The sequence below is a fragment of the Rattus norvegicus genome, chromosome X, assembly GCF_021556685.1.
Source record: "Rattus norvegicus strain SHRSP/BbbUtx chromosome X, alternate assembly SHRSP_T2T, whole genome shotgun sequence".
NCBI lineage: Eukaryota > Metazoa > Chordata > Mammalia > Rodentia > Muridae > Rattus > Rattus norvegicus.
Window position 1 is genome coordinate 144,788,079 of NC_141554.1, and position 72,089 is coordinate 144,860,167.

A 72,089-nucleotide genomic window follows, 5' to 3' on the forward strand; every position below is an offset into this window, starting at 1 on the left:
CTGCCGGGATTGAACTCAGGACCTCATGCATGCTAGGCCTTTTTTCTTTACCTTTTATTCTGTGGCAGGCTCACACTAAGTTGAATAAAATGGCCTTGAATTCACTCTATACATCAGGCAGACATTCAACTTGCAATCTTCTCCCTCAGCCTCCCCAGTATCTGGGATTAGAGCCTTAAACCACAAATCCTGGCTCACACTTTCACTACCAATGCTAAGTGTTCCTGTGCTCTATCTTTCTTTGCTTCTGTCACATCTGAGTTTGTTAAATATGAGGATCTTTTCACAGAGCCCCCTTTTTCGCCGTCACCGTTTTGTATATCTCAACTGTGGTATTTATTATTCCTTCCCTTATACTACTTTTGTGTTTAATGTGCTCATCTTTTTCTAGTTGCTCAAGGAATAAACTTAGGTTGCTTACCTGATTTCTTACCACTGCTACTAGAACTTCCCTGACACCGACTTCACTGCCCCACATAGGTTCTGTGCTGTGTTTTGATTTACATTTGTCACTAAATTCTTTCTGATCTTTTGTAATTCCTTCTTTGTCCATTTGTTTGGGGAAAGTATGATGCTTCACTCCCACACACTCCTCGAGGCCCTAGACTCCCTCTGTTACTGATTTACAGCCTCCTCTGATGTGGTCAGGAAGGATGCTTTGTATGACTTTGGTCTTTTCAAATTAGTTGATGCTTCTTTTGTGGCCTAACTTATGCTGTACCCTGGCAATGTCCCATGTAAATTTAAGAATATGCATTCTACTACAGGGTGGGAATTTTCACTTTCCAGTAAACCTCACTGATGAATAGCGTTCTTCCAGTATTCTGTCTCTCATTTTCTGTGACATATTTTATTTAACTATTTATTCTGCTGGTGAAAAACTTTATCAATTATGATTTTGTGTGATTATAAACAATACTAAACTCTACAAAACTAAAATGATTCTTTACAGATATCGAAAATCAGGTAAAGAGGAACCCTGAAATTGAGAGTGAATTTTTGTCAGCTATACATATGACAGAGGATTAATATCCAGGATATACAAAGAACTCAGGGGCTGGAGAGATGGCTCAGTGGTTAAGAGCCCTGACTGCTCTTCCAGAGGTCCTGAGTTCAAATCCCAGCAACCACATGGTGGCTCACAACCATCTGTAATGGGATCTGATGCCCTCTTCTAGTGTGTCTGAAGACAGCTATGGTATACTCATAAAAATAAAATAAATTAAAATAAAATAAATTATTAAAAAACAAACAAACAAAGAACTCAAAAAACAAAGAGCCAAAAACAAACAAAAAGAAACCCAACTAACGGTGGGGGAGAGGGGAACTGGGGACCAGAACAGAGGAAAAAAATATCTAAGAAACAGCTAAAAAGTATTCAATGTCCCAAGCAATTGGGAAAATGCAAACCAAAATACCTTTGAGATTTCATGTGACCCCAATTGGGTCTGCAAAGACAAAAAGATGACAAAGGACAACAAATGCTAGAAGGGATGTGGAGGAAAAAGAACCAGACAGTCACTGTTGGTAGAACTGAAAACTGGTCCACTCACTTAGCAAATCCTTGGGAAGAATGCTCAAAAACTAAAAATCAATTTACCATATGACTAAGATATGCCACTCTCTCCAATATCCTACTTTACTAATACTAGCTCAACCATGCTAATTCTTCTATTCATCTTGTCAAGGAAATAGTCACAACCTGAATGTCCTTTAACTGACAAGTAGATAATGAGAATATCGTGCATGTACACTGAGGAATACTATCCAGCTGTAAAGAAAAACAGAATCAGGAAACCTAGAGGTAAATGGATGGAATGAGAAAAGTTCACCCTGGATGAGATAACCAAGACCCAGGAAGACAAATGTCACATGTTCTGTCTCATGGGAGGTTCCTACCTCCAAATCTTCAGATGTGAGTACATATCCTCAACTGCAGGAACCAGGAGTGGAGGGGTGGGGAAGCAATAGAGAGAAGAGTAGCAGGGTACCGTGAACTTTGTGGGAAATGGGAAAAACAAAGGGTCTTGAATTTGTATGAGAGTTAATACGGTTGAAGGAGAGTAAAATTAGAGTAAGGGTATCTGAAAAATTATAAGGAATCATATCATTAACTCTCTCTCTCTCTCTCTCTCTCTCTCTGTGTGTGTGTGTGTGTGTGTGTGTGTTGTATGTTTTAAGTGAAATTTCCCAATCTGAGCTTAAAATGCTTTCAAAGAGCCAAAGCCCATCTAATAAAATCCCTGACAGTATGCATTAGAATCCCCTTCTGAGTTGTTGGTCAGAGTTTCCCAAGAGACTCCAAAAACATTACAGTCTATTTCTGTTGCCATTGACTGCCTCCCTATTGCTGAAGACACTATGTACTTTAGACGCAGGGTCCGGAGGCCTTTGAGCTGGACCTGACTTGAACTGCTCCTCTCTGAGGACTAACTTTCATAGTACCAAAAGGCACCATATAATCTTCCAAAGGAGGGAAACAACCAATGGTTCTACCTAGTTTGGATGCCTATGAACCGCAATGGCCAACATGACACAATAACCCTAAGGGTACAGTAGTGTCTTGTTTGTCTTAGGGATAACCAACAGCTCTATAATTGGACTTGAGGCCCACCCAACAAGAGGCAAGTCATGCCTGCTACCAGAAACCTAGCCAGCTACTCAAGGTTAGTGAAGTCATGGATCTTGGAGGAAAATCTACAATTGCTAATGTACTAAACCAACAGAGTCTCTAACTACATTATCAATATTTGTCCTTATACCTTCAGATGGGTATGGTCCTCAACCCTCATCAAAGTGGTTTCTCTTTGTAACAAATGAAAACCATTACAAAAACCACAACTAACCAAAATGCAGCCCTGTAGAGCCAGTCCCAACTGGTACAGTATAACTCCTGCACCCAACACTCAAGCATCACATGGATTAGATGGCATAAATATTGTAAAGGTCAGAGGAAGAGCAAGTTTGCTGTGAGACTGTATCTCCTAGTAATGTCAGGAGCTCCATCCAAAAAACCTCACCAGCAAGACTTCCTAAAACTTACCTAAGCATTAGCTGAACAAGAACAATATTACACATGGTAATGTGGTCATTAAGAGGCCTCGACCTTAGACAAAGGACTACAGGAGTGCTGAATGTGGGAAATGGTCTTCCCCAGGGAAGAGCACACCAATTGGACATCCAATACTAGATGATCAACCCTGAAAACATACAGACAAGCCAACAATTGTACAGATTGAACAAGTTATACTTACATATTTAGGAATAAATATGTAAATATATGTAAAAGCCTATACCTGGGAGTAGAATTGCTATATACATGGTATGCATGTGAATTTTTAACTTGCCAAATCAGATTTTCCAAATAGCTATATCAGCTCACAGTCCTATCCCCTGTTTATAATAAAAATTCTCAGGACGTATGAACAACAGTTTGTATTGTCAGACTTTTTAGATTTTTATCCATCTAATAACTTTTGTATTTTACTTTAGTTTTTTGAGAATTATGTATATGAGTACTATATTTACAAATTCATATACCACCCTCTCCCCCTCTAACTCCTCCATGTCTCTCCAACTCACTCTGAAATTCATGACCTCTTGTTCTCCAATTGTTATTGGTACATATATACCTGCAACATGGTGACCCCATTCATTATTGCTCATATATACATGTATTTAGTGCTAATCATTTGAGATATAATCGCTTATCAGAAGTCTCATCCCAGGAAAAGATCTCCCTCTCTCAGCAGAGTGTGTGTGTGTGTGTGTGTGTGTGTGTGTGTGTGTGTGTGTGTGCATGTGTGTGTGTGTGTGTGTGTGTGAGAGAGAGAGAGAGAGAGAGAGAGAGAGAGAGAGTGAGAGAGAGAGAGAGAGAGAGAGAGAGAGTGAGAGAGAGAGATGTTATGGAACCAAAGGCCTTATTGATGGTAGGCAAGCCCTCTAACACCTATCCATATCTTCAGCCTTGGAGATCCATTTCTTTATTTATGAAAGAGAGATGATGCATAGATAACTATAATTATAAGGTTTCAAGTTAATTATAAGGTGAAAGTGTGTGTGTGTGTGTGTGTGTGTGTGTGTGTGTGTGTACATAGCTCATGGGAAAAGTAAATGTCAACCATGGAGTTAGAGAGCCTTGCTATCAACTTTGAAAGCTGACAAGGTTGGTGGAACCTACGGCACGTAAATCAGGTCTGTGGACATTTTGGAAATATGCTAAGGCATCTATAAAATGTAGCCACTCTCTGTAATGCAAGGCTGTGTCCACATGGAGATGATTAGTGACATTTAATACCCTGTTCCCACAATGAGACTCTATAGAACGTTTTGCCTAGTCCAGAACCTCCAGAGCTGGAAGGCGCATTCAGGATCCTAGGGTGTGCACAGTAACAATACAACTAACGACGGGTGCAACACCATAGGCATTGATTAAACTCACTTTGTGCAAGGCAAGCCTTATAAGAAAACGATCAGAGGGTTTTCCTCTTCATCTGGAAGAGGTGCTGAGCAGTCTGGGTTTGCCTATTCTTACTATTTTTTTCTCATTTGTTTTCAAGTGTGGATCAATGTTTGCCCCTTTAAAAATCAAAAGGCAAAGCATCTGAGGGGAGGGGAGCTGTACAGCCCTTGTACAAATCCCAGGTGTGTGTGAATGCTGCTTGAGGCATTAGCGAACTTGCTGAGTGAGCAGAGTATTTCGGTCATAATACACAACTGGGCATCTAGACTGCATCAGAGGAAAAAAGAACCATGATATGACTAAAAATCTATGTTCATGTGACAGTGGTGGCAGCTCAGAAGCCAGCTCACACACCTGGGTTCTTGCTTGTATTGCCATTATGAACGGCTTTGGACCCTTCAGCTGCTGTCCGTTTCCAGTCATGAAGCTGCTCTTACGTTTTATACTACCACCACCTGCTGTCCTGTTCCTACCACACAGAAACTCCTTCTTGCACGGAGAAGCGATTGGACTGAAAGTCCACAATGACAGCATGTTCAAAGGGGCTTAAGCAATCATCCCACCTTTGAAGGCATGATTTTTGAATAACAGACTTTTAAAAATAGAATTGCTTTGATTTGATGCCTTTAAGCATCTTTTTTTTCCACAAAGGCAAAAAGAAACCATTGTAAACAATTGTACAGATATACATTTATTAGTATTTACAAACACTTATGTAGCATTCATTATGTGCCAGGTGCTATTTTAAATATGCTATTTTAGCAATAGCATCTGTTTTATTCCTCATAACAACTTTGTGGGGTAAGTTCTATTATCATTCATATTTTAGAGATGAGAAAAACCAAGAGAGATCAGACATACCACCAAGGTCACCGAAATGTATTGTTTAAGGCCTTTTTTCTTTTTCTTTTTCTGTGTGTAGCTTTGGCTGTCCAGGAACTCATTCTGTAGACCAGGCTGACCTCAAACCCACAGAGATCTGCCACCCAAGTGCTGGGATTAAAGGTGTGCACTGCCATCATCCTGTATTTTGGATTTTACAAGCATATGTTCCAGAGCAAGTGCACATATGAAGACACAGTGAATATGACTATATTCATGACTGTGCAGACTCAAGCCAGACAAAATTTCTGCATAGTAGAAAAGAAAGAAGGCAAGAAACCCTTTTGGTATTTGATAGCTTGGGTGCTTTTGGTATTTGATAGCTGCTAGGAGAGGGAGAGTCAGTTTTCCTTAATGGTGTCATTATATACTAAAACTACTGAAATAATGGAAAATTGAAACTAATTATTGAATCTACCACAGACAGCTAGCTCCGTGATTGTCACTGCCAATAGGCAGAATTCATATCCAGGCAATTTGGTTTTATTGGTCTACCTATATGATTTTTCTCATTATATTTTTATTTTAATATGAAACAACTATATACACTTATTGAGTTCACTGTGCTATCTCATTTGCCATGTTTTAAATTAGTGTATTTTGATTGGACAAAATATTGGGCTTTACTATGTGATATTTTTGTATATCCATATTATACCTACTGATTATATTTATTTCCCACTACCTTCTCTTGTTTCCCTTCTTCCTCTGGTTCCCTCCCCTTTCCATGTTGTCTCATTTCTACTTTCAAGTCTTTTAACAAGATCTAGATTCTACACATGCAAGAAAACATATAATATCTTTCTTTCTGAGCCTGGCTTACTTTATTAACCATAATCATTCCAATTCCATCAAGTTCCTGCAAATAACATTATTTGGTTCTTCTTTATAAAACTACATTTGTGTGTGTGTGTATGTGTGTGTGTGTGTGTATGTGTGTGTGTGGAGAGAGAGAGAGAGAGAGAGAGAGAGAGAGAGAGAGAGAGAGATTTTATTTATCCATTCATGTGTTGATTCTATAACTTGGCTTTTGTGAACAGAGCTTCAGTAAATGTGGGTGTACAAGTTCTGTGCAGGCAGGTTTCTATAGATAAATAGTGTCTTAGGGTTTCATTGCTGTGAAGAGACACCATGACCAAGGCACATCTTAGAAAGGCAAACACTTAACTTGGCTGGTTTACAGTTCAGAGGTTTCGTCCATTATCATCATGGCGGGAAGCAAGCATGGCAGTGTCCAGGCAGACATGACACAGGAGGAGCTGAGAGTTCTGCATCTTCATATGACTGCAGGCAGGAGAGACTGGCATCCTCAGACAGCTAGGAGGAAGCTCTCTTCCACAATGAGTGGAGCCTGAGCATAGAAGGGGACCTCCAATGCCCTCTCCACAGTGACACACTTCCTCCAACAAGGCCACACCCCCTAAGAATATGCAAACCACCAGAGAGATAGGTAGATAGATAGGTAGATAGACAGACAGACAGACAGATAAACAGACAGATAGATGGGATTTATGGATTACCACTTCTGTCCATTAGTCATGCACAGTTCAGTGACTTTGGGCGTATTTACTGACTTATGCCACCATCTTTACTAGTTTCAAAACATTAAATACCTCGTCAAAGAAAGACAGGGTTCATTGACCATTGCTCCCAATTATGCCCACTGCCAGCTTTTTTCAATGACAAATGTGTTTTCTGGCTATCCATTTGGCTTCTCTGGACAATTCATGTGGATAAATCATAAGTAGTGCTTTCAGGACACATGTTGTAGGCATATATCAGCACTTCAGTTTTGGTAAACAAATAACAGTTCATTGAATGGAGATACCACAATCCATTTTCTGTTCATCAATTAGATAGTATGAAACTTCTAGTTCAGTTCTACCTGAGCCTAAATGTTCTCTGTCATGAGGTAAGTTTTCTAATGCATTACCATATAACCGATCACAGTGCTCCCTTAGAATGCTTATTTTCTAAAGTAGGAATTGGATCTCTTTCCTCCTCCTTGATCCATGTAGTGCATGGTTTATCAATTTTTACCTTTTTAAGAACAAACTTTCACTTTCATTGGTTTTCCTCAGTTTCCTACTTTTATTTCATATATATGGATATATATTTATTCATATATATTCATGTATTCATAAGAAACATATTCTGTTTGTTTCCCATATACCTTGTTTTATTCCTGGTATCCTGGTGAAATTTTAGGTTAGTGGTTCTGGATCTTCATAGATATTAGGTTATCAATTGTTATTGATTTAAAGTACTTATTTATATTTGCTTTTTGAAATTTTATGGTACTAAGAATTGAAGTCAGTTTTGTGCAAGGTAAATAGGTACTCTATAACTAAACCATATCCATAGCCTGAAGATTATTTTTTCAAATATATATATATAGAATATAAGTTCCAATTCTTCACGATTACTACATTTGATGAAGTTGGATAAGTTGTGTTTTATTTTGATTTGTCTGTAAGCATTTTATGATTTCCTTTGAAGTCATTGATTTAGAAGTATGTTCTGTAAACACACATGCACACACACATGCACACACACATGCACACACACATGCACACGCACACACACATAGAAAGAGAGAGAGCCAGAAAGAAAGATTTAATGAAATTCATTACTTTGTATGCTAACCTAAATTTTTTTAAGGATTTGTATTCTGTCATTTTTATATATGTCTGAAATTTCTCCAATAGTTTATTTTTTAATTTTATCACACTACAGGCAAATAATTCAATGGAAAATATTTCATGATTTTATAGGAAAATAATAATTTATCATTTTTATTCTGAAACCTGTTTATCTGACATCATTTAGTCTAATAATATTCACTATAATAGAACATTCCATGTACATTACAGAAGTTTACACATTCACCATTGATATTGGGAGTATCCTATAGTTATATGAAAATTCTAGTTTATGTTTAGGGTCCTTTAATTTCCAATTTTGTGGCTTACCTTCTATCTCATTACTACAGCCATTATTGAAGCTGTACAGATAGTTTCTAGATAGTGTAGTTAAATTGTATTCTTATCCACAACTCTTTTTTCTCTTTTCTTGAAAGACAATTACATAAAGCAATTATGACTTGTTTTGATGAACATACAATGAATGAAGGAATTTGTATGACAGTAACATTACAGAGGAGGAAGGTGAGCAAAAAAGGAATTTAACAGAAGTGATTTGATGTGCCATTGAAATTCTGTTGCTATTCATTTGAACTAGATTATTAGGACAAGGTATTCTTAATTCCAGGGCAGCCACAAGAAAATAAGTTCCTTAAAAATACCATAAGGGAATGGCATGTGCATTAAAATAGTACAGAAGAAAGCACATAACATAAGAATCATAAAATAGCAAGAGGTACAACACACATGGAAGGAGAATATTAAATAGGAGGTGAAAATCTGACCTTAACGCTAATTTTGCTAATCAACACTGTTGCTCATATCCTCCTATTAAAAGGACAAGATAGACGAATTGATTCTAAAAAATTACATGGCAGGATTATATTCTGCTTACAGAGATACACTTTAAAATCAACACTGCTAAAAGGTTAATTGAAAGTAAAAAGATTCAAACATATAATATGAAAATAATGGCAGTAATCAAGCAACAGCTCTAAAAAGCTGTATTAATTATCAATCATAATATATCTAAGAAAAATCTAATGCTGGGGCATGGTGACACATGTTGTTGATCCCAACACTCAAGAGACAAAAGCAGGCTGGATTCTGTAAGTTTGGGGCCAGCCTGGTCTACCTAGTGAGTTCCAAGCCAACCAAGTCAAACTTAGACACTACTTAATGAGAAAAATAATAAGTATAAAAAGCTAACTTTTTAATTTTTAAAATATGCTTTTGACAAGTATAGGTGATCCTTCTATCTCACTGGTTTCAACTTGTGGGTCACCACCCTTTTGGGGTTATATGATCTTTTCACAGGAGTCACACATGTCCTGCATATCAGATATTTACATTATGATTTGTAACAGTAGCAAAATTATACTTAGGAAGTAGCAAAGAAAATAATTTTTATTGTTGAGGGTTAAAAGATGAGGAACTGAATTAAAGGATTGCAGCATTACAGTGGCTGCGGAAAGCAATCTACAGATTCAATGCAATCCTCATCAAAATTCCAACTCAATTCTTGATAGTTAGAAAGAGCAATTTGTAAATTCATTTGGAATAACAAAAAACCCAGGATGGAGAAAACTATTCTCAACAATAAAAGAACCTCAGACTGGAGAAATGGCTCAGCGGTAAGAGCACTGGCTGCTCTTCCAGAGGTCCTGAGTTCAATTCCCAACAACCACATGGTGGCTCACAACTATCTGTAATGGGATCTGATGCCCTCTTCTGGTGTGTCTGAAGTCAGTGACAGTGTACTCATATATATGAAAGAAATAAAAATAAATGTTAAAAAAAAACAATAATAGAACTTCTGGGGAAGCACCATCAAGAGCATTACAGAGCAATAGTGATTTAAAAAAAAAAACTGTGTGGTATTGGTACAGAGACAGGCAGGTAGATCAATGGAATAGCATTGAAGACCCAAAAATGAGCCCACACACCTATGATCACTTGGTCTTTGACAAAGGAGCTAAAGCCATCAGGTGGAAAAAAGATACCATTTTTAACCAAATGGTGCTGGTTCAATTGGAAGTCAGTTGAACTGCATGTAGAAGAATGCAAATTGATCCATTCTTATCTGCTTGTACAAAGCTTCAGTCCAAGTGGATCAAGGACCTCCACATCAAACCAGATACACTGAAACTAATAGAAAAGAAAGTGGGGAAGAGCCTTGAACACATGGGTACAGGGGAGATTTTCCTGAACAGAAAACCAACAGCCTATGCTCTAATATTATGGGACCTCATAAAATTGCAAAGCTTCTGTAAGGCAAAGGACACTGTCAATAGGAGAAAACAGCAATCAGCAGACTGGGAAAAGATCTTTACCAATCTTATATCTGATGGAGGGCTAATACCTAATATATACAAAGAACTCAAGAAGTTAGACTCCAGAGAACCAAATAACCCTTTTAAAAATGGGGTACAGAGCTAAACAAAGAATTCTCAACTGAGGAATATCGAACTACCGAGAAGAAATGCTCAACATCCTTAGTCATCAGGGAAATGCAAATCAAAACAACCCTGAGATTCCACCTCACACCAGTCAGAATGGCTAAGATAAAAAACTCGGGTGACAGAAGATGCTGGTGAGGATGTGGAGAAAGAGGAACACTCCTCCATTGTTGGTGGGATTGCAGACTGGTACAACCATTCTGGAAATCAGTCTGGAGGTTCCTCAGAAAATTGGACATTGAACTGCCTGAGGATCCAGCTATACCTCTCTTGGGCATATACCCAAAAGATGCCTCAACATATAAAAGAGACACGTGCTCCACTACGTTCATTGCAGCCTTATTTATAATAGCCAGAAGCTGGAAAGAACCCAGATGCCCTTCAACAGAGGAATGGATACAGAAAATGTGGTACATCTACACAATGGAATATTACTCAGCTATCAAAAACAACGACTTTATGAAATTCATAGGCAAATGGAGGGAACTAGAAAATATCATCCTGAAGAGGTAACCCACTCACAAAATAACACACATGGTATGCAGTCACTGATAAGTGGATATTAGCCAAAAACCTCAGAATACCCAAGATACAATTCACAGACCATATGAAGCCAAGAAAAAGAAAGACCAAAATGTGGATGCTTTAGCCCTTCTTAGAAGGGGGAACAAAATACTTATGGGAGGAAATACAGAGACAAAGAGTGGAGCAGAGACTGAAGGGAAGGCCATCCAGAGACTGCCCCACCTGGAGATCCATCCCATATGCAGCCACCAAACCCAGACACTACTGCTGATGCCAAGAGGGGCTTCCTGACAGGAGCCTGATATGGATGTCTCCTGAGAGGCTCTGCCAGAGCAGGGCAAATACAGAGACGAATGCACACAGCCAACCATTGAACTGAGAATGGAGACCCCAACTGAGGAATTAGAGAAAGGGCTGAAGGAGCTGAAGGGGTTTGCAACCCCATAGGAAGAACAACAATGTCAACCAACCAGGCCCCCCAGAGCTCCCAGGGACTAAACCACCAATCAAAGAGTACACATGGAGGGACCCATGGCTCCAACAGCATATGTAGCAGAGGATGGCATTGTCCAGCATCAATAGGAGGAAAAGCCTTTGGTCCTATGAAGGCTCATTCATTCCCCAGTGTAGGGGAATGCTAGGGTATTGAGGTGGGAGTGGGTGGGTGTGAGGGGGTGTATCCTCATAGAAGTAGGGCGATGGGTCATGGTAGAAGGGTAAACCATGAAAGGGGATAACATTTGAAATGTAAATGCATAAAATATTCAATAAAAATTCAAAAAATTGGCTAGGAAAGCATAAAGCAATACATGATATAAATACCAAAAATACTGTCAAGCATTTTTAACAGATGAATAAAGATGTAGGAAAAGGGAGTAGTGAGAAAAGGAGCCACAAGACAGTGACGCAAGACAGAGACATTTGTGTTTTAGAGGAAGGATTCAGTGGAGAATCAGAGGCGGTAGTTGCAACATGGACTTCTGGAGTAGATTTACTGGCTTTCTTTTATAAGCTTATAGTTTCTGTTTACACTGTCAAAGAATTCTTTTTGAAGAATGTGATACCGCTTCCAGCTTGTAAATTCCTTGAGGGCACAGGCCGTGTCTTATAGGTCTTTGTATCTCACAGAGCATCTAAATAATTACTAGCTGTGGTAGCAGTGCTCAATAAATAACCATGGAAGGGATGACCACAACAAGGGAAGGATATGAAATAATTCCAAAAGCAATAAAAAGCATATTTTAGTAAAATTCAAAATCTACTTTTTGAAACATTATTTTAGGTCAATCATGAATCCATGTTTTTCAAAATAAATTGAATTTGCATTTTGCTAATTCATATTTTTTACTTATGAAATTTTATTTTTTAATATCCACCGAAATGTTTATAGCTTTTTGAACTTTTATTTATATTTATTTTATATTTCTCTAGCAGTTCCTTTTGAAAAATCTAAAGCTACAAAAGCAAACATATGTAGCCGTTATCTAGCTGTATACGTTGTTAATACCTGACTCCATGGGTCTTACACAGGTATTAGATAGCTAAACAGTGGGGAAGTGCAGTGACAGCATGTTCATGAAGCGTGTGCTTGTCTCTAGTTCGATCCCCAGCACTTGGGAGCTCTACCAACAGTACAAGCAAGGTTGACACTTGCAGTAGAGAGCTGGGACATGTTTTATCAACTCTGATGACGTTAAGCCTTAAGCACTTCTGAGACTTCATTGGAGACTAATACCCTTACTTCAATTTACAATTTTAAGCAGCCTACAAAAAAATATAATTGAGATCTGGCATATCAGGATTGGTATGGCCACTAATGAAAACTGTAATTGAAACAGCATTTCAACATTTGCCAATAGTGTAAATACTTGTCACAAAACAACACTTTTTATTGTTGTTGCAACTCTACTAATAAATTATATTTATAAGTATAACATACAAATATTCTTTTAGTCATGATGCATATTTATTTTCAATTTTTAAAAATTAAATACTTGACTCATCCTGGCACCCACCCAGCACAAGAACTTTTCATTTTCCTTTCTGTTTTTTTTATTTTTTCTGTGATCCAGAGGAGACTGAAGTTTGTAAATCTGTAATTGAATGTGATATTCCTACTATGCATGTCAAGGTTAAAGTGTGGGTTAAGTAATAAACATTTGAAACCACAGCACACATATCCTGGCAACCAGCCACGAATTTGAGCTGGTTCCCTGCAATGCCATTGTTTTTGCTCACAATGAATTTCCAGTTTTTTAATAACATAAGACTAAGTGGCAGACTTTAGATTTTTTTTAACTTTTTTTAGAAGTTCTTGTCACTTGAACTTTACCCTAATCATTCATGTGCAAATTAGATTACTAACCACACTGTGTCATATTATGTTTCCCCGTTTTTAGGAATGAAAGATATGTTTTATTCTTTCAGACATTTCTCTGAGTGTTTTTTATTGTTATTCATTTATGCTTCACAATCAATGTTTTTGTGCAGTTAGTGGTGGTGTACACACAAGGAAACTGGATGAGAGTTTTGGTGACTTTTCCCTGGGACATCCTGCCATGATATCTAAGACAATGTAACTTCTCATTCCAACATTAGTGGTTTATCTATATTACCACACTTAATTGATGTTAAAAAAAGACTGTGCAATGGTTTATAAAGCTAATAATCTTTTGGGGGGTTGTTGTTTCTGTTTGTAGGTTTATTTTTAGGGGATGCAAACAGTAATGTTGGGTAAGGGATTTAGATGTGTCTAGTTCTAAAATCTATGGCCTTTCTTTTCTTGCACTCTACTGTGTATGCATGAGAAATGGTGGCATCTAAAGTCTCCTAGGATGCTTTAAGAATGGACTGAACACCAGCTCAGGACTTTTTACTGTTGATATTGACCATGTAAACTAAAGAATTTAGGTGCTCTTAGAATCTAGGAGACAGGGCATTTTGTCTTGGAAAAGGAGCAAAGACTCAAGTGTGATGAACAGTTCTAGAGGTCAGGAAGGCAAGATGGCTTCTACCATCTACATGGGCAAAGAACAGGAAAGAACTTACCTTTCTGCTTTCTACCTTCTGCTCAAATCCAAACCTGTCAGTCATCACTGGTCTGGTATGTTTCTTTTCTCAGCTATCCTCCCTCATGTGCTTTCCCAGGAGGTTGGATCAACTCTGTCTCCAGAGTACTTGCCAGTTCCCTCTACTTCTGTCCATTGTCATTGTGCTGCTCAGGGTCCTCTTTATCTCCCATCTAGATAAAAGTAACACCACAGAGTGGGCTTGCTTACCTCACTCTTGGCCCTACACTTTGTTTTCAAGAAGAAAATGGAGTGACTGTGTGAAGATATTTACCAGATTGTACCACTTCTTGGTTCAAAATATTTCAGGGCCTCCTCTTTCTCAACCAACAAAGCCAACTTCCTTTCAAAGACCTATAAAAGTCTCCCGTGGATGGGGAAGTGGCTGTGACTCCCCAGTGATCCTGCAAGGCATAGTTTTCCTGACAATGTAGTGTTTGCTATCTACTGGATTCTGTAATCAGACTTTTTGGTCTTAACCATGTAAGAACTTGGTAACTGAGACAACTGACTTATGCTTTTTGTACCTCAATTATCTACATCTGTAAAATGAAATAATGGTATACATTTAATGGGATCAAAGGAATTGGATGAGGATTTTTTTATGAAAGGTTGTTCAAATCCTGCTTGTAATATAGTGGAGAGGTTTACTACAGTCTGGTCCAGTCCTGCTTCCAGGATTTACAGTTGTTGCTCCTTTTTTCTAGAATGTTCTTCCATCCAGATCATCATTAGGCAGCACTCTTGCTTTCATTGTCTTCATGACAACCATCACAATTTGTTAAATGAGTAACTACTTGTTTGCCTAGGAGCTGGCTACTACAGTCGAATTTAGTTAAAATGAGACTTGGAGACTGGAAGGCACTTTTCGCAACATTTACTAGGATAAAAGTGTCAGAAGCCTATGTTTTAGAACTCTATTTTTATGCTCCTTCCCTTTTTGTTTCTTCTTGGTGATTAGTAAAGTTCTCTTGGGAAAATGTCAGGTTTCCCAGCTGTGCTAAGGGCAAGGCTAGGGGGCTTTTTGTACTTAGCTGGCCCTGAGTCACAGGAACTGGAAGAGAGCATGTGTGTCACATTGAGAACCTAAGGGAATGGCCCATAGTAAAATGACTGAGCTCTGAGGACCAAAGACACAATCCTTGTCCTGTAGAGCTCCTTAGAAGACCTGTCATGGCTCATTGGTAACTGCCTTAATAAGGAACGTTGGGCCCTTACCAGATATAGTAGTCACACTTGTAGAGTACATCAGCTAAGAAGAGGACAACTGTACCCATAACCCCCATAAGGGTTGCTCAGTAAGCATCTGGTAATTAGCCATAGTAATTAGTATGTTCTAATGTGTATATTACCTTCCCACTGTGTGCCATGCACTGTGTTAAATGGTAATTGCCTGTTATCTTAAGGAGTCCTTACGTGAACCCCATTTTGTTTTGTTTTTAATTTGCACTGTTGGATATTGAGTCCAAGAGGCCTCATACTACACAAGTGCTATATGACTGAACTTTAAACTTCCAACTTCAACTCTCATGGATCTTGGGATGGCTTTTCCCTGGGGAAAGACCCTGGGGTTTGGAGGGGTTCAATGGCTTTCCTGAAGTCACAGAGAAAGTGTGTGGGATTTATAGTAGTGTCTGTGATTTGAATAAATTCCTTATAAAATAAGTAATGGAACTTTGTGCTCTTCACTGACCTAAGATTATGTTTTACCAAGTTTATACCACAAAACAACAGTTTGGGGTCAGGAATGTAACTGCGTGGTAGAGCCCTTACCTAGCATGTACAAAACCCCACAAAAAGGTTTGACTCAAAATTAAACATTAACTGTGTTCTGTAAAACTATTTCTCAACTTGGCACATTCTTTGTCCTGAGAACATAGCTGTCAGTCTCTGGGTCTACTTTTGTCACAAATCATCAGAAATGTGTTGTTACTCATATCTTGTAAGTAAGAAGTATAAAATGCTGGGAAATACCTTGGAAAGTATAGAACAGTTTACACACACACACATACACACACACACACACACACACACACACACACACACACACACACACACACACAAAGGATACAGAGCCAGTAAAAATTTTGAAAACTTCTGATGTAGAAACCAATGCTTTTGGCCAAAAAAAAAAGGAAGCTTGTTCGTTGAAGGGCTCTGCTAAAAGGGATAGAATGGGTTGAGGTATCACTTTGCATTTCTCTTACATGATGAACTACCCAAAAATTTCAGTGCAAAGTATGTTTTTTGCAGTTTTCAGCCTGGGTCAGTATCAGCTAACTCTTCTGACAATTCTCATCCTCTAAATTGAATGAAGGAAAATGTTAACCCACAGGACTGGCCACCCGTGCCTCTGCCCACTAATACATTCTTTGCCCCCTTAATTCCACAGTAATGCAGGGCGGTAAATAGAGTTCAAAAATCTGTTTGAGCTCATTCATGACTCTGAGCCAATCTTGACCTCTTACTGCCGTCTTACAGAAATAGTTTCTCCAAATTCTGTGGATATTGAGGTCCTGGTTACATGAATAGTGGCTTCAATTTTGATTAAAATTCTTAAGCCACAGTCATATTTCCTTCCAGCTCTGTGGTAAGCCTGGGTGAAACAAGTGAAGGCGTTAGCTCACACAAGAGGAAGGAGATGAGACTCTGGCTCTCCTAAGCTAGCCACATTGTTTTCTCATTCAGGGCACAGTTTGGATGACCAGAAACAAATGGTTTGCTACAACCCGTCCTAGCACTCCTTTATTTTTCCAAAGAGGTGGACTAGAACTGTTGCTTTGTTAAACTTTATGAATTACATTTCAAAGGGGAAAATGTCACTCTAATCCACTTTCTATAGATAACAGCAAGATTAACTGTGTCCCTCCCACAATGACTACCAAAGTATTTGTCAATGTTGCCCAGGAACCTACCACTCATTAAAAAGACTCATGCTGCAAATACAGATCTGGAAACCTATTGGCTTCTAAAACAAATACAAATGAGTAGATTATTTTGTTTATCCCCCTCTCTTTGTATCTGTTGCTAGAGAAGTATGACATACAATGTGATATACTAAACTTTGAGGTGATGCTAACATACAGAAGTTCTTTTTTTTGTAACTAGGAGGTTGTAAAATATGGTTAATGTACTACTGCATATCATTAGATTATTCATTTAAAATGTTTAATCTCATGCTATGACAATTACATCATTTTTTAAGGAAAGACTCTATAAATGGAGCAAGTCTAACGTACTTAGTCTATGCGTGTTTGACTTATTGTTCACAGTATTGACAGCATTTTCATTATCACAACATGCCTCATACATGTTTGCATCCTTTATTCATGTTATATTTCCCATTCCTTTTGATAAAAACAGAATTTAAATTAATAAGAGTAAGTTATAAAACCTAGAATCTTCAAATGGTAAACTTATGTCATTGGGATTTAAGCTGTTGGGGAACCTAACTACTGTAAATACCAAGATGAAGTCCTGACTGCTTTGGTCAATTCCCACTTTTCAATTCTACGATGAAGAACAGTGGGGATTTCACTCACTGCGACCTGCACCTGCACGATTCTTCTGTCCTGCTTTACACCTCTGCTTCAGCTGAAAGACAAAAGGAAAACAAATTCTGAAATAAGTGTCCTCTCTGTTTACTGCGCACCCTCCCAACTTGCTTTAGAGACCTGGCTTTTTGTCCAAATATCTTAGTTCTAGCTCCCTGTGTTACAGGGAGGAATAACTCAACCATTCTGACCTCCTCCTGTGCAAAACCAGGTGTGAAACTCACACTTTTACTCTATTCCCCCAGAGGCCCCTCAAAAAGCAACACACACACACACACACACACACACACACACACACACACACCCCAAATAAAAAATAAAACAAAACAAAAATCACTCCCCTCTTCTAAGGCCAGAATAACTCAAAGCGGAGAGTTCAGATGAGAATTTCATTTAAGGTTCAGTTGTCCAATCCCCTACAACTTCCCCAAAGGTCAGTATATTTCTCCGTTTGTTTGATGTTTCCACTTAAGTCCCAACATGGAAACACAAATCAATTGTGTTAGAACACAAAATGCAGGGTCAGAAAAATAGAAATATCCCAACTGTCACCACTAATATCTTGGCGAGATTGGGTAAGCTCACAAACACACATCCACGCACGCTCCTGTGTATGCCTCGCAAGGGCGCTCACACACACACACACACACACACAGGCACACATAGGCACACAGCACACAGAGTCGATCTATAAAGCCTGGTGCCCTCCCTCGGGGTGGGTTTTTTTTTTTCCTATTCTTTTCTGCGGGTTACTCGGTTGGGGGAAGGGACCAGAGGCAAAGTTCGCGGAGCATTCTTTCTTAGCTCAGCAGGCAAGGCTAGGAGCTCCCGGCTTCCCTTCCCCGCCCCCTCCCCTCATCCCAGGAAGGGCCTCCCACTTATTCCTCCACCTCAATACCACACTCCCTCCCCAACAACAACAACAAAAAAAAAAATCCGTTGATGCCACTGTGGACTTGGTTCCTTGAAGGAAGTCATCCTGCTATTAAGTGGAAAACTCTCCCTAACACGGGGTGGGGGTTGTAGGTGAAGATGAAGGAGATAGCAGGGGAGTTAGCACACAGGGCCGGTAATGACAATTCACAACAAAACGACTGTTAGATTATACTTAGTTTTTAATGATTCATAAAGAGAAATAACGACGTTTTCGTTTCCAAAGAATCCCTTCCCTTTCGTGGGAGTCTTGCCCTTGTGGTCGTGTCTACTTTCCCCGAGCCTCAGAGCTCCAAACCAAGCGAGGAGTCCCCAGATAACTATTTAGTATAAACAAACCGAGCAGCTTTAATGGAATTACCTCAGTCTGCTAGTAAATAATTTATAGTAGGCAGTAAATAAAATATGGTTCTGCGTCTTTAAAAGAGTTGTCAAGTAGAAAACACCCACCAGAGGGACGTAAACCCCAAAGATCGCTACGCTCAAAGACACCGGTTGGGACCAAGAGCCGGGTGAAAAGACATGTTTTATAACTCCGAAGGAAGGCGTGGGTGCTTCAAGCGCCGGCGATGCTCTCAAAGAAGGTTCCCGCCAGGAAGAGGGGAGAGGCAGGATGTCCTTTTCATTCAGCAGAGGGGCGAGTGATTAAAAAGCTTAGGAAGGGGTCTGCACCTTCACAATAACACCTCCACGACGCTTTCAAATTCATTACACCCTGATCCTCCGAAGCCACTCTCTCAAAAGAGCAGGCCATGGATTTGATTCCCATTTCGTGGATGGTTTAGGAAAAGGCTCGGAGGCTGAGGCTTGAGGTGTGGGTGTGTGCCTGCTGAGGATTAAGTAGACTGCTGGGGTGCAGGTCTCTCTGGCTGGGACAAGCTCAGTTCTTGCCTGGGCATGGACTCTGCTCTCTGCTGGCACATACTCACTGTCCAGCCCAGCACACTTGCCCTACTTTCCAGCCCTTTGGCATGTCTGCTTTTGTCAGTGACCTAAGACCCCTCTAAATAAATTTCCTCCCCTACCCTCACCCCGCCCCCTACAAGACTCATCCCCAGTTCAGAGAGGACAGATTTATGAAGGGCTCCTCAAGGCTACCCCCAAGACAGCCTTGACCATGAAACCAGAATCTTGAACACTTGACCTAAATTTCCAAGGGCATCTGTTTCCGTCTGTAATTGTCACCAGGCTTCATTTGAAATTTGATCCTGTGTCACTAATGGTATTAACAGGAGCTGAGGTCCAACCTTCCAAAGGGAGGCTGCTGCATATGAATTTACATCCAAAAGAAAGTAAATCAGCTTCTGTAAACCTGCGGCAACCCCCTCCCCTAGTGCAATAAAACTGTTGTCGCAATCAATAAATCTCTGGTTTAGGGCAATAAAAATTAGATAACTGTCTCTCTTTCTCTCTTCTCACCCCCCCCCCCTTAAGACAAAGCCACTATTCAAAGAATAAGGCGTCTTGTTAACCATTTCTGAAGTCCCTCGCTGTACCCGGCGCCTTTCAGACACGCACCTCTCAGTCATCGGAGAAAACCAGACGTTTAATTACGGTGACTTTTGTTAGATCATTACGGATAATAAACGCAACCTTTTGCTAGATACAATTATAACGCAAGCTGCTCCAACACCTGCACGGATCGCATTTATCTCCAGCGTGGTTTTTACTCCTCCTCTAAACTGCCTTTGAATCTCTCCCTCTCTTCTGACCAGAAGATTTAATGTGTTGCAAGAGATAGATTTCACGAAAACGCGTTGTCCCTTCTGTAGCTACATCTGCTCCGACCTATTAAGAAAAGTAAGACATTTTGATACTAATTGCAAATAAATTGTGATGTGTTCACCGAGTAATTGATTTAATGAAGTTCATATGAAACTCCTGAGATTGGCCGAGTAAAAGACCCCCCGGTGTGTGTATTGTGGAGGGAAAGGAAGGTTGGTTTTTCGTTTTGTTTTTTTTTTTTTTCTTAAAAAAAATAGGTAGGGGAAGAGAGGTGGGGTGGAGGGTGAAAGCGGGAGGGGGGCACAGATGTTACCTCAGGCAGCCGAGGCAACCGCAGGCAGGAGCCTCCAAGGTAGCTCCACCCAGCTGAGGGCTGCTAGCTTCCCTAAGGGGCCAAATGTAGTACTAGCGGTGACTCCTAGCTCGGCCCCCTCTGCCTGAAGCCTGCAGACTGGGCGGTGGCTTGCTGGGAAAATAGTACACCGGCCGCCTGTCTGCCTTCTCTAAGTTGCAAAACGCTGCCCCAGGGTCTTGTTGATGAGCTAGGAGACCTCCCTTAAACCCATTCTCAGGCCTTAACTCCAGAGGCTGGGAGGCTGGGAGGCTAGGCGGGGAGGAGTGGCCGCAAACCACTACCTCTAGAGTTGTGACTTCCGAAGCTGAAGTAACTAAACTAGCACCACCCTATCAAGAGATTCTGGACTTGGAGCCCTAAACTCAGGTTGCAAGTAAGAATTGTAATACCTTTGCTACTCACGGGTTTGTTTGTTTGTTTGTTTGTTTTTTTCCACTCTTTTTGTCTAGCCAAGTATGTGAGTTAGGGTTTCAAGGCCTAAAGTATGCAAAAAAAGAAGAAACGTTTGAACACCTACTGTGTGCTGCAAACACTGTACTTCATTAAACACTAATTTCCTTTCATTAAGCAATGAGTGGAAAGTTACTGATCTCAGTCCTTAACAGATACAGAAACTGAGGCAGGAAGGACATTTGGGAGCTATAAGCAGGAATGCCATAGCCTGACCCATCGACCAATCTGACTCTTATGGAGGAGGAAAGATGCCCGCAAAAACTACGCTAACCGCCCCCCAACCCCGAAAGCCGTCCAAATATTTTACAAGATAACTTTGTCTGTGGGACATAAAAGGATAGCATAGAAGCAGCTGCAGGGCCCAGTTCATTTCTCCGAGTTAGCGGCAGAAGGTCTTCCGGTCGAGTTTCGAATCTTTGTTTCGTTTTGTTTCAAAGAAAGAAGCAGTCGCTTCAGTAATCAGAACACAAACTAAGCTAAAGACAGGCTCCAAGTTCGTCCGAGTTGCCCAGCTGGTGAACTTTTCTCCAAGATATTTCCCCTGACTGACATCCTGAGGGTCCACTAAATTGGATTCTCAGTGTTGGCAAGGTACGTACAGCGGCGGTGCTGACTCGGCCAGGCAGCAGGACGCCACCTAGACCGCGGGGGGCCGTGGGGGGGGGGAGCGAGGGATGGCCCTCCCATCCTGGCTCGCTGGCTTTAGAGAGGCTGCGCCAGCTTCATATATTAAAAGACCTCTAGCCACGAGCAAACTGGCTCTGAACACCCCCACCCCAATGCAGAGAAGAGCTTAAATTCCCAAGCAAATGCCTGGACAAGGGCCTTGTCCTTTTCCACAGATGCAAGACGCCAAGCAAAGGGAATAAATGAGAATTTAGGAATCCCGTTCAGCATTTTCTACAGGGTAGTACTCTAGAGCGTCGGAAAAAGAAATGATTGCAGCTTGGGCTAGGCCTTCAGCAATCCAACCCTGGCCCTGATTGAAGCTGGGAACCAAGTGCCCAGTTTCTTTGGAGAAGCTCCGCTCACCATGCTTCCCTAGAGACCGGTCCAGCGCTGGCCTACTCTTGTCACTGTTCAGGGCCAGCTACGTTCGTTGCTCCTAAGCATTTCACTTTTCCACGTTTTTTTTCTGGTACACCGGAGGCTGAGAGCTACCCACTGGGAAGCCAGCTACCCACCCGACTTCTAGGTTTAGCACCCCTAGGGCCCAAGAGTGGACACGCGACCCTTTCTGGAGCGCTTTCCCCACACCGCCACTCCTCTGAGTAGGTGAACTAAAAGCAACTTTCTTCCGCCTCCAGTCACAAGAGTACTTTCTTAGGCCATGAAATTCAGCCCGCCCCCTCCTTTTGGGCACAAACAGTGGCCACAGAGGTCCCAGGACATCGAAAGAGGGGTAGTCTACAGAGCCTTTAGGCAGGGAGCCAGAGGCATGGGCCGCAACGGTTTTCGGGATTGTTAAAGGAGGCCCCCGTTAGGAGAAAAAAGTTAAGATCTGAATGGCTTGGCTGGACAGGATTGTTTGGGAGTGACCTTTTCTCCTCCCCAGTAAGTAGGCATCCGCTACTTTATAAGCGCAGGCTAAAAGAACGCAGCTTTTGTGCAAGTTTTCACATTCCTGGGGCTAGGGAAAGACTGACAAGGAACTTGGAAGGTGTGGGAGGCACCATATCTATCCTGCTACTGTTTAATTGCAATCTGTGTATCCCAGAACTTTCCCCATTCAGTAGGCGCTGCAAGCGGAGTCTGGCTGCTCTCTCCTGGCCGCAGCGCCCCCTACGGCCGGGAAGTGGACCCTAGTGGACTTCTAGTGCGGGGGACCCACTGGGGGTTGGCAGGAGGCGAGTGGACGTGAAACTAGTTCACTCAAGTCGCTCCTGAAAGCGGTCACCCGCGGGGGCTTGGCTTCTGAAAGTACCTTTTGGTTGGATAGCTGGGAGTGGAGATTTACGATCCTGGAGGACAGAGCGTGAAAGGGGTATCATCATCAGTTTTGACTGAAAGAAAGAAAACATATCTTTAACAAAAAGAAGGGCCCTTGCCATTCACCCGCGTTGTTAGGACAACGTGAACTATCTTGAAATGATTAGTTCCACTTCAAAGGAATTTACATTCAACAGTGAAAACTCGGCCTCTTATTTATTCGAAAAGACTTCACTACGGAGAGTCATATGTCCGGTCCTTCTATTTATTTTTCCGCGTTCACGGTGCCATTGTATTAAATCAACACTGAGAGCCACACAACACATTCATAGCAGCCAGCCTGGGATTCTGAAGAATCCAGAAATACAGGTAGTGAGGGCGAAGGGGCATGGGGTTTTGGTTCAAGTTGAGGTCTGGGACAACTCTGGCTCCTGTCGGCCCAGGAGGATGGAGCGGGAAGGGTGGGGAGCGGATCTGGCGCAGGTGGGGAGCCGGCAACAGAAATAAACCTGTGGCAAACACAAGCAAGCATGGGAGAATGGGATGCGAAGCCTTTCTCACAGCCTTAGACACTTCAGGATTCTTGTGAAGAAAGTGGACCTGAAATCCCCCCCAGGGACATTTCAGAAACATCTGTTTAAAACAGGTGGGGGTGGCACAAAATGCTTGGGCAAGATTCATGCCTATAGCCACAGACTGAAAAGTCTAACTCCAGGTCTTAGCGACACCTCCCCACAAAGGGCACACATTGACGCTCCGCCCACATCTCCCTATCTACTCCCCTCCCCCACGGTTTGCCAACTGTGATCACCAAACCTATGAAACCTCTAAGCAAAGAACAACTGCACTAAGTTTACAAGCCAATTCTTGGAGTTGCAGAAGAGTCCGGTTTCTCATCTAACTGTCCTTGCAAAGCCCCTGAGACAGGAGAAGTTCTAATTCAGAACTAAGCACCAGCCACCAACACCCACCTGCTCAAACCTCCTACCTATTCCCAATGGCCCCTTTGTACAAATCTACCCTATGGTTTCCTCCCCAAAACAAATGATGCTAACCTTTTTCTAGACGATCTTTTGCCAGCTCTAATTAAGCATAAAGCAGAATCTGCCTTGAGTACGTAATCGAGAATATAGTCAACATTTTTCCTAGATTCACCACCAATCCTCCAAGCTGGTGTCATCCTCAAAATTCCTAACATGGATTCTGTAGTCTCCTAGGTTTGGAAGCAGTCACACCCACCCCGCCCCCACCCCTGCAACTCCCAACAATGACTTATGTGGTCAGGAGTTCAAAGTGGTGGTTCCTGGCCACCTGGTAGTTGGTGCTATGACACTGAGAGCCCTTCTTTCCCTAGTTTAGTATTCAGGTATTCTGGTGTGAGTATTTGGGTTGAGCTTTCTAGAGTTGATCCTTCTCTCCGGCTGGTCCTGGGTTTATTTCATCTTATTGGGCACTTGTGGTGATTCCTCTGGTCCTCGTCCTGCCTGAATCTGAAGCTTATCCAGAGGCATTTGCTCCTCCCTAACCCCCATGCTCTCCAGAAATCAGGATCTCAAAGCCTGACCTCGCAAAGCCTGAACTTTGGAAGAAAATCCAAATACCACAGAGTCAGAACTTCAAGGCAAACTGTGGATCCGTCTCCTCCCACGAGATGGTTTGAGAACAAGTGAAGACAGCCATGACATTGCAGGCCCCCACCCCAGTCCCACAGGCAAATAGGCCCAAGAACCGAAGGCTTTAAAATGGTTTGGTGTTTGTCCCTCTGGTGGCTGCACTTCTCTGCAGGTGGCAAACATACTCCAGTATCCCTGCCAAGGTCTCTTCCTGTGGGGTTGCATGTAACCTTGGAGGTGCCTCTCTTGATCTCGGGCAGGGAAGAAAGAAAGACGGAAAGAAAAGGAGTGGGAAGGGAGAGGCCCCGGTAGAAAGCACTGCTGGGAAGGCGCAGGAGGCCTCCAGCTGAAAAGGCTTGAGAATGAGACTGAGGCTCACAAGGCAGCTCTGGTGGGGGGAGGGCAGGAGGAGGCGTGTGAGAAAAGTGACACATCCTAAAGCACACCCCAGGAGAGCCGAGGATCTAGGAAGGACTCAAAATGTATTTCTAATTACTTTTCATGCTCCCAGAAAGAGTTCTTTTAAAGCCTGCTTTAAAAGCTTGTTATTGTACTGAGTTATAGCGTGCACTGGGCAGTGCTGTTTATACATTATAGCTTTTTGTGTCAGGTGGAGACTGGTAAGTACCAGAAATGTATTTTTCTGGCTAAATTGATAGAAATTCAGAACTTGTAAACTTCTGGAGCGAAAACAACGGAATTTTTTTTATTCTAAGGATGGTTGAGGAACATTGGAGGTGACCGTTTGCACGAGCCTACGGTATCCACATCTCCTGTTAGCTAACTGAGGCAGCAGATGCCACTGGATTTTGAGGCCACAACTGCAGAGGAGACATCCGGTCAGCAGAGGGCACACTCGTCACTGTCAAACCCTATTTCCAGATTGGGAGGTGACACGTAGGTAGGACTGGAATGGTAGACATAATCACATTGGAATTGGGATCCAACAGGAGCTGAGGAATGAGAATAATTTATTTCTTGACCAGAGAAGGCAGAGACATTATGTTTTATGCTCATGGAATTCCTTGACCCAGAAAAGTATGGTAGCCTTCAAAAGAGAAAAAAATAGAAACAAACAACAACAAAACAAACAAAAAACCAGATTTTTCAGATTCTTGGCTTAACTGATATGAGAGATTGAAGTCAAAATATCTACTGGAGCAAGGACCTAAGATTTTCTGTCTATTCACAGCACCTCGAAACACTTGGGCCTTTTCAAAACCAGAAAATAGCTGGAAATGCTGTAAGTGCTATACGTGACTTCAGATGCTCTTCACTGTAGTAAGCAATTAAGAAAATCACTTCCTCCTATGAGTTGAAGGGAGAAAAAAATCGAGCTAAGATTATCTTCAATTCTGGGAGCTGAATGAAAGGTGAGCCCACTTAGAATATATTCTTATATTCCAAAATCTCAAAATGATGGGTTCTTAAAGAGTATCATTCTCACACAAGAAGGAATGCAGGTATCGGGCCACTTGGTGATATTTTGTGTTATCTGTTCTGACAGCTGCTATTCGGATGATATTGATCTTGCATGGTAGGAATGACAGAAGCCAGATCCTCTCAATGAACAGTGGCAGCCAATAACCTTTAGAAAAAATAGTTGAAGGAAATAAAGCCACATACAAAGGCCCTCTTTACACGGAGGGGATTGAAGGTCTGGAATCAGACCATAATTCTAAAGTTACTATACCGATAGCATTCTCCTAGGCTAGAACTGAAGACCTTAAAACCCTTCAGATTCGCAAAAAGTCACTGTTTCTTTCTTTGTCGATTCATTTGTGTTCCTTAGATCTTGTCAACCTCCATTAAAATTCTGGTTTTCCTCTGATGAGCTAATTTGAGCTAATGTGGTCTCCTGAAGCAGACCCTTGAACTGGGCTTCTTGCTCCTCTCTAGACTTGTTTACCAGGAAGAGTGGAGCCGCCACCCATTCTGTTATTCCCCTCTTTAATAGGCGTGGAGCTTCTAACACCGATAACAGCAAAGCTATTGTGGATGCTGGGCTCTTGATTACTGGCTAAAGTGACTTAGGATATGCTACAAATAGTGACATTCATGACATTTGCAAAGGCTTAAGATAGCCTTGGAACCAAAGTAAAGACAGAAGGAGAACAGACTGCACAGAGCTGTCCCTTGACCTCTACATGTGTGTCATGGCATGCATACAACATCATATTTGCCTCTTACATACAGTAATAGCAACTAATAAAACATTTTAAAAGATATCCTGTATTCTGAAACCCATCTACCTCTGTCCTAGCAACTCACTTCACAGTTCAATGGTTTAAATAAATCCTCCTGCCAAACCTGCATGTTACAGCTAAGTGTGGGGGTAAGGAGCTGCATGTGTGTGTAGGGCATAGAAGGGGGTCTAGGAGAAGGGAGGAAGAAGTCTAAATGGATGGAGGGTAATGAAATATTTGAGAGATGGAAGCAAAAGATGGGACTGTTTCGGATGAAGAAAGCCAGTAAGAAGAGAAGATGGTGGGGGAACATGGAAGAAGCAATAATCACAAAGTATAATGACGGATGAGTAAAAATGTCACAAGGAAACCCATCTCCTGGTGCGCTAACCGAACACTATCAAAAACATTTAAAACGGGGTCTGGGCAAGGGGTGCTTAAGTGGTGAAGAGGACGGGCTGCAGAATGTAATTCCCGGAACCCGCATGGCAGCAGCTCACGGGCACCTACAACGCGGGATCTGACTCCTCCTTTCTGGCCTCAGTGGGCACTGCAAAAATGTAGAGACATACATCTAGGCAAAACACCCATACACATAAAGTAAAAATAAATAATGTCTCAAGTAAAATTGAAGGAAACTTCGTCCCCAATGCAATGATCCTGAGAGTCAGAGACTTTTGAGAAGTGAACTAAGTTAGTGCTGTTCTAAAGGGCTGCTTAGGAGTCACCTCCCCCACCCTCCTGCCCTAGACTTTCCTCCTCTTCAGAGCAGACCGAATTCAAGGCTTTATCTTGGAAGCTAAGACAATTGGCTCTAACTGCTTGTACTTCGCCTCCAGAACTAAGAAAGACTACATTTTTAATTTTATAAATTACAGAGTCTCGGGTATTTTTCTCATAGCAGCACAAAGTGATGTGAGAGATCCCAGTTATGTTCACAAGCTGTGAGTTTATAGCTAGGAGTTTACGGGGAGATTAACCTAGCATTTGGAAAAGCTAGGTGTTTGTTGACAACTATTGTCATTTACCTTGGACCTATAGCGTCTAGTATCAAAGTCACTGGTCACGTGTGACTATTGCACACATAAGGTGTGGCTAGCATCAGTTGGGGTGTGCTGTAATTGGAAAGTGCATATTACATGTTCAATGCTTGTAACCAAGAAAAGAACTCTAAATATCTCATTAACTATTTTTATGTTGGCTACATGTGGAACTGATAATGTTTTAGCTCCAGTCAGTTAATTCAATATATTATTAAAATTAATTTCAGCTGTTTCTTGTCACTCTTTTTTAATTGGAGCTACCAGAAAAATAAAATTTATACAAGCAATTTGGTTTTTTTTACTCAAATTCTATTTTTATTGGGAAGCCTTGCCTGAGACACTTGACAGCTGCCATTCCCTATTCTGTGCCTAGCCTTAGAACATGTTTTCTTGAACATTGGGTCCCTAGAATTAAGCACAATGCTTGATACACAATAGAAAATTATAGAGTTTTAGGGAGAAAACAACTTTCTTTCAAATGCATTTATTTACTGTGTGCGCGCGCAGGCATGTGCCTGCCATGGTGCATATATAGAGGTCAGAAAACAGCTTGCTGGGGTTGGTTTATTTCTTATACCATGTGGGCTCTGGAGATCAAACTCAGGTCCTCAGGTTTAGGAGCAGGTACCTTTAGTCGTTGTGTTAGTTCCAGTGGGTATTTACTGTTGAATGAATGAATGAATGTGCTTCAAATCCTGCTATACTACAGTTCACTGACTTTGGAAAATAGAGCCAGATTTGAATGATCCTTAACAGGCCTACCTGCCATTGCATGGTAAAAGAGAACTTAAGAAACTTAAGGTCGGAGTTGGGGATTTAGCTCAGTGGTAGAGCACTTGCCTAGCAAGGGCAAGGCCCTGGGTTCGGTCCCCAGCTCCAAAAAAAAAAAAAAAAAAAAGAAAGAAAAAAAGAAACTTAAGGTCTTACTTAATTTAAAATTTAGCTTAGCAAATGCCTCCCTGTGTACCTTGAGCAAGCCATTTCCTTCTAGCATCCTTTCCTTCTGTAGAGTAATGGGTTGGACCAAATAGTTCCTCTAGGCATCTCCCTATATTCTGAGCATATGACAGGAAGGGGCAGAGCTCTGCATGCTAGCAAGCTCTAACTAAGTGGTTTTTTGTTGTTCGTTTGTTTTGTTTTGTTTTGTTTTGTTTTGGATTGTCTCTTTGCTTTTCCTCTTTACCATTGTTCATTAAACTCTGGGCTCTTTTTTTCTTCAGTGCTAAACTTGGAAGCCAGGACCTTTCTTCCGGTAGGCAAACGCTCTGTGGCTGAGCCTCATCCCCACCCCGTGCTCATTTGCTCCCGCCTCCTGCTTCCTGTCCTTCAAGCAACCTTAGTATATTCATTCATAGACGTTAGCATTTTTCTGCTTCTCCAGTTTCTAGGGAGAGAGAGAGAGAGAGAGAGAGAGAGAGAGAGAGAGAGAGAGAGAGAGAGAGAGAGAATATAAATAAGTAAATAACCTTCCCAGTCCTTGAAATGACTATAATGGCTGCTTCACTGTATGTATGTGTGGGGGTGGGGTGGTTCTCCTTTACTTTGAGGATGTCCATGGTGGAGGTGTAGCTGAGTTGTAGAGCACTGAATCCCATCCCCAGTACCAGAACAGAAAACAGAACCAAATGCTAACATAACTTCGAACGGTCTGCCAGTAAGAAGGAATTCAGTTTGCAAACAGGAGGCTCTGGAGAAGTAGGGCAACATCCTAACCTGTGTCTTCATCCTAGCCAGCATAGCAGCACAGCGCTAGCCCCTGACCCCCAACATTTGCTAATATGTTGGCATTTAGAAATGCCCTACCACCAAGAGGTTGTATAGCACCGATTTGAAGCATTGCCTATCCAACTAAGAAACTGGAAGGAAAAAGTCATAGAATAAGGATCTCAAACCCAAGTGCTTATTCAAGGTCAAGCAGGCAAGGAGTGAGTGAGTGAGGCAATATGGAACAGTGGGAGCTATGACAAGTGAGAGGGCTCGTTCTTCCTAAATGTATGGAAATGCTTTTATTTATTTATTATTACTGGCTTCATGTATGTACTTAGGTACTTATTTGTGTGTGTCTCTGTGTGTAGAAATATGCTCATGCATTCATACCACATTGTCTCTGTGGAGGACAGAGGACAACCCATGAAACTCCATTTTCTTCTTACATCGTGTGGGTCCTGGTGATTAAACTCAGGTTGTCAGGCTTAGTGACAACTGCCTTTACCACTGAGCCATCTCACCACTCTTTTTTATGTAAATAAGACTATTTTTTATTAGATATATTTCTTTATTTACATTTCAAATGTTATTACCTTTCCTGGTTTCCTGTACATAAGCCCCGCCCATCCTTCCCCCTCCCCCATACGGGAATTGCCCCCATCTACCCCCATTGATGCCCCCCAACAATCACGTTTACTGGGGGTTCAGTCTTAGCAGGACCCAGGGTTTCCCCTTCCACTGGTGCTCTTACTAGGATATTCATTGCTACCTATGAGGTTAGAGCCCAGGGTCAGTCCATGTATAGTCTTTGGGTAGTGGCTTAGTCCCTGGAAGCTCTGGTTGGTCCATCTCACCAATCTTGACCGACCTTTTTGGTTTTTGTTTGGCTGTGACAACAAAACATGTCTACAGGATGAACTTGAACTACATCCCATGGACCTCAACATTTGCCATTCCACCTAGTTCATCCATTATTACCTGGGCTCATTCAAGAGTCTTAATTTCTCTCATTGTGGTAGATACCACAGTAGCAGGAATAGCTTTAGATCTACGAGTCTAGCTGGGAAGGGTAATACATGCCCATAATCCCAAAGCGTAAGAGGCAAAAGCAAGAGGATCACCACAATTTTGAGTCGAGATTGCTCTAGAGTTTCAGACCAGCCAGGGCTCCATAGTGATACCCTATCTTAAACAAACCTTAAACCAACCAACTGAAACACAAAGGAACCTAAGGGTCTGTATTCCAAGTCTAAGTACTAATGAGTATATACAAATATTTCCTCTCCTCTATTCCTAGAAACATTCCTGTCCTTAGCTAGAGTCCTCAATTCCTTTCATGGATTACTTTAACAAGCGTTAACTTTATTCAACTTTCAAACCAAAGTAAAGGGTCTTCATGATATTTACATTCCTTTTACATCTGGTTATATATTTGAGGCAGATTTAAAAACTCAAATATTGGTGCATACATACAAATAAAGTAACATGCTTGATAAGATTAATTTTCTAGTTGTGAGGATTGCTGAGAAAGTGGCCAGGCTGTTATGGGGTTAAGAAGAGTGTTCATGGATGCTTTGCCAAACCACACCTGCTTTTCCAATGCACCCTTCTTTGGTAAGAGTAGCAGATGTCTTTCATACTCAAATGAATTAAAAGCACCGGGTCATTACTCCCACACTTCTCTGTATTGCCATCTCTAGGAGATAATGAGTAGTTTGAAAACATGGCCCATGTCCTAGCCACCCCTAAGTCCCAGCACACAGTGTCAAGTAGGCCGCATGGTGTACTCAATGTTAAACTGAACTGGATAGTTACGGAAGAGAAATGATGCCTTCTTTCCTAAATAGCCATTTCCCATTCATGTATTTATTTAGTGCATGTTCATTGCAAGTATGTTTTCGGCTGAGCAAATGGAAGGGAGAAGTATTGAGTCAATGGATTTCATTTTAAGTATCATTTATTGATTCCTTATGATACACTTTGCTAGGTATTGAAGATTGTCTTGTAAACTGACGTAGTCATTGCTCTCTCGGGCCTCTGCTTAAGCATGACAAAGGCTGGACTCACCAATTGCTTCTGCAAGAAAGCCCTTCCACCATGAGTTTGGACCCTCTACATTTATCTTTCTTGCTCAGCTTGTGCACCTGGGCAGTCTTTGTACAGGGTCCTTGATACTCCATATCTTAATTGCCTGTCTATCTGAAAACCTCCGAGGGCTGGACTCATCCCAAGAGGGACGCAGGCTTCATCACTACTGTGTTCCCATAGCATAACACATCTCCTGACACAGAAGGAGCACAGGATAAATTAAAAGTATGCCAATTTAGAAGATGAAGAATTGGCAATTCTATACACACCTGAAAGTATCCTGGGTCAGAATCCTTTGTAGTTTTATAAATTTGGAATATGACACAAAACAAAATGTATTACCAGAGGATAAAAGGAAGTACATCTTGGTTCTAGTGAGATGCAACATGTCTGTAACCCCAGTACTCTGGCAGCTAAGGCAAGAGGATTATGAATTTGAGGCTACTTGATCTATGTGAAACTGTCTGGAGGAGGGGGGGGAGGGGGAGGGGAGGGGAGGGGAGGGGGAAGAAAAATGAGGAAGGGGAAAAGAGAAAGGGGTGTAGGAGAAGAGAAAAGAAGAAAAAAAGAGGGGAAGAGGAAGAGAGGAGGAAGAAGAGGAGGAGAGAGGAAGAGGAGAAAAGCTGAAAGGAGAAATAAGAAGGAGGAGAAGGAGCAGAAGACAAAAGGAGAAGAAGAGAATCAGGGAACAAAAGGAGGGAGCAGGAAGGGTAGACAGGGAAGAAAGAAGATCTTGGCTCTGGAATGCTGTAGAGTCCAAGCTGGAGTCCACTCTCACTGCGTTCCTTTGAGCACTCCGTTGCCATGCCACAAGAATCACAAGGTGTTGAACGCATGGATTCCGAGCAGTTTAAGAAAGTAAGGGGCCTGAAGAGATGGTTCAGTACTTAATCTTCAGTACTTTCTGATCTTTCAGAGAACTGTGGTTTGGTTCCCAACATCCATGTCCAGAAGCTCACAACTGTCTATAACTCCAGCTCTAGGTGATCTGACCCATTCTTCTGGTCTCCGTGGCACCTACACACAGGGACATGCACAATCAATGAATTAATCAATAAATCCTTAGGGAATAGGAATATAACTGGGAATATATTTCAGTTTTCTTTTTACATATTTAAAGCTAGGGTTGAAGTCAGTGTCCATATCCATGTTTCTATTTCAATTTTCCTCATATGTTTTTGAGTTCACAATGTTATTCTAAGGCTGGAGAGATGGTGCGTAGTTATTCTTCCAGAGGACCTGGGTTCAGTTCCCAGCACCCACATGACAGGTCACAACTACCTGTTACTCCAGTTCTAGGGGATCTGACACCCTTGCACAGACACACATGCAGGTGAAACCCTAATAGACATAAAATTAACATAAGTAAATCATTTTTAAAGGGAATGTGACTGGACCTGAAGAAAAATAATGTGTGAAAACTAAGCCTTGCAAAATGACAGCAAAGGAGTAATTATGTGCAAAACAAGTACCTCTCATTTCCTGAATTTAAACAGGTTTTGCTTTGTGGTTTGGGGTTTTCAAATAATGTGCAGGGTGAGGTTTTTTTTTTTTTTGTTTTCTGTGTTTTAGACTAAAACCTTTCAGTTTTGTGCCTTTCTCAAATATTTTTAGTTAGCATACAAAATGGTGGTTTTCATTATTTTTTATTTATATAAGATACAATTATATATGCATGTGTATATTTATAACCTTAAGGTAATATTTGATGAGTGAAACTATTTTTTTCCAGTCATAAAATATGAACTGGCAACTCACTTAAGATCAAATGATTGGAAGTCAGTCAGCTAGAAACAAAGACAAACCCGGGCTGAGATGCCTAGAAGAATTAAGGGGTAGGTCTAGATGGAAGCTATACTATTCTTAGCAGCTTTCCAACATGACAGACCCAGTCCTCCTCTCTGGAGAAATTGGGGTAGGAAAAAAAATACAACAAGGGTTATATTTCCTTTTCCTGTTTGCTTTTGTGGCTTCTTTCACATCTCTTTCCTATCTATGTACAGAGGAATTTTCTAGAACAGCACTCCTCAATCTTCCCAACACAAAACACCACATTCCTTCAGAAGCATTTTCAGGAGCACCACTTAGAAAATGAACCAGTTCCCTTTCCACCCTAGCATTTCTAGAGGAAGTTTAAAGCTAGTCTCCAACTTTATACCTTTTCATATCTTATTTCCTTATTACACATCTAATAAATGCCCTTGTGCTGTGCAGAGTATATTGTGTTATTCTTTGTTTTCATTCGTACATGTGTCTCTTTAGTTCTGTTTTCCCTGAGTCCCCAACCTTGGCTTAAGCAGATGGTCATCAGCATCTATACCTCCTTAAATACTCCAGTGTTTAAGTCATGCAGCTCTGGTGCCCGGTAATCATGACACCCATGGTCCCCTACCTGTCTCCCACTGACTTCCAGTTAGAGAGCCCTGTGTGAAAAAGGCAGCCGTTGGAGTTGAGGCTTGGGCCCTTGGTGAGGAAGATCCCTTTTCAGTGATCATAAGTGAGTTCATTAAGCAATTTTTCCTACTCCAATTTCTCCAGAGAGGAGGATTGGGGTCTGTCATCTTGGCTGCTAAGAATAGTATAGCTTCCGTTTAGACCTACACTTTAATTCTTCTAGGCATCTCGGCCCAGGTTTGCCTTTGTTTCTAGCTGATTGACTTCCTATCATTTGAGAAATCAGTTTAAAGGAGATCCAATGTGCAGTATAATGGCTTGCTTGAGCCTCGGCCTGTTTTTTCCCCTAGTGCTAAGGCACCAAACCCAGAACCTTTTGCATACCAAAAGCTCTTCCTCATTAGCAGCATTCTTCTATCTCTTTCCCTTCTTATTACTGTAACTTCCTAAGCTATGAAGAATACAGTAATCACTTCCCATGATGGTTATCAACCAAGGAAGACATAAAAGCACGTACTCATGTGTACAAACACATGTAAGTACAGGTACCCACAGAGTCCAGAAGAGGGCTTCAGAGCTATGGTGATGTTATAGATAGTTATGGGCTACCCTACATAGATGCTAGGAGCCAAATTCAGGTCCACTTGACTTTTAAGTGCTCTTTACCACTGAGATGTCTTCCTAGTTTTATATTCCCCATTCTTTACAGTAAAAAATTAAAATATTTCTGCTCGGAAATAGTGTCCATTTTGCTACATTATGAATCTGGGGGAAGAAGAAATTTAATTTTAAATTTTCCTAATAGGTGTGTAAGATTGTTGAAGTGAGGGGTCATTAGTTAACTTTACAGTATCTTCTGATCCTTGGGCAACCAATACTAGGTGAATGAATGAACGCAGTTAACAATTGACTTCTACATTATACAAGTTTTCAGTGAGTCAGAATGGGTCAGAATACCCCAAAGTCAGTAAGGTGTTTAGTGCCTGGTAGATTGTCAATAAAAGTTTGAGTCTATTCATCATCATACATCTCCATTTGTAAGAAAGAGACATCCATTCAACCCAGCCCAATTAAAAGTGAGTTTCCTGAAAATAAATGATGCAAGGGATCACCTTGCAACACAAGAGCAGTGAACAAAGTAAGCCAGGCCGTGCAGGGGCTGGAAAGCCTTCATAAATTGACATGGCATGGGGTTTGTCTTAGTCACTGTTCTATTGCCATGAAGAGACATCATGACCAAGGCGCTCTTATTAGAAAAAAAATTTAATTGGGAATTTCTTACAGTTTCAGAAATTTAGTCCATTATCAGCATGGTAGGAAACGGGATGGCATGCTGGCAGGTACTAAAGCAGTAGGTAAGAACTATATCCTGATATGTAGCAGAAAGAGATGCTGAGCTTGTTATGGGCTTTTGAAACCCCTAAGCCCACCCACAGTGACACACTTCCTCCGACTAGGCCACACCTACTCTAATAAGGCCACACCTCCTAATCCTTCTAATCCTTCTCAAATAGTACCATTCCCTGGTGACTGAACATCCAAATATAAGAGCCCATGGAGAGCCATTCTTATTCACACAGGGTCACATACATTCTCATAGTACCATTACTCTACCGTCTCCCACTACAGAAGTGATTCTCAGTCCAGTCGACCCCTTATACAGGAAGCATCGTGACTGTCTTCAAAGAGATTTTTGTATAAGTGCTGTGGTGTGGGTTCTTGGACTGTAGTTCCATTTTCTTAGGAACAGGAGTAGATTGGACCAGCTTGAGTTAGGCAAGTTCCATCAGCTGAAAAGGGGATGGGGGCTTTACTCAAGCAGCTTCCATTCATCTCCTCTCCGAGAACTCTAAGTGGGAAGCAGCTCTCAGAAAGCACATGTGTAGGGAGGCACCTTCAATTTGTCTGCCCAATTATTCACTAGATCAGAGGTGAGACATTTCTTAGTGGAAAGTAAGTCATTTGATGGCCATACTCATTATCCTTGTAGCCCCAAATGACCAAAGCTTACATGGCCTTGAAACAGAAGCATTTCATTAGCCTATGACTATTTTGCTTGCACACACTGGCACTTTAAATAGGCTTAAGTTTTTGCGTGTGTGCCTGTGTGTGCGTGTGTGTGTGTGTGTGTGTGTGTGTCTGTGTGTGTGTGTCTGTCTGTGTGTGTGTGTGCACACTCATGTATATGTGAGTGTGTGAGTACTGTGTGTCCTCCTCATAAGGGGGTCAGAGAGAAACCTTGGATGTTGCTTCTCATCTTCTACCTTGTTTAAGGCCGGGATCCTTACTTTCTTTTGTTGGATAATTCAGGCTAGCTGGTGCAAGCGCTTCCAGGAAATTCTTTTTTTTTAAGATTTATTTATTTTATGTATTAGATTACACTGTAGCTGTTTTCAGACACACCAGAAGAGGGCATCAGATCCCATTACAGGTGGTTGTGATCCACCATGTGGTTGCTGGGAATTGAACTCAGGACCTCTGGAAGAGCAGTCAGTGCTCTTAACTGCTGAGCCATTTCTCCAGCCCCTCCAGGAATTGTTATTTCTATGCCTCTCATCTCCCTATAGAAGTGTTGGGATGACAGACATGCATGCCCCAGAGTCTGCAATTATGACAGTTCTGGGAATTCAAACTCAAGTCATCATACTTGCCAAGCAAGTGCTTCCTCGCTGAGCATCTCTCCAGCCCTCACTCTTAGAGCTGATCAACAGGCCCTACCATATAACAGTACCAAGTAAATATTAGTTGCTGCTGTTTGTAGTTGGGTTTTTTTTAAGGATCATGACTAGCTATTTGGATCTGTTACCTTCCAGGTATGGAAACCTTCGTAGAGAATCTGCAGGTACTAAGACTTCTGGATGGGATAGGAGCCTGAAAGAAACACCTACTAATTGGAGCTCTTTATAAAGTTAGTGCCATTCTTGTGATTGTTTAGAAAGCTAATATTAGCACATAGAAGAAAGGGCATTTGGGGGTGTCTATTTTAAGCATAGTATGATTTTTTTTATTATTTTTTACTAGTGTATATTCATTATACGTTGTGTTGTTAGGTTTCATAAAGACAATTCATTTTAAATATACCATGATTTTGGTCATATTCATTGCCATGTCCTCTTCTTTCTCACCCTCCCTTTTCCCCTACCCTCTATCACCTCTCACTAGTTCCCTGCCTTTTTCTAATATCCTTTCTGCTTTTACAACACATGTATGTGTTTTCATATATCTGTAAAAAAAAGAACTTCTAGCATCTACAAATGAGCAAAAAAAATGTGATATTTGCACATTTAACATTTATTGCAGAACTACTCGTAGAAACCAAGTTATTGAACCAGCCTAGGTATTCACTAACAGATGAACAGATAAGTAAAATGTGGTACATATACACAATGGACTTTTATTTGGCATAAAGAAAAATGCAATTATGTCATTGATGGAAAATTGATGCAATTGAAAATCATCATACTGGGCAAAATAAGCCAGATTCAGTGAGTATAGTGGTTTTTTTTAACTGAGAGATCTAGTTCTGAAAGAAGCTCTGTGCTTTGTATATTACTTCTTAGGAGACACTGGAGACAAAGAGCCTAGCCCTGAAGTGTTCACGCTGGCTGTTTCTGCTCAGCTGGCTGATGGGAATCAGAGGGATGGAATGTAACTTCCCGGAGTCATGCTGTTAAAGCATGTGATGTTAGACAGGAGAGGAAGTGATATGAAAAAGGACAGTTTGAAGGTCACTACCTGAGTTTAAATGATTCAGCATAGGACATGGAAGCCCCTAACCCAGGCTAGCACTCCAAAGACGAGAAAAGTGCAAGTCTGAATAAAAGAGAAGTGATTTATGCCGAGTGCTGGGTGCTCCATAGCAACAAAGGCTTTGTGCTGATTGGTTCTTCTGTGAACACTGAGGTCCGTGGACAACTTGACAGTGAGTTCTTACCTTCTACCACAATGTCTGCCTAGTAAGCCACCTTGCTGTATTTTGATGCTTGGAATTCGGATGGATCACTCATGAGAACTGAGCAATAGAAGGGTGTGTAGGAATTAGAATGTAAATTTTTAGTTGCAGGGTGCAGAGATGAGGAAGTCTGATCAGTAAGTACCAGAGAGATTGAGAAATGGCTACATAGGTAGAAGTACGGATACTATAAACATGAAGATCCGAGTTCAAATCGAGACATGGCCGTGAGTGTCTGTAACCCTGCAGTGTGAGTGGATAGAGGCAGGAGGAGCCTGAGAGTTCACTGGGCAGCCAACTGAGCCACTAAAAGACACTATCTGAAAGCAACAAAGTGGACAGTGATAAAGGACAGCTGACCATCAGCTCAAGCCTCTGCATTCATGCACACGTACCACATGCACCACACACAAACAACATTTAAAAAGCACACACAGATGGACAGATAATTTCTACCAGATGGAGTTATGGATGGATCAGAGGCAAGCAGTGCCGAGTGCTATTGCATGGTTGGAAACTTAAAAGAAAACATTTTAAAATATTTTTATCATAAAGATGATATACATTTGAAAAGATGAATAGATATGTTTACCCCGATTTAAGCAGTGGAGTATATCTGTGCATTGAAGTATCACATAAACTACATAACTGCCATAAATATAATTTTAGTGTTCTATGCATCAATTAAACTAACTTTCAATTAAAAATGTAAAATGTCTGTAGTTAGACAATCTGGGGTACCAAAATGTCTTCTGGGATGTGGAAGTTAGGAACTACTACTTCTGCAAATGAATCTTTGCACTGTAATGGCTGCTTTGCTTGGGCACTAGAGGATAAAAAATCGTCTATTGCTACTCTTACTGTCATCTTAGCTCCCTTTCTTCACCCTCCCCTGAAGAGCCTTTCCAAAGATGAATTAAATCTGACTTCTGTCTTACCAACTGCAGGTACCTGGTGCTATTGAATTAAATACTGTGGCTTTTTTTTCTTATAAAAAGTTTTAACTCATACACCAATTTATATTTCCAATATGAACAGCATTAGATCATCGTAAGATCAGAGCATGTATTGTTTATCTGTGAAGTAAAATTTAGAGTGAATGAAGAACATAAAAGGAAAAGACCATGTTATAAGATATCAACCAAGCCTTCTGTTAAACTTTAAACAATAGCTGTGATAACTGAATCTGACTTTTTTTTTTCTCTGACCAGCAGGAGAAAAAAAGCTTTCAATCCAGCCACTTAGGGAAGTAACATGTGAATTCTGTCAGCAGCTACATGCCTAAGCATGGAAACAAATCACACTTAGGGAAGACAGTCACCCCAGTCCCAGTGTTAAGTGAAGCCCCTCAGACAGCCTGAGCCAGAGAATCCAGTGATGCCACACCTACTTTTTCTGTCATGAAGACACTTGGAGATAATAAATATACTTTAAGTCTCTTGGTCTTGGGGCCATTTGTTACACAGCAGTAGATAACTACCACATTGTACCACATGGAATGACAGTGGCAAGAGACACTTTAGAGTGCAGTAAGTATAAGGAAATGTAGGTAGGAAACAGGTAACATATAAGAACTGGGATGGCAAAGGGAAGAGCAGCAAGCAACATTTACTTCTCAAGGTGACTTTTAGGTGGCTAAATATCAACTAAATATTATTGAAAGCTATTGTGACTAGACAGAAATACTGTAGCCTCAAGACTAGTTGAAGTAGCACTTCTCTTTTTCTTAAAAAATCGTTTTGTGAAATTTTATGCACCATTGGTGTATTGCTTGCTTGTAGGTCTGGGTAAAGGTGTTAAACCCCCTGGAACTGGAGATACAAACAAGCATGAGCTGCCATGTGGGTTCCTGGGTGCAGAACTGAACTGGAAGTGCAGCCAGTACTCTTAATCACTGAGCCACCTCTCCAGTCCAGTTGGAAACTTGGATCAGCATTAGTTTGCTCTTACCAAGAATTTGCTAAGGAGTAGTAATCAGAACACTTTGTGTTTGGCTGTCAATGTATAGTTTGCATAAGTGTCTCTGCCTCAAAGTACAAGTGGCCTCTGTCTTTTAACCACTGGGGAGTAGTGGAACCTTTAAGAGATGGAACCTAGTGAAAGGAAGTTGGGGCATTAGCAACAGGATCCAGAAGGAAACTTATCAAATCTGCGTCCACGCCTCTTTCTGTTTCTTGGTTTCCATGAGATGACAATATTTGCTCTATCATTCACTCCCACCATGCCCTGCTGACTCATCACAGGCCCAATAGCAACAGAGCCCGTGAAGCACGCACAGAGTCTCTGAAGATAAATCTTTCCTCATTATAAGCTCATTATCCCAGGTATGATGTCAGAATATCAGAAGGCTGACTAAGGTACTTGGCAAGTACCTCCTTGGGACAGGCTAGGGGATCAAGATGCACTGTGACCTTTATTTGTGCAACATAATACTTACTGCTGTCACAGTAGCAAATAGCTAGACAGATCTTGCTGTAGCATACAAGGCTGGGCCCACAAGCCTTGGTTGGCAACAGTGTGTGCATTTCAGGGGGATGGGTGAAGCTGGAGCTGAATAGGTGTAGTACCCATAAGGCCTTACAAGCAAATGCATGTGGAGCTGCATATTGCTAGGCCCACGAAGCTTTAAGCTTTCTTTCATTATCCAATTCACCCCCCTCTGCCAGCAGTGTGTTCCCAGCTGTTGCTCTTAGCAAAGGACTGACATTAACTGATACTTTATCTCTTTTATGGGTAGAGCACTTGATTCAAGTGAAAACTCTACAAGCATTGAAGAGAAAACTCTCCCAAGATTTTTTTTTTTTTTTGCATTTGTGTAACATCTGCAAGGGCCTTCAAGGAAGCTTACCTGTCTATGGGTGTGCTCTGGTATGTTACCTTTGAAGCTCGACTTCTGGGGTCTGCCCAGTGCAGTTGCTGGACACATAATTCTTCAGGCAACCAAGTGTTCTAGAAAAGCTGTGCAGAAGCTGCCAGGCAGCTCATCCATCCTGACCCCTCCTGCTGCACTTCAAACGGTGACCTCCTGTCTGACTCAGCTTGAGAACTCAACAAACAAAACTTTAGTAGCTTCGGGAGGCAAACAGCACACTCATCGCTGTGTAGAATTCAGAGCATCCTGGCTCAGTTGGGGACTTTTAAGAGCGTATAAGCCAGTAAAGCAATGTTTATTCATACCATGCAAATTATTGACAAATATTTTCCTTCCTCTGGAAGGTAAGGGTGGCTGGAGAGTTCTGTGTTCTGTTGCAGTATTGAATATTGTTGTTGTTCATTCTTTGTCAGATACAGCACACTTCTATACTGTACCTCTCTAAGCAGTTTCGACAGCATTAACCCCTAACTCACTTTAGAAGGCAGAGCAGATAAAGACTCTGAAGGTTACAAACTCAGTAACTGTGGAGCTTGGATTCATGCCCAGGCAGTCTGGGCTGGACCTCATTATTTGAAAATTTTATTTGTAAAACTTTTAAATGCTGCTTTAGTCACAACAAACTTTTAATTTGCATTGTCTTGAGGGCAAAAGATGTTTAGTGTTTCAATGTAACAGCAACAACAACAAAAAGAAGCTGGAAAGAGTTCTGGAAAAGGGAACCCTTATACACTGCTAGTTCAGTCACAATGGAAATCACTATGAATCAATACGTAGGTTCAAAAACCAAAAAAAAAAAAAAAGTCAACCAAATAAAAACAAACAATAAAAACCCAGAACTACTATGTAACCCAGCTATAGCCGTTATGGGTATATACTTAACACTCTCCAAATAAACAAACCACAGTTATTTTTACATCCATGCTTCTTGCACCTTTATTCATAATGGTCAAATTATGGACTCTCCTTAGGTGCCCATTAATAGAAGAACAGATAAAGAAAATGTGCTATATGCACACAATCGAGATTTATTTAGATATAAAAAATAGCAAAATGTAAAACATCACATTAAGCAAAGTAATTTAGATTCAGACAAATATTGCTTGTTTTCTCTCATTTGTGGATCCTAGATTAGATAGATAGATAGATAGATAGATAGATAGATAGATAGATAGATAGATACAGAGAGATGGATATAAAATCATAAACATACATATATGAGAAAGTAGAAAAATTACTGCGGGAAGAACAGGTCTAATGGAAGTTGAGAAATGGTAGTGTGGAGAGTGAATGCTCTAAAAGCACATCATATACTTGTAGGGAAATGTAATTATGAACCCCTCACTGACACAGTAACTGTGCCAGTAAATGAGGCTTGGGGTTTACCCAAGGCTGGCCTAAAACTTACTATGTAACACAAACTGGTTACATAGTAATCAACTCATGACAATCCTTCTGCCTCTACTCCCTAGGTGCTACAGGTTGCAGATATGCCTACTTTTCAAATTTACATTGAAAAGAGACATTCAAAAACTTCAAATTCTCCTTTTCAGCATGGAATTGTTTGGAGGAGGAACACTAAGATGACAGACCCGAACTCTGACTGGGAGCTGGGCCTAGGATCTTCTCTCAATTTACCTTGAGAGAGGAAACCAGTTGACTCCCCAGACCAAAAACTGTGACAGGCATTTCTCAAGAGGTGGAAAGTGGTCCCCATGGAGGCTTCAGCCTGACCAGGACTCTCTCCCAAAGCCAGCTTCTAGGACTTGACCAGTGGCTCCAGGCAGAAGGACTCATTCTTGTCTCAGCAGCTAAGGTAGGTACCGTGCTGAGCTGGGCTGTCTAAGGGAATTTATCCTTGCAGCTGCTTCTAGCCTCAAAGCCTGATGCTCCAAAGACCAGAAGCTCCAGACCAGCTACCTATGTACAGTCCTGCTCTGAAAGGTACTGACACCCTAAAGCACCCAAATGTAACGGCTCTGTGCTATCATGCTGCTTCTGCTAGGGGCGAATTCAAATTTGTTTCATTTAAGCGTAGCATGGTAATTCGTTTTAATTTCTTTTTATCAACTTAAAAATTATTATTGCTGAATTGATGATAAAGGTCTTCCCATCTGTACTCCTCAAAAGATAACAGTTTTTCAAAAGTCACAGAAATGGAGAAAGAATGGTCTTCAGGGCTCTGGATGTTGCTTTGCTGAGTATGATGCTTGCCTAGCATGCATAGAGCCCTTGGTGAACTCAAGAATCACATTAAAAGACATGGTTAGGTGCCTGTAATCCAGTCATTGGTGAGGTTGAGGAAGGAACAGCAGGAGTTCAAGGTCATCCTGGCTAACCTCAGTGGCTTTGGCACATGCACTTACACACACACACACACACACACACACACACACAATTTCTCTTACATAACCAAAATACAACCATTAAAACTGACACGTTAATATTGATACACTACAGCTATCTAATCTTTAAACATCATTCTGGTTTCTCCAAATGCCCCAATAAGGTCATCACTAGCAAGAGGACCCAACCAAGGATGAACAGGGAACTTTTAATGTGTTTTGGTTCTTCAATCTTTCTTTGTGATTGTGAGCTTGACACTCTTTTAAAGAAAACACTTCTTATTTATAGAATGTCCCTTAGTTTAAATTTGTCTGGAGATTTCTCACAATGACATCCCAACTCTGCCTGTTTTACAAACAGGATGCTATGTTTCCAAAGCATCCTATGAGGTGGCACATGATTTCAATTTGTCCTTACTAATGATGCTCACTTTGTTCATGTCATTAGGGTAGCAGTATTTGCCATGATCCTCCACTGTAAAGTTATTCTCTTTGTGATTACTAGATATTCTGTGTCAATTCCTAAAACTATGTCAATCCTCCATTTCTCATCAAACCTTTACCCACTAATTTGAGCAGCCATTGATGTTTCTTGGCTGAATTAATTATTACTGTGATGGTTGCCAAGAGGTGATTTTTCTAATTTAATCATCATTAAACATTTATTACTTGGTGTTTCATGTCAGAAAAAGCTTTTACTTCTCCCGATTTATTTACAAAAGTATAGACAATTATATAAGTATGGAGTCTACATGATCTACAAGATTTTGCAAGTCTTTCCTTTCTGAGAATCTTCAACAGAATCTCCTTTCAGCAGAATATGGAGCAAATAGCAGACAAAACTGAGACTATTCTCAATAGTCAATCTCTATGCCACAGAGAGCCACCAAAGAAATGTTATCTCATTGGAATATATGAGTTTTCACTAGTGCTGCCTTAATTGAACATTTAAAACGTAGTGTGTGCTAAGGTGGTTTTGCATGTAGTATTTGACCTCCCCATTAGCCCAACACTATGATGTAGGCATTGCCATCATCTGCAATTTTATATAAAAAATAACATGATATTTATTTACTTCCCCAAGGGAGGCTCAGCACCCATCAGTAATAAAATAAGGAACACAGTCTGTATGACTCCTATGCTGTGCCACCATCACTTTGAACACTTTAGTCTCCAATTTTATTCACTACAAAGGTCTCTGAGACCAAAGTCATTACTTTCCACTTTCTTTTTATATTGATTTGTTTTCTCGGATGCACTATTGGCCTCTCCTCTGTCTTTGGGACCTGGTTCTGTTGATACAATCATGGAGGCTGCAGTTGAACCAACCTATTTGCAGGATACAAAGCAGAGAATATAGAATGTTAAATGAGAAAAGTAAACAGACTTTGTAGACACTGAATTCGATGACAAAAATCAAGTGGAAATGAAGAAACAAAACAAGTCAAATCTCAAACTCCCGCTCCCTGCATACCCATAGGATTATTTTGTTTAAGCCTAAGAATTATAGTCTACAGAGTTCAGTTTCCAAGGTACAACCCAACGAGGGTGGAGTGATCGAGCGTGCATAGGGCTCCACAAGGCTACTTGAGTCTCAGTATCTCTGCTGGAGTTGTGCTCTTGAAGGAGGATTCTCAAGGATTGTACAGTTGGCAGTCCTTGTTTAAAGTCTAGAACAATAATACTTCACTAAGTAGGAGCCTGAAAAATCAACTCCTGGGAAACCCCCTCCCTCTGTTCCTCTGTCCCTCTGTCCCTCCCTCCTTTCCTTCCTTCTTTTCTTTCCATGAATACTTATTTAAGCACTAGGTGATACATAATGGGACAGCTATGATTCTTTGTGGCTGCGTTTCTTTCATGTGTCTGAAACACAATCTCAACGTGTAACTCCAGATGACCTTGAACTCCCAATTCTTCTTCCTGAGTGCTGAGATTAGAGGTGTGTACACCTCGTGGTGAGAAAAATTCTTTACCACAGAATAAGATGGTTCTATTGGTAACACTAGTGTAGTTAACAGGCTAATGTACTAAGGAAATACACACTTCCTCATATACCAACTCTTCTCAAAACTTCTTTCTCTTTCCAAATGTTCCACAATGGGCATGGATTCCAATAGGCATCCATGTCTTCTTCACTCAACAAACAATCGCTAACAGTCATGTCTGTGTTGAGCACCAAAAATGAGAGAAAGATAGCAATAGTCAAAAAATCTTCTTTCCAAATAAAGAAAGAAATTTAAAAATAAAATGAAAAACCTCCTTCCAGGTCCGGATATGATGTAGTGCCTAGCTTGTGAATCATTCCTGCTGTGAGACAGAGATTCCTGGATCACCTACTCTGCATGAAAGTCAGACAGGGCAAAGAAGGTTCTATAGGCATTTTAGAAGAATAGGCCCTGAAGCTGTACACTTAAATCAGACAGATAAAAGGAAAGGTAGGCTTTCTTAAGTGTGTGAGAATTGGGATCGGAAGAGCCTGGATCCAAGAAATCCCAGGAAGTTGTCTTAGAGGCAAGGAGTGTCAACCCAGAAGTGGAGGCTGAGCTGCTGCTGGGTGACTCGGACTTCTGAGGTCATATCTTAAAAAACAAAGTTAGGGCACAGGAGCTGTTTCCAGGCCCTGTTTCTCCCAGCCAGGTAGCAGTCTTGAAAGGGTACCAAAATACCCGTGCAAGGATCAAAGACGGGTGCTATGCATTTATCACCACAGTCCCCTCACAGAGCAAGTTCAAAGGAAATAGCTCCAGTTGTTGTTCAAAGACATTCTAAAGTGGATAGCACACACACACACACACACACACACACACACACACACACACACACACACACACACTTTATGCTTGCTAAGCTTTCTTGTCGCCACTGATATTGTGCAACTTTGCAGACGCAACTCTGGGTTAGGCCTCAGGTGACCAACCAAAAAGCCCAAACCAAAATAAAACGTGTGGTTTGGGGAAAATTTACTACTAGAAATACACACTTATTCTGGTGCACTGAAACATGTTTTAAAACCTCCAAGATCGTTTTCCCTTGAGCTGGCTGTGGGTTGCCAGAGGTATCACTCACAGCCTGCCCTTAGCTGAACTTCTTCAGGTCTTCAAGCTCACAGTGGCTAGCGATAGAGGGCTTTTCTGCTCTAAGACGAAACCCAGAACTCAACTCCCTGCTGCCCTATCACACGAAAGGTTTCTAGAAAGAGGGTTATCAGTCTAATTTGAACTTTACTCCCAAGGGCCCAACATTTTAGCACTCAAAAAAATCCAGCTTCCATGTTATCCAAGAACATAGGCCAACCTGGTAGACTCTGAATGGACTAGTTTTGACTCGTGTGACCTTGGGTGTGTCATATCACGTCTCTTCAGTAAAAAAGTGAATGAGCCTATCCGAAAGTGTTGCTGGGATGACTTCCGGAAGTGTTACTGGGGTGACTAAACAAGATAATAGCAGTAAAATCACTCTAATTCAAACTGTGGACCCCAGCCTAATTATTCCTGTTGTCATTCTTCTTTGTTCATAAAGGAAGACCTTGGAGAGCTATTCACAATAGAGGTAGCAGCAGAAATACCCAGGGGAAGAATGTAAGAAATGACTCTTGGCCCAGTGCAGGCATTCAGGGCAATTGACTAAGGAAGTAACAACCTTCTACTGGCCTTGTGTGGGACAAGCCCTTCGTTTTGTCTTCTGTTCTTTTTCTGACTTCCTAAAAGCCAGTGTTTAGGGACAATTCTTCAGGACTCAAAGAAAGGTCAGGACAGGTATTTGTTTTAAATCTCACCTCCAAGGGCAATGTGACTGAATTGCACAGTCATTTTACACTCAGTACCATGAATAGCCAAATGGAGCAGGCAAGAAATTTTATTCAGTGGCCAATGAGTGGAACAGTTCTGTTGGGGCTGACCTCTTAAAATAGTGTTGGGTTATGAAAGGAGTGTGGCATGCACACCATCTTTAGAGGGGAGGGGGAGGAGGGGGGGAGGGAGGGAGGGGGAGGGGGAGGGAGGGGGAGAGGGAGGAGGGAGGGGGAGGGGAGAGGGGGGAGGGAGAGAGAGGGAGGGGGAGGGAGAGGGAGAGGGGGAGGGGGAGCTTTCCAGGAACCAGGTACCACTTATTTTCTTCCCATGAACAAATCTATTATTCTACTGCAATTTTAAATCCGTTTAATGAGAATATAATAAGTCCAAGGTCACTTGGCATTTTCAGCATAATGAATAGCCCAGAATGAGCAGGTCTAGAACTGCTCTGGGCATTTAGGAGGAAGTTGATGGGGGCATGTGGTTATTGGAATTCAGCTGGAATTTGACAAGTTAAAGCATCTTCAACTAAACAATGTTGATAGGACAATGAGTCATTGATACATAACCTTGGGGATCCAATGGTGATAAGGAGAACAGTTAGGATTAGCCACCATTTTCCAGATTTTTTTTTAAAATGGACTTCAGAGAGGTGAAATGACAGTATCAAAGTCATAGTCCACATTATTCACTGTATTGAATTCTAACAGTTTATCCAAAATGAATATATCCTGTCTATGGGAACCAGCAGTGTTGTTAGAGGGGTTTCATGGGTTCATGACAACTGCAAGTGGCCAAAGCACAGGACTCCTGACTTCTGGGGGTTTATGCCCCAGGAAGGCCACGTACATGTTAAACTAAGGAATAATTAGTTAGCATCTTCATGTCCCATAAAAAAAATAAGTACTATAAAGACAACAACAGAGAGCGAAAGACAGAGATAGGCAGGCTGAGACAGAGACAGAGACAGAGACAGAGACAGAGACAGAGACAGGGAAAGGGAGCCTGGAGGTGATGGGACACACCTTTAATCCCAGCAGAGGAAAGTGGATCTCTGAATCCCAGGACAGTCTGGTCTACAGAGTAAACTCTGGGACAGCCAGGGATGTACAGAGAAAACCCTGTCTCAAAGAAAACAATAAAACAATAAAGGAAGGAAAGAAGGAAGGAAATAGGTAGGGACAAAAGACATTCCTGAGAAGGGAGTTGACCTAAAAAACCTTACAGGTCAGGGTTGGGGATTTGGCTCAGAGGTAGAGCGCTTGCCTAGCAAGCGCAAGGCCCTGGGTTCCATCCCCAGCTCCGGAAAAAAAAAAAAAACTTACAGGTCAGCAGGAAACATGCCAGACATGTGGAAAAGTCGAAGTGCATAGCTCCTAGGCAAGACTGAACTCTGCTAGAACGTGTGTGCCAAGGCTGGTGAGTGAGGCAAGAGTGAAACGGAGACTATGGAAACAGATGTAGTTCACAGAAGCAGCTATTCAAGTGGGCCAGTATAGGGTTTGAATTGTATTGTGTGTTGAGACTCTTGGGAGGGTTTGAGGGAAATGAATATGGTCTGCCTAAAAAATGGGGAATGAACCAAAGGGAAGAAGAACAGGAGAGTTAGGAGATGGAACAATCTAAAGACCAACATGATGACTAGAATTTGGACCCTATCTTAGTTTCTACTACTCTGATAAAACATACAATGACCCAAAGTAACCTGGGAAGGAAAGGATTGACTTCAGCTTACAGTTCTCCATCACTGAGGGGAATCAGTAGGAACTCAAGCAGGGCAGGAACTGAAGTAGAGTGATGTAGGAGTGCTGCTTACTGGCTTGTTCACCATGACTTGCTCAGCCTGCTTTGTTATAGAACCCAGGACCACCTACTTAGGGATGGTCCCATGCACAATAGGCTAGGGCTTCCTAAATCAATACTGAGAAAGTACCTTGTAGGCTTGCCTACAATTCAATCTTTCTCAGTTTTCTCATTTGTCATCTGATTTTCTCAATTGTTGGGTTTTTTCCCCCCTAGGATAAGTCTAGCTTGTCAAGTTGACATAAAACTAGCCAGCACAGATTGTTCATACCTCCTTAAAGGTAGAGACCGGAGAATGCCCCAGAAGCTCCAGGCCTGCTAGCTTGGCATATGCAGTGGTGAACAAAATAAAATTCTATTTCAAACAAGGTGAAAGGTAAGAGATCAAAACCTAAGGTAGTCCTCTCACCTTCACATCATGACTACATGGACTTTCACATGTGTGTCTGCTCTCACACATATAAACACATGCACACAAATGTCATCCACACACACTCACAAATTAGTGGTAAAACACTAGTTTGGTTAATCATTGGAGCTATGGAAAACACTTATTTTTGTTCAGGTGTGCAAGTGGTTTTGTTCAGTATTGTATTAATTACCTGAATCCTAAGAAAACATGAACAGGTAAGGCAAAAACAACAAACCAAACGTTAACATTTTTATCATAATGCAGAAAAGAGATAAACATTTGGAAACAGTGATAGATGACACTCATTCTTAGCAATGATAAAAGTAGAAAGTACTAAGGGGCTCGAGACCCCATATGTACAACAATGCCAAGCAACCAGAGCTTCCAGGGACTAAGCCACTACCTAAAGACTATACATGGACTGACCCTGGACTCTGACCTCATAGGTAGCAATGAATATCCTAGTAAGAGCACCAGTGGAAGGGGAAGCCCTGGGTCCTGCTAAGACTGAACCCCCAGTGAACTAGACTGGTGGGGGGAGGGTGGCAATGGGGGGAGGGTTGGGAGGGGGACACCCATAAGGAAGGGGAGGGGGGAGGGGGATGTTTGCCCGGAAACCGGGAAAGGGAATAACACTTGAAATGTATATAAGAAATACTCAAGTTAATAAAAAAAAAAAGTAGAAAGTACTTGTACTAAATGATTGCCTCTGATTAATGAAGTTACAGTGACTTTTTTCTTCTCCTTTTCCTCCTCATTCTCCTTTTCTTCTTTCTCTTCTTCATGTGCACATCTTACAACTTTTAAAAGGAATCCATAAACTTATAGGTTTCTTATGAACTTAAATTCATTACTTCTAGACATAAAATCATAAATATGAAATCACAATGTCAGTTTAAGTGATGTTTTAGACTTTGGTTTGCATGTTCATAGAAGTGCAAAATAAGCTACTGATCACTTCAAAAAAGTAGCCAGTTTAATCATGCTGTTTGTTCATTGAGAGTTAATTTAATAGACTTATCCTAGAAAATAATACATTATTCAGTTTAATCAATATTCATTTGTTCTTTGCATAATCATATTTGCAAAAGCATTTATTAACAGTGTGCCCAAAGACTTACAAGGAAAGACCATTCTATAAGTAGACTACAGTTTTGAAATAAAAACAATAAATTTACCAACATTAGAGAAATGATTAATTAATTTTAATGTCCTGCAGCCAGGAATTGTTTGTATATGTGTTTTCATTGGAAACAGCAATAGATAATACTGTCAAGTGAATGAGTATCATGTTAATTTGGGAAAAAATGAAATCTGTGTTTTACTGACTACGTGACATATTTGTATAAGTAACCTTAGGCCTTGTGCCATATCTTCAATTAACTAGAATAGTCAGTTCTATGGATATTTGTAAATATTTGTTGTTGTCTACCTAAGAAATATATATTTTCCATTTTAATGTAAATGCTTAGCATTATACAGATGCAAACACTCTTCATAGGCTTTCCAAACACTGTGTCTATATAATGTCACCTTTTGATAATTAAAAGAAACTTTTATTTGCACTGTTAGGATTTTTCTTTAAGAATCCTTTTTAGTTGAGTGGTGTTAATGCCCACTTTTAATCCCAGCACTTGGGAGGCAGGTGAATCATTATGAGTTTGAGGCCAGCCTAGTGTACAGAGCAAGTTCCAGGACTACACAAAGAAACCCTGTCTTAAAAACAAAACAAAACAAGTAAACATAGCATTCTTTTTAAGGCCACACATAGTGGAACATAACCTTTAATTACAACACTCAGGAAGCAGAAGTAGGCTGCTTTCAGTGAGTTTAAGGTCAGCATTAAAGCTAGTCAGTTCCAGGACAGCCAGAGACACAAAATGAGACTTATCTCAAAAAACAAAACAAAAGATTCATTTTTATTGTGATTTTTTTCATTTTGTGACTAATTAATTTTTCAGAGCTTGGACTTTGTAGACAATTGGTTATGGAAAGCATATACTTATTACATATATACATAAATATAAATATATAGCAACCAATTAAAGCTACTTTCAGCTGCATTGAAAACTGACAGAAAAATCTAACTTTGAGCAGAACATCAGGGAAACCACAGCAGGTGGAGGAACAAACATGGAAGAAGGTCCCTTGGGACAGCGCGAGCTTCGTCTTACACATGTTTTTTATTCTTTTAGAAGTATCTAAAGCCTTATTTTTTATTATTTCAAAATAACTCCATGAATATGCCTACTATTAACATCATATGCCATAAATGAAAAGGACCAATATGAATAAAATTTCAAGCTCAGACAAGGGTCTAATATCAAGAATATGTATTAAAAAACTGAAAAAAATGATCTCTGTCAATTTTCTAATCAATAAGCAGGGTAATGAACTGAACAGGCATCTCTCCAAAGAAGAAATACAAATGACTGATAAACACTTTAAAGATGCTCAACGTCCTGCGCCATCAGGAAAATGCAAATTAAAACTACTTTGAGAGTCCATCTCACCCCAGCCAGAATAGCTGTCACCAAGAAAATAAATGACAACAAATACTGGCATGGATGTGGGGAAAGAGGAACACTTTATTCACTGCTGCTGGGGGTGGAAACCAGGACAGCTGCTATGGAAATCAATGTGGAGATTTCTGAAAAACTCAATAAATAGTATGCTATAATCCAGATGTAGCACTCTGGGTATGTACCCAGAGCATTTAAAACCCTACCACATGAAATACCTGCAAATCCATGTTTGCTGCCACTCTATTTATGATAACAAGAAAGCAGGATCAGCTTAGATGTCCATCAACAATCAATGGAAAGGAAAATGTGGCATGTGTACACAATGGAATTTTACTTGGTGCTAAAGGAAAATGGAATGGTGCAAGTTGCAAGAAATTGGACGGAACTGGAAATCAAATGAAGACAAGTAACCGAGATTCTGGAAGACAAATGACCATGCTTTTTTTCTCATATGCAGATTCCTACATTAGAAATATACATAATATTATATATATATATGGGGTGTACAAGTTATTAAGCAAGGAAGAGGAAGCACAGAAGGGCAGGGAGGGGAGGTACAGAAGGTAGAATAAGTGCTACTGGGGGCGAAGAGGCTAAGTTGGGAAGGGGGTGGAAGATTGCGGAGAGCTGATTGCATTCCTACATAGAATCTAAAGGAGTGGATCTCGTAGACACTGAACGTGTAATTGTGGCTATCCGATACTTGAAAGGGGATGGGCAAAACATATCTACTTCAAAATAACCAGAAGAGATGCTTTGAACAATCTCCTGACAAATAAGTGTTCAATGTTTGAAACAATGATATGCTAACTACCCTTGTTTGATAGTTGCAAGTTACATATGAAAATATTACTCTGGAGCCCATAAGTAACTTAAAAGAAATTTAAAATAATGTTTTGAAAATTAAGGAAACTCTGTCGCAGTATTGGTGCTTTTTTCCCAAATACAAGTAAGTACAATTGATCGGGTGGAATATCCCCATAGAACAACTTTTCCAGGAATTGGCCTTCAGTCAGCATCTTGTGTGTTGACTATGCAGAAAGAAAAAGCATGTCCTTAATTCTGCAGTTAAAAGTGCATTAACAAACATAGTACTGGTTACCTTAAACAGGATTAAATAAATAAATGACTTTCTGTATGATGAGCCCCCTTACAGAGGGGCAGTCAATTGCCTTGAGGTTTCAAAGAAATTCTTATCTAGGAGAATGATTTAAAGACTGAGGAAACACATAGACCTTTTTCTAATCCTTAATATCAAAGTAAAATTTGTCTTAGAATGTGTTTTTGGAAACCTTTGTCACTTCTTTTTATTTAAAAAAAATCACCCAGTTTTGTCACATTCTAAACTGTGATTTGTGTCACTTCTTAGTAGCCAAACAGTCATGAAAGCAGCTGTAAGTTTAGAGCAGAGGTTGATGGGGGAAATATGCTTTAATTTACAAATGCTGGCACCACAGCCGCATTTCTGGAAGACGTCCATTCTAGAAAGGCAAGCACATCTGTGCCTGAGGTGGCTGAGTCCCAACAGTTTGGGCTGCTTTCCAAAGTCAGCTAGGGGGCCATGTCTGTTCACTACAGTCAATGCCAGATCAATCATTTTTCTTTTCTTTTTTTTCTTTCTTTCTTTCTTTCTTTCTTCCTTCCTTTCTTTCTTTCTTTCTTTCTTTTTTTTTTTGTCACTTGGCAAAGTGACAATGATTTCTCAAAACCCAGAGATTGTATTCAAATTTAAATGGAGATACAAACTTTCCTTAATGCATCGAAGAAGAATATTCTCAATTCCACATCCAACTCAGGAGCTTCTCAGTGTGTGATTTCACAGTGACCCTAACACTACAGATGGTCTCATGGGTCTGCATTTTCCCCTCCAGCATGGGAGGGCTTCATTTGAATAGGCTTCCAGATCAGACAGTTAAGAGCCACTAACTGAGACAATAGTTTACAACCTGATTCCCAAGTCCTAGCCTGGTGACCCTTTCTTGCGAGCTATGCAGGTATGCAAGCCTATTTTATAGATGCCAATTAATCAAGACACATCTGTCAGTATGGAAATCTCTCCCTCTCTTCTTTTCTCCTACTGTCCCTCTCATCACCCTTCCCCCTCCAACAAGGAGGGAGCTTGAGGGGGTGATGCTAGGTCAGCCCTACGCAAGATCTCTCCCAGTTGTGGGGAGATTGGATTGAGTGGGGGATGTGGGACGGATCATCTCAGAGAAAAACATTTTCACAGGCCCCAGTGTTAGTTACTCAGGTGGCAGAAAACTCACCTCACACTCCATGTGCGGACTCCTGAGAGCACCAGCTGTACAAACGAACAAATCCAACCCAACTGCCCTGACTGCATGGGAGAGAGAAACCACAAGCAACAACAAAGCACACACTCCCAAAGCCAAGGAAAACCTAGTTCTGTAAAGGACTCTGAAGGGAAAGGACTTGTCTGTCACTCACTCAAGCTTCGAGGAGTCAGAATTTTTCACTTTTTGAAACAAAAACATTTTCTTTATTTGTCATCCAAGGTATTTTAATCCTATTCTTCCCTCTCCCCTAGCTTTTAAGCATCAGACCTGTGTGTTTCATTTAGAAGAGCCACAGAGGTTAGGTAGCTAGTGAAAGACCTGGTGTGTATGCGAGGGAAGGGGCACATATCTTCCAGGGAAGGAGAAATAAAATATTGTGGAATACTGTGCTATAAAAGAACAAAGGGGAAATTAGAGTGAGAGGATTAACTGGGGGAGGGTAAACTGGAGGAGATAATCTGGGGATGGGTAGCTATCACTGAAAAATCTATACAGAAATTTACTACTGCAGAAGCTTCCAAAGCACAAAGAAGGGGAATTTAAAGAAGGGGGAGCTACCATATAATAGGGGAGACAATATTCCAAGGAAAGATCATATACTACTGAATAAAACCTCCGTGCCGTCGTTTCATCTGTGTCATCTTTCATTAGTACTTAGCCAAAGGACTTAGTACTTAGACTTTCCCCTAGCAAAACATTACAAACTACTACCAGTGCTATTGGCTAGTTTTCACTTTTAAAGCAGTTTATTGCCAAGCTAAAAAAAAAAAAAAACCTACCATGTTATGGTTTGCAACTACACTTGTGAAACACAATTTTTTTTGGATGAATGACCTTGTAAATTAACAGTTGCTACAGTCGGGTCATCTTCCCCAAAGTCAGTCTCCCACTCTACCTGGTCTCAGTGGAAACCTTCATTGAGCAAAACTTGTTATTTCCTGTTCTCCACTCCCACAAATATAGACATAGCATTCTTTGATTTATGCATTTTTTGCACCTGTTTGTCTGTAATAGGGCTGCATTCCTTAAGTCATCTGGCAAGCGTTCAGCTGGAGGAATAGTTCCTTAAAATGCACAGTAATATGAAGTTTTATATAGCATTAAATAATGCTGCTCTTAATTTTATAGTCTATTCATCCTACAGGATCTGGTTTTTAAACTGCTATCAATTTACTAGACAAATATACCTGTATTGAAATTAAGGTACTCATCATAAAACTCATGTTAATAGGAAACTGTCCAAAAAATACAAAACACAGAAAACCTTTGATCCCCTGACCCATCAGCTCCTCATTGTGGTTGAATGCCAGTTAGGATTTTCCAGGACCTTCTTGTCTATCTACTCTACCTGTGAGGTACATCGTAGTAAATACTAGAGTCCTGTCCTTTCTTCCCGTGTATCTCAGAAACTGCTTATAGAGCTAGGAGCAATGGCTCAGTGGGAAAAGTGTTTGCTGTGCAGGAATATGGAGATGAGTTTGAATCCTCAGTACCCATATAAAAAGCTGGACATGAATTTCTGTAAACTTGGCACTGCTGAGTAGAAACACAAGGAGCCCTGTGGCTTGCCTGGCCAGCTACTCTGCTAGAATCCATGAGCTCCAGGCTCAGTGAAAGATCCTGTTTCAAAAAACAAGAGGAGCAATAGAAGGTCCTTAACATCAACCTTGGTAAGATTCGGACATTTTTAGATGACCAAAATGTCTCTATAGCTAACAGAATTAACCGTTTGTCGTGAAGTAATAATCCATTCACATTCACATTCTATTGATTTCTCTATTCAAAAATCCAAACACTAGGGCTGGTGAGATGGCTCAGCAGGAAAAGGCAGCTCCCATGCAACCCGGGCAGCCTGAGTTTGAACCTGAAACCCTTGCAAAGATGCAAGAAGAGAACTGACTCCACACAACTTGCCCTGAGCCTTCAGATATGTGGCATGAGGTCTATCTCCACCCCATCTCTCACATACACTAATAACACTAAAAAGAAAGAAGTTATAAGCTCACCCTTCTCCATTTAATCATTTCTCTATAGGAACAAGCAGGAACATTGGATTAGAGGTGCTTAGTAAAAGTTTTATACAGAACAACCCTCTGATTCTACATCCTAAGGCCACACACAGAGGGTGGTACTCCCTCACCGTTGCTTGCATCTGGCCTTTCTCTTGTTGTAGGAAAGAAATCAAAAGTGACACGGAGAAAGGTGATTTCTCCAACGCGCTCCCAGCATTGAAGCTGGATAAGACTGTTATTGACTTCTGAAGCCTCCCACCCAAGTGTGGCCATGCCTCTACTGTATGTTGACCCATGTTGAAGAGGACACCTTGTGCATTCCCACTTAAGGGAGGCATGGACTTATTTGAATGATTAAGGAATCCACTAGCCTAACTGGAGTGCCTTTGTTTTCTCCTTTCTCATTTGATGCAGCTATAAAAGATTAAGTGCGTGCATTTTCCCTCCCTCCCAAAGGTGCAAAAGCTCAAACACATGCCAGCTAACTGTTCTCTCCTATGCTTAATTGATGTTTTGCACTCACAGCCTTGGAAAGTAATCTTTTCCATGCCCAGTGTTAGTTGTAATGAGATATATTATGCTGACAGCTTGAGCTCTTGCAAAGGTATGGAACTCAGCATGTAAATAATTGTGTCTGCAATTTAAAAATTCGATATAAATGGTGCACTGTTCAGAGTAAAGGCCGTGCTTGCGTGCACTTGGCCAGCTGTGCCCAAAGGTGCAGCACAGCCACGGTTTGGCCCTGGCACCCTTTACTCAGATATGGATAAACTGGGCCCACTCTGGCAGTGCCTGGCACATCCCATGCCCAACGAGGAGCAAACGTGGATTAGGCAACAAATGTTTGTAGAGTGAATGAATGATTATACAAAGAAATCAGTCTTCACACAATGAAACTTTATTTCTAAACATCAAAAGAGAGGAATGAAATCAGACAGTCCCAGACAAGCCCACAGGAGCCTGTGACAGAATTCCATCCCAAGTGCAGTGACCAGAGGCTATTGGCTGACTCACACTGACTAGCCACGGGGTGCAAATGAAATCCTTCATTTTTCAAATGAGGATTTAATGTGTTTTTTCCTCAAAAGATCTGGTCATCTCCCTAACACTAACTAATTAGTAATTTTAATTCTAGATAAGAAAGGGGAAAAAAGAAGTCATAGTGGAAAAAAAGTCTTTCAAGCCACAACAAACAATGGTTTAGTGAAAAATATGGGGAGAGACAAAATATGAAAACAATTTGAGTTAACCTGAACTGGTCCTAGCCTCATGGTCAGGATTTAGGTAAGAGCTCTAATCCCATGCTCACCCTGTGACGTGGTACTTTATTTATGAAACTCTGTCCCCTAGAAATAATCCAAAAGAGAAAATGTAATTTTATGAGACTATTTATTACATGGCCATTTATTATAGGGGAGACTTGGAAATAACCCAAATGCCCAACAGTAAGGAGACTGGCCAAGCCAAGAATATTGTATCAGTTCTACAGTTAGTCAAGCAGGTGCCTTGCTTCAATATGTGGAAATGTCTGTATGAAATAACATTAATTGGGACAAGCAGGGCACAAAGCATCATGTGCTCAGTGACCACAGCTCTGTGAAAATGTCCCTGCTGCTTTGAAATGGTACAGAACTATGTCAGGGAGGATGTAAACAGGGTCAAAGGTTTACTGAATTCTGTTTCTGCATTTTGGCTAATGGTTTAAGGGTTTGATGAACAGAAAAGAGGAACAGAAGGAAGAAAGGGAAGGAGGGAGGAAGGGAGGGAGGGAGGGTAGAGAGGGAGGAGACATGGAGGGAAGGGGAGAGAAGGAATGGGAGGGAAGAGGGAAACCACTCTCTGTGAGCCAGGGCTGAGCCACAAAGAAGTACAAGAAGAAAATCAGAAAGATGCAGGGACATCTAAATGGCAGTCTATATGCCTGATACAAAGTCTAAATTCATTTGGAACAAGATTCTTCCTGAATGCCTCATAGCACTGAATAGATGATTAGAAGCCGTAATAACTAAGCTGTGCGCAGACTCCTACAGAGACAGAGAACTTCTGGGGTCCAGCCATGTTTACCTCTCAGCAAACTGCTTTTCATATAATGATGTCACTGTGAAGGGAAAATTGATGGCAATGGAGTTTGTCATCAACCAGCAGAAAACAGCATGTCCAAACCTTGGGATTGATTTCTGTACATGTATAGCACACTCTCTGGATTCTATGCTTTAAATTAACCTCTAATCTCATTTGAGAATGCATTTATATCGTGGCTCCTGTAACTAAAAGTGGGAAGGCCTCTAAAAATAAGTAAGTAGAGCTATTCCCCAAGGACTTAGTCCTAAGCTTCATGGTAGGATACCTTCAAAGTATGCCTTGCCCCCTTTTTGGCCACATTAAAATTTGCTACCAACAATGATTTTTTTCTTTCTCATTGTTTCCGACAAATGCAATTATAGTTATAAGGTGAAAATGAAGGGTGTTTCAGATAAAAGAGTATCACGTGCCTCTGCTTGTTGAACATTTAACTATTATAGAACTGAAATGAAGGAGACATCCCCATAAAAATTTTGAGGTAAGATTACATCCAATATACACATGCAAGTAGTAAAGAGGCCAAAGATGATGACAGACAGTGGAAATGTGTTTGCTCTCAAAGTTTTTCATTTATGCCACCGTTTTATTGCTGCAGAGAGATATCAAAATAGTGGGTGATGGTAGGTGTCAGTATTACATTGTTGTGGATAGGATATATGGGAAACGGGGGCCATCTGTGAGGCGCTTGCCTATACCTCTTCAGCCTTGTAATCACTGTCTTTTATGCCGCACAGGCTGAATCTCCGGCACTTGGGCTGATATTGAAATTGGAGAGAGAGAGAGAGAGAGAGAGAGGGGGGGGGGGGAGGCAGGCTTGGGTAACTTTTTTTTTTTTGCAAAAAGGGTAAATAAACCAATATAAATGCATGTTCTAAATCTTGTTTCAGAAAGTGCTTGGATGATTCATCAACTGAGACAACTTGTCACTAAGACTTAATGCACTTAAAGCATTTGCTGCTGAGTTGCTAAGAAATGCAAGCTACCCAGAGCTGTGTGGATTCATTCAGTCAAAAACAAGTTCCATTTGTGGCCCAATATACCACTCTTTGACATGTATCCAAAGCTCTCCTTGCCCTACTCCACAGATACCAGCTTAACCCTGTTCATTGCTCCTATTCACAAGAGCCAGGAACTGGAAACAACCTAGCTGTCCATCAGCAGATGAATAGATAATGAAATTGTGGTACATGTGCACTGGGGAATACTATTCGGCCGTAAAGAAAAATGAAATCAGGAAATCTGGAGGTAAGCAGAAAAGACCGGATTGAGTGAGGTAACCCAGACCCACAAAGACAAATCTCCCATGTTTGTCTCATGGGAGGGGCCTAGCTCCAGAACTCCAGATGTCCGTACATGTCACAGAGTAACTGTGGAAACCAGGAAAGTAAAAAGGGGCCATGGCCTGGCTGGAGGAGTGGAGAAGCAATAGAGATGGGGGAAATGAGTTAAATAGGAATGCTATAATTAGGGAGAGGAGAGGGCAAAGCTCCAGAAGAAGGATGGAGGAGGGTAACATAGCAGTAAGGATGTCCTAGTCACACTATTAACTATCTACCTAAAAAGACCTATGATAAAAGGAAGTCACTGTGTAAGTATACAAATATGGCTTAAATGAAATCTTCCCATCCAATGCCTCCTCCAAGAATCAAAGACCATCTGAAAAAGAAAAGACAAACAAACAAACAAACAAAAAAAAAACAACACCCCAAAACACCAGGCATGACACAGGCCCTCCTGAGTTGCTGGTCAGAGTTGGCAGAGACCCTAAAAACACAGAGATTCTCAATTGGTGCATCACAAATCCTTTAAGAGTCAAATGGCCTTCCATGGGGTCTCCTAAGACCACTGGAGAATGCAGATATTTATATTACAATTCATAACAGTAACATAACTGCAGTTATGAAATATGAACAAAAGTGATGTTATGGTTGGGGGTTACCACAACATGAGGAACTATATTAAAGAGTCAAAGAATGAGGAAGGATGAGAACCACTGCCCTAGGCTACTGTTGGTACTGTTGCCTCCCAAGCATGGAAGGTAAGTTTCTATTGCTGAAGACACCAGGTATTCGACACAGTGCCCAGAAGCATCAGAGTTGGAACTTATCTGGATGTCCCCTCCCTTGGGACCAGCTTTCACAGTACCAGAAGGCAGCACACAGCTTTCAACAGAGGGATGAAACCAAAGAGTCCGACCCAGCTCTGATGCCTGGGAACCACAACCATGGCCGGCCTGGCACAATCACGCTAAGGTTATATTAACTGTGCACACACTCTGGCAAGTAACCAATAGCTCTCTAATCATACTTAAGACCTCACGACTGCACAGCAAGCACTCTCAACTGATGAGCTCCCATCTCTCTAGCATGGCCACTGCTTATTCGGAGAGAATTATGTGTGTGTGTTAATCTGTTTAATTTTCATAGCACTGTAAAGAAAGTAGTAGCAGTAGTAGTAGCAGTAGTAGTAGTAGTAGTAGTAGTAGTAGTAGCAGTAGTAGTAGCAGTAGTAGTAGCAGTAGTAGTAGCAGTAGTAGTAGTAGTAGCAGTAGTAGTAGCAGTAGTAGTAGCAGTAGTAGTAGCAGTAGTAGTAGCAGTAGTACTAGTAGTAGTAGTAGTAGTAGCAGCAGCAGTAGTAGTAGTAGTAGTAGCAGCAGCAGCAGCAGTAGTAGTAGTAGTAGTAGTAGTAGTAGTAGCAGCAGTAGTAGTAGTAGTAGTAGTAGTAGCAACAGCAGTAGTAGTAGTAGTAGTATGACTATCTCCATTTTTAAAGTAAATGACCATATAGAAATTAAATGACTTTGTCTAACCATACAGCTAGTGAGTATAAGAACCAGGCTGTAAATGTAGACAATCTGAGTTTATAGCAGACATATCCATGAACTAATAATAGTACATGTACTGTGCTGGATCCACCACAGTTTGGGGTTCCTGGTAGTATAAGAAAGCAGCGTGAGTCAGTAATCAGCATTTCTCTGGGGCCTCTGCCCTGGTTCAAGCCTCCAGGTTCCTGCCTTGAGTTCCTGCCCTGACTTCCCTCAGTGACGGAGTGTGACACACGAGTTCTAAGCTGAAATAGACCCTTTCTCCCCAGATTGCTTTGGGTTATGGTGTCTTATCACAACAATAGAAGCCCTGACTAAGACACATACTGAGTTCATCACACTAACCTCATAGAAATGATGTAATATTTAAGAAAAGTTTGGCCATTCCTTATAGTAGATTATTCCAAGAAACATCTTCAAACGTAGCCAAATCTAAATATTATCCAACTCTAGCACATTTGAGTTGCATTCAGCACTTCTAGGGGACTCTTCAGGAAAATATCCATCCAAACCGTACTGCTGGTGAAAGATTGAGACAATGGAGACATTTATTTACTACTGATGCAGGGTTGAAATTGGTATATTGTACCTGGCCATCGTGGCACACACGTGTAATTATAGCACTTGGGAGGTTGAGGCAAGAGGCTTATAAATTCAAGGCCAACCTGGTTTACAGAATGAATTCTAGGACAGCATGGACTACAAAGTGAGCATGGGCTACATCCTCATTCATCTCAAGAGAAAAATAAGTAAATAAATAGTTTATTCTTTCTGGAGGGCATATGGAAAATAATTATCGAGATCCTTAAATGTTAAGTGTACATGCTGATCAAGCAGTTCTGTTCTAAGTATTTATGTAAAGGAAATCATTTTAAATTTATGAACAGATGTCTTCGTGAGGATGTTTATAACAGTTTTGCTTGCAGTAGTGAAAAATGGAAATAAACCTACACAGGCGGCGATGGAAAACTGTTTACAGAATTGATGAGCCATTTATATAGTGAGATTTCATGGCGCTATGGGAAATGTTGCTTCAGTCTGTTTTGTGTATGAGGTAGTATCCTGCTTTTCAAATCATCCATGGGTTTACATGGACTTGTTATCACAGGGAAAGTTCTCTTTAGTCGCTGTCGTAGTGTTTAATCCTTGCTTGGTAGGATCAGACAGGCTTTGCAAAATTTTGTTTTCCCTGAATGTTGATGAGAGGTGGAACACCAGTACTTTAGAGGTACTGGGTAGACAATACTTTCCATGTACAAAGTCAAGTGATTGAAGAACATTTTGAGAGCTCCACCAATATTTTACTTTGCTTAACCAGGAAGTGGGGAGTGTATACCTGAGATCCTAGCACTGGGATAGGTGGAAGGACTGAGGGAGGATGACCATGAGTTCAAGACATGGGTTATATAGCAAGACCCTGCCCCCAACAGCAAAAACATAAATGATAGTTACCTTGAACACACTACATAGTCAGGGATGATCTTTAGCTTCTGGTTCTCCTGCAGAGTCCAGAAAGCTGGCTTTATAGGTACGCATCACTATGCTGAATTTATGAAGTGCTGAGGATCAAACCAAGGCCTTCAGACATGCCAAGCAAACACTCTTTCAAAGGTGACACACCTCTGGTTACTTTCGCTTTTATGTATTTCTGAAATTGTCTATGATAGACATAAACAGAACTTACAAAATGCATGTTCACAAGTAAGACAACTATGACATCACTAGTGCATGCACGCTATAAGGGACTACCACCACGGATGTAGTCTGTCATTGGCTGAAATATTTAATGAAGCACATAGCTATATAATTTGTGGTGTGGGGATGTGCTGGAAAAATTTTGTTAAACTGTATTCTTCTGAGGCATAATCAAAAAGTCTGAAAGATAAAAACTCGAGGGTTGTATGATTCTGCTCCTGAGTATACTTCAGAACACTGTCATTTGAAGTCTCTGGCTCAGATATGCTGTTTTCCTTCAAACTAGAGTGCTTAGCCTTTTCATCCAGATATATTTTAACCAGATTTGACACCTGAAAGACAGCTCAATCTAGGTACAGTATGGCATGCACACATTGCTTCACCTACTGGAGAGTCTGAGACCAGAGGAATGCTAAGACCAGGGATTCCAGGCTAGCTTAGGCAGCACAGAGATCTCAGGTTTTTAAATTTTATTAATTTTTATTTCATATGTATGAATGTTTTTGCTACATGTATGCATACCACATGTGTGTCCAATGCTTATGAAGTTCAGAAAAGGGAGCATCAGTCATCTAGAACAGGAGTAACAGTCAGTTGTGAGCCACCACATAGGAACTGGGAGCTAAAGTCAGATCCTCCTCAAGAGTAGGAAGTTCTCTTCACTGATAAGCTAATTTTACATCTGTCAGTGACATGTTTTTATTTGAGGATGCCATGCACATTTCATGACACACATATGTGGAGACTTTGGTGATTGCAGACAAGCCACAAGACTTGGTGGCTAACACAGTTCCTTGCAAAGCCACTTCGTTGTCCTGAAACCCTATCTTTAAAAAAATTAAAAGCTCAGTTCCAGTGCCATAAAGTTTTGGGATAAGCTATAACTAATGTTCACCATAGCCAGAGAAGATTTGAATTTAAAGCCTGTTTTCTTCTACCTGGACATGCATCAGGGGTAGGTTCATTTTATAAACAAACAAAAAAGCATGGTTTCTATTTAATACTTTTTAAAAATATTCCTTCTTTAAAATATGCTTTAATGTTAATTGTTAGTAATAGTATGCTTGGCTCACAGAAATAAAATAGGTTTATTAAGTTGCTAGTGGTTAAAAAATAAAGGTGTAATTGGATCAAGAAGTACAAGAAAAATTAATCTCAGCAAAATATCTCCTGGACTCAGTTTCTGAGCAATTGCCCTATAGGCTGTAATTATGAATAAAATACCCTTTGAAAAGACCTCATCAGAATCGGAGAGAAATGAGAACAATGGGGTAGGTATTACAAAAGATTGGTTCTTCTCAGATAATTGTTTTTAATAAAATGGTGAAAGTGTAGAAAACACCAGGCAACTATAATTAAGATAATAATCTATTGTTCTGCAGGAATATGTACCCTGTTGTCTCTTCTATCAGAAAGCAACAAAGAAAATAAAGTAAAGGATGGGTGAATGCATTTGAAGGATAGTTACATGGTGAACTGTGGAGGTAATTGATTAATTTTCCCTTTATGGTAGAACCAGCCAATAATGAAGAGTGAATGTTGTGATGAATACAGACTCAAGAGAGTGCTGTCTTTGTATTTTCCTTATTTTATTTCTGAGATGCTGGGGACAAAAGCAAAGACCTCATGCACTCCAGGCAAGTGCTGTCCACTTGTGCCATATACCCAGCCACAAGAGCACCCTGCTTGTTTTGAGGAAGCCAAAACAATTAAAGGACTGTGCCCAGATGATGAATAGACTGTATCCATTTCCTATTTACTCAGATGTATTTATTTATTCAAATGGTATTGAGAACAAAACCTCTCTTGTAGGCTGCTAAATTCTGTTCTTACTCAGTAGCTTAGTATTTGAAGCTAAGATCCATTTCTAGCAGTGGTGGCTCTGTGAAGCTGGGTACACATTCAATTATGGTAGTGATAGAGATGTGTTCTCAAAATGGGGAGCATGACAAGATAGAGAACCTGGACAAAATCTAATTTTTGTCATCATTTTTAAGATAATGTTAAATATAAAAACAATGTTAAGCAAGCTGTCTCCCCAGTTCTGTGTGGGGGAAGACAGGACCAGCAACGTCCTGGAGTGCCTGTCTCCTGGCTTCTCTGGACAAAGACACAGCCAAGCTCTTACAACAGGGCCTACTGAAAAGCATATATCTGCACATCTAAAAGAGCCTGACTGCCACTACCCATTGGGTATATAGGCCCCAAAAGGGGGCCATGTTGGCTTGTGCCATGATGTCAGGTTTTCCTGTGTAATATTTGACGCACTAACAGAACAGCATTAGTTTCCATCCGTAGCTGCCTGGACAGCACTACAAATTCAGTGCCTTCCTCTATCTACTGTAGACAGAAAACAAGTTTCAATACAGTTTTCCCACATTAAAACACAACCTTTTGGTTAAATAAGTTTGTGTTTCTATGGTGGTGTATTTCAACTACACAAGAAGCTGAGGCAGGAGAATTGCTGTGAGTCAAAGGCCAGTTTGGGCTCTGAGATCTTGCCTAAAATGTCCTAAACGAACCAAGTCTTTTTTTTTTTTTTTTAATTAACTTGAGTATTTCTTATTTACATTTCGAGTGTTATTCCCTTTCCCGGTTTCCGGGCAAACATCCCCCTAATCCCTCCCCCTCCCCTTCCTTATGAGTGTTCCCCTCCCCATCCTCCCCCCATTGCCGCCCTCCCCCCAACAATCTAGTTCACTGGGGATTCAGTCTTAGCAGGACCTAGGGCTTCCCCTTCCACTGGTGATCTTACTAGGATATTCATTGCTACCTATGAGGTCAGAGTCCAGGGTCAGTCCATGTATAGTCTTTAGGTAGTGGCTTAGTCCTGGAAGCTCTGGTTGCTTGGCATTGTTGTTCATAAGGGGTCTCGAGCCCCTTCAAGCTCTTCCAGTTCTTTCTCTGATTCCTTCAACGGAGGTCCTGTTCTCAGTTCAGTGGTTTGCTGCTGGCATTCGCCTCTGTATCTGCTGTATTCTGGCTGTGTCTCTCAGCAGAGATCTACATCCGGCTCCTGTCGGCCTGCACTTCTTTGCTTCATCCATCTTGTCTAATTGGGTGGCTGTATATGTATGGGCCACATGTGGGGTAGGCTCTGAATGGGTGTTCCTTCTGTCTCTGTTTTAATCTTTGCCTCTCCCTTCCCTGCCAAGGGTATTCTTGTTCCCCTTTTAAAGAAGGAGTGAAGCATTCACATTTTGATCATCCGTCTTGAGTTTCATGTGTTCTAGGCATCTAGGGTAATTCAAGCATTTGGGCTAATAGCCACTTATCAATGAGTGCATACCATGTGTGTTTTTCTGTGATTGGGTTACCTCCCTCAGGATGATATTTTCCAGTTCCAACCATTTGTCTATGAATTTCATAAAGTCATTGTTTTTGATAGCTGAGTAATATTCCATTGTGTAGATGTACCACATTTTCTGTATCCATTCCTCTGTTGAAGGGCATCTGGGTTCTTTCCAGCTTCTGGCTATTATAAATAAGGCTGCGATGAACATAGTGGAGCACGTGTCTTTTTTTATATGTTGGGGCATCTTTTGGGTATATGCCCAAGAGAGGTATAGCTGGATCCTCAGGCAGTTCAATGTCCAATTTTCTGAGGAACCTCCAGACTGATTTTCAGAATGGTTGTACCAGTCTGCAATCCCACCAACAATGGAAGAGTGTTCCTCTTTCTCCGCATCCTCGCCAGCATCTGCTGTCACCTGAGTTTTTGATCTTAGCCATTCTCACTGGTGTGAGGTGAAATCTCAGGGTTGTTTTGATTTGCATTTCCCTTATGACTAAAGATGTTGAACATTTCTTTAGGTGTTTCTCAGCCACATCGGCATTCCTCAGCTGTGAATTCTTTGATTAGCTCTGAACCCCAATTTTTAATAGGGTTATTTGTCTCCCTTCGGTCTAACTTCTTGAGTTCTTTGTATATTTTGGATATAAGGCCTCTATCTGTTGTAGGATTGGTAAAGATCTTTTCTCAATCTGTTGGTTGCCGTTTTGTCCTAACCACAGTGTCCTTTGCCTTATAGAAGCTTTGCAGTTTTATGAGATCCCATTTGTCGATTCTTGATCTTAGAGCATAAGCCATTGGTGTTTTGTTCAGGAAATTTTTTCCAGTGCCCATGTATGAACCAAGTCTTAATGGCCTACATCTTTAATCCCAACACTCAGGACGCAAAGGTAGAAAAATCTCAGTGAGTTTGAGACTAGCCTGGCCTACAGCGAGTTTCAAGCCTGTTAGGGCTACATGGTTAGCCTGTATCTCAAAAAATATTCTAAATGATAATATAAATTAAAAAATGCTCTAATGTTTCTAGATAAGCCCTTAACAGTTTTATTTTCTAAACCAAAGAAAAGAATGGAAAAGGGAATAGGAATTGACCTTATCCCAGTCATGATGCTTCATTTCTATTAACAGCAACATTTAGAGAAATGTTTTATCTGACATGTAAAAACAAAGTAGTTCTTTTTCAAATCTTAAGAAATAAAAAGCACGTGGAGGGGTAAACAGGAAAAAAAACAAGTTTGCAGGGCATTTATTATGAATATTGATTTTATTTGTTTGTTTTGTTTTGTTTATTTTCTGAGACAAGTTTTCTCTGTATAGTCTTGGCTGTCCTAGAACTTTCTCTGTAGACCATGCTAGCCTTGAACTCACAGATCTCCACCTGCCTCTGTCTCTCAAGTGCTGGATTTAAAGGCATATGTCACCACTACCTGTCATGAATTTGTATTGAAGTTCAGGTCACAGTTTTCCTTCCCTCATCTCCTCAGAAATCCTCCCCACCTCCTACCTATTCAATGCTATAACTTCTTCCCCTCTCTCTTTCGAAAACAATCTGGCAAATATAAAATTACATACATGTACACACACACATACACACACACACACACACACAAACACACACATACACACACACACACACCCTTGATATATGCACACACAGAAACCACCCACCAAAAAAACCCCACAAAACCAGAAACCATCATATATAATCAAAAGACTTATAAGGTTAGAGACAAAGCCTCCCAAAATACCACTGCGTTCATTTTGAAATGGCTGTCTACTGTTAAGTGCAGAGGGGCTCCCTTAAGTGTGGTTTGCTTACTCAGTAAGACTCCATTGGAGAAAACGAATTTTTCCTTTATGAGTAGTTCTCAATTGAAACTAGTTTCTTTATTAGGGATGGGGCTCATGCTCACTTCTTGTTGCTGGAACCTATCTGATTTTGAATATTGTAAGCCCTGTCATGCTGTCACCATTCTTTGAGTTTATATGTGCATTGGTCCTGTTGTGTCTGGAAGGTCTGTTGTCCCTTTTGTTTTCCATGTCCTCCATCCCAATTGTCCCTTATAATCTTTCTACCTCCTCTGGAGCAAAGTCCTCTGAACCCTGAAGGGAGAGGTTTGGTGGAAACATTTCATTTAGGATTGGGTATTCCAAGGTCTCCCACTTTCTGCACATTGTCCAGTTGTGGGTCTCTATACTTACTCCCATCTACTAGAGGTAGGAGCTTCTCTGATGATGGCTGAGTGAGACTCTGATCTATGCATTTAACAGAATGTTATTAGGAGTCATTTGAATGCTGTGTTCCTTTAGCAGAACAATAGGATTTAGTATTCCCCTAGGTCCATGGCCTATCCAGTCCCAGGTTCAAAGACAAAAGTGTCCTTTCACATGCTAATGAGGTCACTAGTGATTAGTTGTCCCTTGGAATTTGAGGATTGGAAATAGATAACAGAAAGACCTGCAACAAAATTACAAATTGCAACTTTTAGTTTAACCCAGTCAACCTCAGGGGAGAGAAGGGCTAAAGGTTGACCTGATTTCAAGAGCTAAGGATTTAATTAACCACGTTTCTATAATGAAGCCTTTATAAAGAACACCCAAGAAAGATTCAAAGAACTTCCAGACAAATGAACAAGTAGAGATTCCTGGAAGGTAGTACCCTAGAGAGGGCATGTGATCTCTGAACCTCTTCCAGCACGCATCCTGTTCATCTCTTCATCTGTGGGCCTTGTTAAGGCTTCTAGAATAAACTGGTAAACATAAATGTCTCCCTGAATTCTGTGAGCTGCTGTCATAGCTAAGGTTTTAGGGCTGGGAACAGACACCATGGCAAAAGCAACTCTTATAAAGAACAACATCTAATTGGGGCTGCCTTACAGGTTCAGAGGTTCAGTCCATTATCCTCAAAGTGGGAACTTGGCAGCGTCCTGGCAGATATGGTGCAGGCAGAGCTGAGAGTTTTACATCTTCATCTGGAGGCTGCTAGCAGAATACTGGCTTCCAGGCAGCTAGGACTAGGGTATTAAAGCCCACGCCCACAGTGACACACCTACTCCAACAGAGCCACACCTTTAATAGTGCCACTCCCTAGGCTGAGCACACACAAACCATCACAGCTGTTTTCCCAATGCAATCAAAACCCCAGGAGGGCATTGTGAGAACCCCGACTTAGTAATACTCTCTTAGATGTTTTCAGAGGTTCAAATTTGAAATTGGCATCTAAGGGCAGGTTGGGCATGGACATCAGGCCCTAAACCGATAAGCTCTGATGCTATCTCCAAGAAGATTGTGTCACAGTTGGGTTGAATTAAAAGTCATCCGGCTGTATCTGCTGCTGGGACATTCCTTGGTTAGTGAATACAGAAAAGTCCTCTGCACTCTCAGTCATCAGAGGATGCAGCAGAAGTAGAATAGGAGATAAAGAACTATGGTTTGTTTCGTCCTCTCACTTGGCATCTCCTGAGCATTTCATTCCAGAAAACAAGATTGTCAGAGTGTCTCTTGGGAAAAGGGCTCTGGATAACCCAGCAGGAAATTGTGAATTACATGACTTTTATTCAAGTGCTGTGCAGCTAGTTCTTTCAATGTCTAGTCCAGTGTGTCTTCCTTCTCTTTTCCAGTCAACCACTAGAGTGGGCTTCCCAAACTGTAGAACTGCTCCAAATATTCCCAACTCCCCTCAACTGCAGCATTTGAGCTTCAGTTCTTTATGTAGCCCATGACTGCAGCAAACTAGTGCTGACCCACTTTCTCAGTCCCGGATATCCGTGTTCCCCTGAAGTTCTCTTGCATCATGCTTTTCAGCCACTCTGTGTTCAGATGGTTCCCACATCTGTCCCTGGCATTTTGATACTCTCTCCTGGCATTTCTACTTTCCTTGATTTGTTACAGGCCATACCACCCTTGTAGACTGATACAACTATCCCGCTAGGGCCTGAGGATATAGTTAGCCTGTGTCTTTCTTTATCTTCTGCAAGGCCCTTGGGTTCCAAATCAAAATTTCTACCTCCTCTCTGGAGCCTTACTTCCCCTGTCTTCTCAGAGCCCAAGCTCAGAATGAAATACGTAGCTCCTAGATTCTCCTCTCATGTTGATACCTATTAAAATTAGCTGTGTCTATGCCATACCACAGACTGGGCGCTCCTTGAGGTGGGCCATGTTTGTCATTCCCAGTTGCTGTAGTATGCTTCTTAAGTGCTCCCGTAATGTCCATGCATTAAAGACTTGGGATGCAGGGGAATATTTGTGAGGTGGAATTTTATGGGCGATACTTAGGCCATTTGATGAATGCTCCAGAAGAGGTTCTCTAAAACCCTGGCCTTTTTTGCTCTTTGCTTTCTAAATGAGGGAGTTAGTGACCTCATTCATCTGTGCATCCCTACCATATCAAAGACCTAAAGCAGAAGGAATGAAAGGAAAGAAACCTGTCTAAGAATGAGCTACAAGGATTATTTTTTCTGTTTGTAAGTTGTTTGTTTTATATGCACCACTTTAGTAATGGAAACATGATTTATACAACGGCCCAGGTTTTCAACGTGTGTACTACCCAGCACAGGGATGTCTTCAATGCCTGATAAACAGCCATTCTGAAGTCTATAACATTTTGCACTAAAACTCTATGAGGAACTCCAAGCTGTACTTAAGAAAACTGAGGCACAGATTGAACTTGCCTGAGTGTTACACGACTACAGTGATCTTTTCTAATCTCACCAACTTTGATCTCTCCAAGTATGGCACATGAACTCATTTGAGTTAAGAATGTAAGTGGGCATGGATTGTTAAGCATCTGCCAAGTGCTACATGAAGTAGGACATAGGGGATTAGGAAATAGGTGAAAATGACGGACTGTTTCTTTTAGAACAGGTAAGGTGACATCTTATATGAACAAAAACATCTTACTGTGAGAAGACAAAATAATCGGATATGGCTCGGAGGAAGGGCTGAGTTGGTGGCAACCAGAGGGAGACAACCACTAGTTGTGAAAGCTAGGAAAGGCTGTGTCAAGCTCTAAATCTGTTCAGAGACAGTGATGAAGCCAACATCCTTTGATTGCCTAAAATTGGCTGTGCAGAGATGGATGGCAATGGAGACGCTTGCTGCTAGTGAGAGAATATACTTTAAATTTAATGAGGACAACTCACGAAGCCCTGCTGATTCCTGATTGATAAGTACTAAGGCGCCTCACTTAACTTGCAGGCACAGCTGTCTGCACCGAGCTTTGGTGGGTATTGGGCAGCAGCTCAGCCCACAGGGAGACAAAGTCCCTGCTTTCTTACTGGCTTTCACCTCCTGGACAGCAAGTGGGAGAAGGAGCAAGCCCACTGACCGGCAACACCCCAAAAGATTATTTTGTCCAAGGAAAATGTTGCCTATTGAATTCCCACCAGCCTGATTAGAAAGGATTATTCTGAAGGTCTGTGAAGTATCTGGTAACCAATCTTCCTGAGTTATTTTTGAATAGCTATTGAATGGATAATTTCCATACCCATTATCAAAATGATATGCTGGAGGTGAAATTTAGCTGTATTGTATTTGATCAGTAATTGCAGAAATGTTTCCCTCAGATTTAATGCCTTATTGGCAGCAGGTCTCCCTACAGGCGCAAAAGACTTTGGTATACTTTTGGGTTGACATAAATGCTTTATTATTGTAATATTTTTGTAGCAGTGGGGGGAGCAAGATTTATTTGGGCATCTGAAGATGAACTGAAAGGTTTTTTTTTTCTTCACCTCCTGAGAGTACCATTTGGCAACATACCATTTTCCATCAGCAAGAGCAAGTGAACAATATACATCCCAGATGCCCAAGACTGAGTGCTTCCGAGCCAAACTAGGTCCCCATTACCAACAATAGATGGTCAAGGAAATGAAAGCTGAGACATTTGACTGTGGAAAGGTAACTTGATTCCTGAGGTTCACTTTATGCTGCCACAAAGCAAGATTCTAGAGCAGTTGCTGCCAATAGAAATAAAACATAGGCCATATTTTTTTCAGTAACCCTATTCAACAAAAAGGTATGGGGCCTCAGGTTATAGCTCAGTAGGCCCTGACTTTCCATCGTCAGCATGGTAAAAACAAAACAGTTGTGAAAGGGAATGGGTACAACAATTAATTTTAAGAATATATTTTATTTAACCGTCTATCCAAACTGATAGCATTGCATTATAAAG

The 72,089-nt window shown here is 41.1% G+C and overlaps 1 long non-coding RNA gene across 2 annotated transcripts; it reads left to right on the plus strand.

Moving 5' to 3' along the window:
• The first annotated feature begins 21,414 nt into the window (after positions 1–21,414).
• LOC147998381 (uncharacterized) lies at positions 21,415–59,768 on the plus strand. 2 transcript variants are annotated; one of them, XR_015646788.1, is made up of 4 exons: positions 21,416–21,649; positions 25,793–25,973; positions 42,396–42,658; positions 58,997–59,768. It is a non-coding gene; the product is annotated as an uncharacterized LOC147998381 (long non-coding RNA). The 2 variants fall into 2 exon arrangements; XR_015646789.1 differs by lacking the exon at positions 25,793–25,973 and having other exon boundaries at positions 21,415–21,649.
• Positions 59,769–72,089: the final 12,321 nt, after the last annotated feature.